The 72,089-nt window shown below is 44.9% G+C and overlaps 1 protein-coding gene and 1 pseudogene across 4 annotated transcripts; both read right to left on the bottom strand.

The window, feature by feature from the left end:
- Nucleotides 1–314: 314 nt before the first annotated feature.
- LOC140455577 (class I histocompatibility antigen, F10 alpha chain-like) lies at nt 315–4,950 on the bottom strand (annotated as a pseudogene).
- Nucleotides 4,951–30,017: 25,067 nt separating this feature from the next.
- LOC140455422 (class I histocompatibility antigen, F10 alpha chain-like) lies at nt 30,018–44,710 on the bottom strand. Of its 4 annotated transcripts, none has more exons than XM_072550279.1 (7): nt 44,519–44,710; nt 40,169–40,429; nt 36,671–36,946; nt 36,275–36,553; nt 35,593–35,700; nt 35,152–35,184; nt 30,018–31,045 (listed from the first exon to the last, which is right to left on the bottom strand). In XM_072550279.1, the coding sequence occupies exons 1-7, from the start codon at nt 44,595–44,597 to the stop codon at nt 30,984–30,986; spliced, it is 1,098 nt and encodes a 365-aa protein (XP_072406380.1). In that variant the 5' UTR covers nt 44,598–44,710; the 3' UTR covers nt 30,018–30,983. The 4 variants fall into 4 exon arrangements, with proteins under 4 accessions (XP_072406380.1, XP_072406381.1, XP_072406382.1 ...); XM_072550280.1 differs by lacking the exon at nt 30,018–31,045 and adding an exon at nt 34,687–34,885; XM_072550281.1 differs by lacking the exons at nt 30,018–31,045; nt 35,152–35,184; nt 35,593–35,700 and adding an exon at nt 35,723–35,901.
- Between the last annotated feature and the right edge of the window lie 27,379 nt (nt 44,711–72,089).

Below are 72,089 nucleotides of genomic sequence, written 5' to 3'. Positions count from 1 at the left end.
CCAAAATGTCACTCACTGTCATGAAGGAGCTCAGACAGAGACTTCAAAAGCTGAGAAAATAAAAATGGAATGTGAGAAGCATAATAAAAATATAAAAACAGAGAGTGTGAGATACTGGCTACACTCACTTGGCCCAGGATTCAATCAACGCTCAACCTTAACAAAACACACACAGCTCACAGCACAGAAGGAGGGGAGAGGGAAGGAGTGGAGGGTGAAGGCCTCACCTGAATGTCATGGAATTACTCCCAGAAGAATGGGACTCTACACCTTCCAATCCCTCTCCCATCATTCCCAACAATCTGTCCCGTCAGTCACTTAGTGGGAGCTGCAGTGTACGTCCCACTTGGGGAGTCTGCAGAAACAAAATAAGTGCTCATTAGGATGGGGAATAATCCACTCTGGATGGCACGGTGGCACAGTGGTTAGCACTGCTGCCTCACAGCGCCAGAGACCTGGGTTCAACTCCCACCTCAGGCAACTGTCTGTGTGGAATTTGCATATTCTCCCTGTGTGGGTTTCCTCATGCAGGTTAGGTGAATTGGCCATAATAAATTTCCTGTAGTTTTAGGTATAGGGGAATGGGTCTGGGTGGGTTGCTCTTCGGAGGGGCGGTGTCGACTTGTTGGGCCGAAGGGCCTGTTTCCACACTGTAAGTAATCTAGTCAAGATGTGCGGGAATGGAGATTGTATAATAAATCCTCATTCCCACACTCCCCTCCATCCTTACACTTTATGGAGATTCTGGAGATCTCTCCCATTGCATTGATGTTCAGTCAGTGAGGATGTGGTTGTGTGCAGGGGATTTAATCATCAATGTTAGACCTAGTCTGGGCTGATCACACAAAAAAATCAACACGTGTTTATACGTGTGTAACTGTGTGTGGGAATTTGATTGGTTCCATTCCCCACAGTGCCCTGTATTCCCAGTACTGGAGATTCCCCTACACTCACTCTGTCCCCTTAGTTCCACAGTCCCCTCCCTGTGATTCTTACCTCTCCAGGGCCTTTTTCAGATTGTTATTGTGAATATTTCAGCCATTGTAGAGACTATTCTAACCATAATAACAAGGTGGAACTGTCTCAAACTGTTTTTATGATTTCTGAGACATATTGGAATAATATCAGGATTATCTCTGTCAGGGTTCGATTCCCAGTTCTGTGTTGTTTGTGACAATTTTAATTGATCCGACCCATTGGGAATTGATGGGACTGGTTGAAAGACTGGTTTGACTCTCCCCCAATTTCACTCTCCATTCAGGTTTCTGAAGGTCCCACTGATAGGGGAGTGAAAGATCTGGAGCTGGAATCCAGGAGAAGAGAGACGCATCTTCATTTTGGAGTTAAATCAGAAAATACTCCCACACATACAAATAAACACATATTCACAAACATACATGTATACACACACACACACACACACACACACACACACACACACTCCAGTCCCTTACCCCACTGATAGAGCTGGGCCTCTGTCAAGCTGCTGTGTTCAATTTGACAGGAGCATTGATCCTCATCCCCAGCATTGATCTCAATCTCTTTCTGAATCTGATGGGTCCCATCATGATTCGGTCGTACCCCCGAAGATTGGGTCTCAGACATGACCTCTCCATTCCTTAGCCAGGTCACCTCGATGTCTACAGGATCAAACCCAGTGACCAGGCAGGAGAGAGTGAGCGGCTTGTCCTGACCATTGGGCTCCCTCCTGGAGATGAACACTTCAGGCTGAACTGTGATGGGAAAGGGTGAAACCACAAACAATAGACAGACACTGAATGGAATGGGAGAACGGTTTCATAGATCAGTGAGGTTAGATCAGAGAAGTTTGATCAGAAAATGGGATCAAAACTGAAATACGTACCTTTCCTTCTGAAATATTCCTTTCCACTTCCAGATATCTATTTAATTGCTCAACTCCTACCTCTTCCAGACATATTTTCCAGTAATTGTTCCAGGCATCACCTGAATCCCATTTATCTTTCATTTTCACTGCAATGTGACTGAATGCAATCCATCTCATTCTGTTTGGTTCTAGACTAATTAAATCCTTTCCATCAAATCCAAACCTCATCAATCTCTTAATGCTGCCGTCATCACTGACCTCAGCAATACAGTACCTATCCGTTGAAAAGTGTGAATTCCTGTCAATGACAACAGCATTCAATGATCAGTAATTAATTGCTAACTGAAACTCAGAATCAGTCTGATCAAAGGGGAACATGGTTTGGTATCGGGCCCAGGGTATGGGGGCATTACACACAGTGCTATAATCCTGGGGGCCTGTGCTGTCATGGGGTCCCAGACTCAGCCAGCACTGCCCCTTTCTCCAGCTGCTGTCTCACACCTCAGCCTGGAGCAGATAAGCAACGGGCTCTCCGATCTGGGTCAGAATTCCAGCGCTCACATTCCCACTGTCCTGGAACGACAACCCCGGTGGAAGTTGTAATTTGTTTCAATCATATGCTGCATTCTGGGGAATGTAGTCCATGTCTGTCTGTGACCACTGTGTCAGCCTCCCATAAGCTCTGACCCGCGATAGGACTCTGTGTGGTATTTATAAGAACACTCTCCCCATGGGGCTTAAATATCTCTTCCCCTGAGCTTGGCGGAATGGAGGGGAAGATAAATTTCTTTATGTTGTTAATTTTTTGGATCCACAGCTTTCAGTGACTTTTATAAATTATTTGGATGGGAATATAGGAGATATGGTTTGTTAGTTTGCAGATTAAACTAAATTGTTGGTGTAGTGGACAGCGAAGAAGGTTATCTCAGAGTACAAAGGGACCTTATTCAGATGGGCCAATGGACCACGGATTGATAGATTGAGTTAATTCGGATTCATGTAAGGAGCCGTATTTTGGTCGAGGAAATCAGGTCAGATCTTATACAGTTCGTGGTAGAATCCTAAGGAGTCTTGCTGAATAAAGAGCCCTTGGGGTGGAGGTTCAAAGTTGTAAGTGGACAGGGTATTGAAGAAGGACATTTGCCTTTACTGGTCAGTGCATTGATAACTGGAGGTGAGATGTCATGTTGTGGCTGTCAAGGACATTGGTTAGGCCACGTCTGGAATACTGCTCCAGAAAGGCATTGTGAAACTTGGAAGGGTTCAGAGAAGCTCTTTTATCCCTGGAATCAGCCTAGTGAACTTCCTCTGAACTGCCTGCAGTGTCACCATATCCTCCCTTAAGTAAGAGACCAAAACTGGACGTAATTCTAACAACACTTCTTTGCCATTATAATCTCATTCTTCTGCAATAAATTTCAGCATTCAATTTGCCTGCATATTCACTTTCTGCAATTCATTCACAAAAAACACCCAGATCCCTTTGCATTAACACACTTTTTCATATTTCAAGAATAGTTTTCCCTTTTATTTTTCCAACCAACATGGACACCCTCTCACTTATCCACATTATCTACTCCACCTGTCAGAGTCTGGCCCATTTCCCCAGCCTATCAATATCCATCTGTAAACTGCTTATCTCCTCCTCACTGCCTGCTTTCCCACCTATTTTAGTATCATCTGCAAATTCCACTATGTTACATTCTGTTCCTTCTTGCAGAATGTTTAAACAGATTGTGAACAGTTAAGGATGGAGAACCATGCAGTACCCCACTAGTTATAGGTTATCATCCAGACAAGGACCCATTTATCCCAACCCTCTGCTTTCTGTCAGTTAGCCAATCCTCTATCCAAACTAATACTCTGCCCTTAACTTCCTGGTATCTAATCATCTGGATCAGCCTTTTATGTGGCACCTTGTCAAATGCTAGATATATCACATCCATTGGATCCCCACTATCCACTTTGCTGATTACATCCTCAAAGAACTCCAGCAAATTTATCAAGCATGACTTGCCCTTCATGGAACCATGCTGACACGAGTGAATTGAGCTTTGATTTTCTAAATGTTCAGTTATCTCCTCCTTTATAATTAGCTTTAGCTACTTCCCCACTAGAAAAGTCAAATAGCTGGTCTATAGTTTCCCACGTTTTGCCTTTTTCCTTTTAGCATGTTTCCAATTCACTGGTATCTTTCCAGGATCCAGAGAACTTTGCAGTATCGTAACTTGCACAGTACTTGTGAGGTGGGTCACACTGAAATCTGAGATTTCAATGGGCTTTGTAAATAGAGAAATGGAGTACAAAATCTAAGACTTTTCATTAAACCTATAGAAAACCTACTTTGACCCCACTGTGACTCCAGTTTCCTATTTTGGACAAACAAAAGTTACAAAGAGGTGGGGTGAATGTTAGTGGTAGAGTGGTGGTTGAATAGCTGAAAATGTGTTGCTGGAAAAGCGCAGCAGGTCAGGCAGCATCCAAGGAACAGGAGAATCGACGTTTCGGGCATAAGCCCTTCTTTAGGAATATGCCCGAAACGTCCATTCTCCTGTTCCTTAGATGCTGCCTGACCTGCTGCGCTTTTCCAGCAACACATTTTCAGCTCTGATCTCCAGCATCTGCAGTCCTCACTTTCTCCTTGGTGGCTGAATAGGCTCACAGAAATAGTAGTAGCATCCAGGCATATTATGTCTCTCCCTGTGCTACAGCCCAAATATGAACGTTGGGAAATGAATGAGGTTTTATGATGAAAGGATGAAAGGGGACAACCAACAGGGAAATTCAACAAGCCACATCTTACCAGATGTCTGGTTTGTCCACTTCGTTCATGCACTCAGAGTTTCCTTTACCATATTTGAATGTCTGTTCACTCGGTCTGTGAGATAATTCCAGAAATTCACACTGAAGGATTCTGCCATGAATTAAAGCCCAAGGATGCTCTGACGTGTTTTACTGTCACGAGAAATTATTACAATTCTGTTCACCATTGCTATGGTTGTAACCTCAGGATAGTCTTGAATTCCAGAAACAGTTGCATAAATCCTAGAGTGTACATGAGTCTCTGATGAAAACAGCTGGTTACTGAACACCAGCATAAGCATCCTATTAATGTACCTGGGCTCCAAAGACCATGATGATATCACAAAACTCAGGGTCGTCACTAACGCACGAGACGAACTTTCGACATGTTATGTTTGTAAGACAAGTGTAAGGGACAGTTTAAGAAACATTTGTACACACCACCAGTTGATCATTGTGAGGCCCCATCCACACTCTGACAACCTCCAATAATCCACCACTTTACCATTCTCCCAGAATCCTGTCTGATATTATAACCAGGATCAGGTTGAACTGGATCAGAATTAGATGCTGCAGCCTCTCAGAACAGGGAGTAAACACAGAGTCACAGTCACACAGACACTCAGAGTCAATGTGGACACGGGGGAAAGGTTGCAAGACAATCCAGGGATTAGAATGCTAAAAAGAAATCACTAATCTGGAACAGTTACATGGGACACATCTGGTTTATCACTAACCTAGAACAGTGACTTGGCACAAATTGAAGAAAAATATTGAAGGGGCGCTCCTGAACTGGGTGCATCTGGAGTGAGGAATTCAGGATTATCTGAGGATAGGTCTGTGGAGTGAGTAAATCCAGATTGAAATGAAGAGAAACTGGAATATTTGGGAGGATGAAATGTGAGACCATGGGGGACAGTCACTGTGTGAACAGTCTCTCTGTTAAACAGGGGGATGAACAATCCAGAGCAGGATCCCCACTGTCCTTCACTGAGCTTTTTAATCAGCCCTTTATACACGGCCAGTAGGATGTTGGTGTCTGAGATAACCCGGCCTATTCAACCATGAGGGCATCACAGCTGAGCCTGGGCTGGGTTAAACATGGAGTCTCCTTCTCCTCCTCGCAGTGTTTACAAGACTTTAGACCAGGAGAAAGTGAGAACTGCAGATGCTGGGGATCAGAGCTGAAAAATGTGTTGCTGGAAAAGCGCAGCAGGTCGGGCAGCATCAAAGGAACAGGAGAATCGACATTTCAAGGGCTTATGCCCGAAACATCGATTCTCCTGCTCCTTGGATGCTGCCTGACCTGCTGCACTTTTCCAGCAACACATTTTTCAAGACTTTAGACCAGGAATGATGAAGCTGTTTGACTTTTCCCAATCGATGTGAAAATGGAAATTGTCCATTGGAACCATTTCCCATTTGCTCGGAGCTTCACTGATCTTGGGGTTTTCGAGTGGAAGCTGAGAACAAGAACAAACAGAATTGTTATCTTTAGATTGTTACCTGTGCCACATGACAGTGAGGCAAAGAACAGAGAGAGATATCAGCTGAACATGTGGCTGAAGGGATGGTGCAGGATGGAGGGTTTCAGGTATATGGCTAATTCGGGCTCATTCTGGGGAAGGTGGGACTTGTACAAACAGGACGGTCTTCATTTGAACCAGAGGGGTACTAATATCTTGGGTGGGAAATTTGCTGGTACTATTCAGATGGGTTTAAACTCGCTCAGCAGGGGAATGGAAACCTTTGTTATAGTTCCAGTGTACAGGAGGATAAGAGTAGGGAGGACATGGACAGGATTTCATGGTCGCAGGAGTGTGCTGACAGACAGGAAGCTGGTTTGAAGTATGTCTATTTCAATGCCAGGGGTATCTGGTATAAGGCAGGTAAGTTGGCAGCATGGATAGGTGCCTGGGACTATGATGTTGTGGCTATTTCTGAGACATGGATAGAGCAGGGTCAGGAATGGATGTTACAGGTTCCAGGGTTCAGATCCTTCATTAAGATCATGGAAGGTGGTAAAAGAGAAAGAGAGGTGTGGCTTTGTTAGTCAAGGACAGTATAACTATGGCTGAAAGAACTTTTGATGAGGACCCGTCTACTGAGGTGGTATGGGCTGAGGTTAGAAACAGGAGAGGGGAGATCACACTGCTGGGTTTTTTTTAAAGGCCTCCACAGAGTTCCAGGGATATGGAGGAGTGGATTGGCAAATCGATTCTGGGCAGGAGTGAAAGAACCAGGATGGTCATTATGAGGGACCTTAACTTCCCCAGCATTGACTGGAAATGCTATAACACTAATACGTCGGATGGATCAGTTTTTGTCCAATGTGTGCAGGAGGGTTTCCTGACACAGTATGTCACAGGGGCTAACAAGAGGGGAGGCCACACTCGATCTGTTACTTGGTGATGAACTAGGTAAGCTGTTTGATTTCGTAGTAGGTGAGCACTTTGGATAGCGTGACCATAATTCAGTTACGTTTAGTTTAGTGATGGAAAGGAATAGGTACATGCCACAGGGCAAGAGTTTTTTTTTTTTTTCTCTTTTTTTTCTTCTCTTATTTTTTTTCGTTTTTTTTTCTTTTCTTTTAAATTTAACCCCCACACTACCGCCTAAGTGCGGTAGTGCTTATTTTTTTCCCCAGCACCCATGGTGTGTGTGTGTGCAGGTGTGAAACACAGTGAAAGGCACAAAGTGCACGAATCTTTATTCAATTTCCACCACCAGGAAGGTCGGAAAAACACCCGAGTGGCCAGTGACAAGCACTGCCCTTCACATCAAAGGGCAATGCTGTGTGATCAAAACAGTGAAGGGGAAGGTAGGGACTAAATCAAAATAGAGTTGGACGGGGAAATAATACACTCCACTCCCTGCGGCGCCCACCTCTCCCTGAACGACTCCAGGGTGTTGGTGGACACCGCGTGCTCCTTCTCCAAGGACACCCGGGCTCTAACGTAACCCCGGAAGAGGGGCAGGCAGTCGGCCCTAACGACCCCCTCCACGGCCCGCTGCCTGGACCTGTTGATGGCCAGTTTGGCCAGTCCCAGGAGCAGACCCACGAGGAGGTCCTCGGACCTGCCCTCCCTCCTCCATACCGGGTGCCCGAAGATCAGGAGCGTGGGACTGAAGTGCAGCCAGAAACAGAGGAGAAGGTTTTTGAGGAAATCAAAAAGGGAGTGCAAATGCCCACACCCAATATATACATGGTCCACGGACTCCACAGTGCCACAGAACAAGCAGTTGGGCTGGGAGTCCGTGAACCACCGCAATCTGCGGTTGCAGGGGACTGCTGCGTGCAGCACCCTCCACCCCAGATCCCCGAGAGAAAGGGGGAGGACTCCCGCGTAGAGAGCCCTCCACTGGGGATCTCCACCGCCCGGTGGCAAATGGGCACGCCAAGGTGTGTCCGGGCGGTGGATGAGGGAGAAGAGGTGGACGGTGTGCAGCAGCAGTCGATACAGGGCCTTCCTTTTTATATCCCGTAAGGGGACAAAATTAAAATTCCGGAGGCGGCTCAGGTTGTGGGGCACAGGCTCCCGCGGGAAGTACGGGACCTTGGGGCCAATGTAAAATTCCGTCCGGGCCGGGGTGAGCGCGGACGGGATCCCACCGGACACCTGAGCGTCCTCCAACCGGTGCACTACGTCGGGTCCGAGCACCGCCGTTTTAAGGCGTCGGATGGCGGCGGCCACGTACCGGACGTCTACCGCTGCCCTGCTAGCTATGTCCTGCGGCAGCGTCCAGCCCAGGCCCCCGGCACCCAGTACGTCCCCGACCCTGGTCGCCCTTGCCGCCACGGCCCTCCCCTCCGACAGCCACTTGAACCCGCGAGTACGGAGGTGCGGATTCCTGAGCAACGGCTCCCTGACGACAGCCGCTACACCAGCCGGAGGGTAGGCACGACACGATTCGACCATGTTCCAGACAGTGATCAGGTCCTGGTAAAAGACAGGCAGCAAAAGGAATAGGTACATGCCACAGGGCAAGAGTTATAGATGGGGGAGGGCAATTATAATGCGATTAGGCAAGACGTAGGATACACAGAATGGGATAGCAAAATGCAGGGGACAAAGAACAAAGAGCAAAGAACATTTACAGCCCAGGAAGCTGGGCCTCCAAGCCTGAGCCGATCCAAATCTACAGTCTAAACCTGTTGCCCAATTCCTAAGCATCTGTATCCCCCTGCTCCCCACCTACTCGTGTATCTGTCCAGATGCATCTTAAATGAATCGACCATGCCTGCCTCTACTACCTCTGCTGGCAACATGTTCCAGGCACCTACCACCCTCTGTGTAAAGTACTTGCTGCATGTATCCCCCTTCAACTTTTCACCTCTCACCTTGAAAGCATGATCCCTCGTTATTGAATCCTTCCCCCTGGAAAAAAACTTATCTCTACCTATCCTGTTTATACCATTCATAATTTTGTAAACCTCTATCAGGTTCCCCCTCAATCTTCTTTTTTCTAATGAAAACATTCCGAACCTACTCAACCTCGCTTCATAGCTCTTCTACGTCAGGCAACATCCTCGTAAACCTTCTCTGCACCCTCTCCAAAGCGTCTACATCCCTTTGGTAATGTTGCGACCAGACTGTACACAGTATTCTAAATACAGCCAAACCAATGTCTTGTACAATCGAAATGTGGAGCTGGTTTAAGGAACAGATATTGCGAGTCTTTGATAGGTACATCCCTGTCAGGCAAGGAGGAAGTGATAAGATAAGGAAACTGTGGTTTACTAAAGAATTTGTGTCTCTTGTTAACCTAAGAGGGAGGCTTATTTGACATTGAGACGACATGGTTCAGATGAGGTGATGGAGAGTTACAGAGTAGCTCAAAAGGTTTTAAAGATAGCGGTAATAAGAGCAAGGAGGGGACATGAGCAGTCTTTAGCAGGTAGCATAAAAGAGAACCTTAAAGCTTTCTATAAATATGCGAGGAATAAAAGGATAATGAGAGGAGGAATAAGCCCTGTCAAAGACTGAAGTGGCAAGTTATGTGTGGACCCTTTGGAGAAGAGGAAGTGATAAATGAATATTTCTCATCTGTTTTCACCCAGGAAAAGGAGAATATTGTCGAGAAGAAGACTGAGATATGGACTATTAGAATTGGGGTTAGTTATGAGGAGGTTTTATCAATTCTAGAAGGTGTGAAAGTAGGTAAGTCCCCGGGGCCGGATGGGATTTATCTGAGGATTCTCTGGGAAGCTAAGAAGGAGGGGTTGGGTCCTTTGGCTTTGATCTTTGAGTCATCATTGTCTCCAGGTTTAGTACCAGAGGACTGGAGAATTGCAAATGTTTTGCCCTTGGTCAAGAAGGGCAGTAGAGATAACCCAGGTAATTATAGACCAGTGAGCCTTACATCTGTTGTAGTAAATGTTTTGGAAAGGATTATAAGAGAGATGATTGATAATCATCTAGCAAGCAACAATTTCATTGGAAATAGTCAACATGGATTCGGCAAGGGCAGGTCATGTCTCACAAATCTCACTGAGTTTTTCAGAAGGCAACCAAGCATGTGGATGGGGGTAGGGCAGTTGACATGGCGTGCATGGACTTCAGTAAAGTCTTTGATAAGGTTCCACATGGTAGGCTATTGGAGAAAATGCAGATGCATGGGATCGAAGGTGATTTAGCAGTTTGGATTTAAATCTGGCTTTCTGTAAGAAGGCAACGAGTGGTGGTTGATGAAAAATATTCAGCCTGGAGTCCTGTTACGAGTGGTGTGCCACAAGGATATGTTTTGGGACCATTGTTGTTTGTCATTTTTATAAACGACTTGAATGCAGGTAAAATTGGATGAGTTAGTAAGTTTGCAAATGATATGAAAGTTGGTGGAGTAGTGAAGAGTGTGAAAGAATGTTACAGGTTGCAGGGAGACTTGGATAAACTGCAGAATTGGGCTGAGAGTTGGCAAGTGGAGTTCAATGCAGATAAATGTGAGGTGATTCACTTTGGGAAGAATAACAGGAAGGCAGAATACTGGGTCAATGGTAAGCTTCTTGGTAGTGTGGATGTGCAGAAGGGCCTTGGTGTCCATGTACATAGATCCCTGAAAGTTGCCACCCAGATTGATAGTGCTGTTAAAAAGGCATACAGTATGTTTGGTTTTATTGGTTGAGGAACTGAATTCCGGAGCCACAATGTCATGCTGCAACTATACAAAATGCTAATGCGGCCTCACTTGGAGTATTAAGTGCAGTTCTGGTCGCCCCATTACAGGAAGGATCTGGAAACACTGGAAAAGGTGCAGAAGAGATTTACCAGGATGTTGCCTAGTCTGGAGGGAAGTTCTTATGAGGAACGGCTGAGGGACTTGGGTCTATCTCATTGGAGAAGAAGCTAAGAGGGGATTTGATAGAGACATACAAGATGATCAGATGATTAGATAGGCTGGACAGTGAGAGTCTTTTCCCTAGGATGATGACATCTGCTTCAACGAGGGGGCATAGCTGTAGATTGACGGGTGATAGATTTAAGACAGATGTCAGAGGCAGGTTCTTTAATCAGAGAGTGGTAAGGGCGTGGAATGTCCTGCCTGCCAATGTAGTTAACTCAGCCACATTAGGGGCCTTTAAACAATCCTTGGATAAGCACATGGATGATGAGGGATAGCGTAGGGTGATGGGCTTAGATTAGTTCACAGGTCGGCGTAACATCGAGGGCTGAAGGGCCTGTTCTGCTTTGTATTGTTCTGTGCTCCATGTTTCTGCATCCTGCTGTCAGGTGACCTGGACACAAATCCCATTAGAATCTCCCAGACTGTGCTGCCTTCAATGTGTAAAAGATCAGGCTGGCTGTATAACAGGCGGCTGATCAAACATCCCCCATTTCAAACTCTCACCAAGAGATTCACATTCGTCCCAGACACAGAGAGAGAGGGAGAGAGAGAGAGAGAGAATGGGGGCCTTGGAAAAACACAGGGAGATGTGAAAAGGATCAGCAACATTCTGAGAATCCACTCTCCCTATTCCAATCAGGGACTGGGAGTAAAATATTCGGGGTGAGGGGAGGGGATCAACTGGTGTACAGAGTCTGGAAGAACAAACCACCTTCTCCCCAGCCACTCCATGTCAATGCTGAGCTGCAGGTCATTTCCAGAACTTCAAGCTGAAGAAGCAGAGAGTCAATGATTGGTCCCAGTGTCTCAGTAAAATACCCAATAAAGAGATGAACAGATTTCTGTCACCAGTTACCAGGACGATCAGATACTGAACAGGATGAAACATAGTCAAGGTGAACTGACCTTTCTCCCACTGACAGGACACAGGGTGTGGGCTCTCTGTATTTCGGGAGCCCCTCTTCCATGGGGAAGCCTCTTAGGTCAGGGTTGAATGGAGGCTCTCACCTCCCCTGGAGGAGGTAAGCGGGTGAGTGGGTGGCCTCTCCCAGTAACCTCTACCCAGGGAGGGTGTTCAGAAGGCTCTGGGGACCCACACAACCCTGGGGAGAATCCCGGAGCCCACATTAATTCCCAGTGAGCTCAGGGAGAAGGGTCACGAAGTGGTTCACACAGGGCCTGGGGATCCCAGTCTCGGGAATGGGGGAGAGGATATTCAATGAAAACCAGCAAATAGCCCCCTGCTTTTGTCAATGGTCCCCTGACCTCTGCCGGTGAACTCTCACCCCTCAACCCCCAACCTGTCCTGGTCTCAGTGTAGTAGCAGCCGTAATTGTGATGGTCAGCCTTGTCTCCTGCTCTTGGAGCCTCACAGTGCGAGGGTGGATGATGACTCCCTGCAGTGCCATATGAAGTCTCCACTCTCTCCATGCCAATTGTGCATAACAAGGAGCCCTCCTTGTGTAAACACTGAATCTATTGTTCGGTGTGGCCAGGGTGCTGGTCTGGGTAGCCTTGACTCGCCCTTTCACTTTTCTGGGTATTTTCATTTGTGTCATTTATAAAATACATACATTAACGTTTTAAGTATTCGCCATTTCCTGACAAACTCTCTCATTTTTGTTTTCAATCCACCACAGCTAACCTCTTCCTTAATTGCTCTTATTTAGATTTGAGGTGCTATTTAGAGGGTTCCCATTCAGATGCTTTTCTCAATATTGGAGCGTGGTGTCAACATTGGGAGAGATGAGTTACAGAAGAGTCAAGTAACAGCCTAACAGAGGCATGCTCACGGAATCATAACGTTTATTGAACTTAAAACCTACACATCTTTGAGAAAGAGTTTGGTCACCTGACCTAATAAGTCCCTTGATGGCACAGTGTATTATTATTTTGTTTCAGGGAGAAAGAAACCCAGAGGTATTGTGAACATTGTGAAATGCATTATACCATTATATTCTATTGTTGTTTCCTAGCCTGAGAATCAATCTGGCTTTGATCTTCCCGGTATCTGGTGACAAAAAATGTTTTTCTCTTTCATTGGTTCTTTTTCTAAAACTAAGCAATCATTCTCCCTCTGGATCTGCAGTCAGGAGATGATCAAAGATGAGTCAAAGTCATGATAAACTTTGTTAAAAATCACACCTGGATATAGTCCAACAAGGGCACTGCTCCTTCATCAGGTAACTGGTGGGGCAGGATCATAGAACACAGAATTTATAATAAAAGATCAAAGTGTCATACAACTGATGGGATTTACTGAACAAACCCAGATTACTGTTAAATCTTTAATCACTTAGAATGGGAATGCAGATTTTGATTGATTTATATGTAAATCCCAGAACTTCTTTCAAGTCACATTCCCAAGGCAACTATATGTATTAAAGTGGCATCTCAGCTCAGACAATGCATTAAAGGTGTGAGGTTGGAGTCTGTCTGTATCCCAACACTGGACTGACTGCCTGCAGATTGCCTCCAAGTGCTGCGGTTTCCTCCCATGGTCCAAAAATGTGCAGGTTAGGTGAATGAGATGTGCTAAATTGTCCATAGTATTCAGCGATGTGTAAGCTAGGTGCATTAATCAGAGGAAATGTAGAGTAATAGGGATACGGAAGTGGGTCTGCATGGGATAATCTTCAGAGGGTCAGTGTTGGCTTGTTGGGCCGAATGGCCTGTTTCCACACTGATGGGATTCTATAAAAATCACTAATAAAAACAGTGTCCTTTTTGAACAAAGTAGAATGTATCTGCAAATACAAATTCACCTCATTAATGTATATGTGTGTGTGTGTGTGTGTGTACATGCATGTGAGAGTGTGTGTGCATGCTTGATAGAGTGTGTGCGTGAGTTGATGGAGTAAATGTCTATGAGAGGGTACGTGTACATGTGTCTGTGTGAGAGAAGTGTGTGTATGAGAGAGGGTCTGTGTGAGTGTATGAGTGTGATTGTGTGTGAGTGTGTGTGTGAGAGTATAGTGTAGTGGGGTCACCTGTAGTGTGACATGAACCCAAGATCCCACTTCACACAAGCATACATAAAAATACACATACACACACACTCTTACACCCACACACATACACCCTGTCACAGACATGTTCTCCATCACACTCACGTACACACTCAAGATAAAAGTGCTGAGGGTTGATCTCAAGGAGGTCTTTAAAGTTACGAAAATTTTTCACATGGTGGATTCAGAAAAAAAATTTCCACTTTCGGGATCAGCATCACTAGACATTGTCAGTGTTATATAATTGCCAAGGCCTTGAGGAGGGATAGTTTTACACAGAAAGTGGTGGGAATAAGGAACTCACTACCACAGTGAATAATTAAAGCAAATAGTACAGGTGCACTGAAAGGAAAGCTAAATAATTATCTAAAGGAGAAAGGAATAGATTGTTATGTTGACAGTGAAACAGAAAAAGGATCTAAAGGTACACTTTAGGGGAGCACAAACATTACATGACCTAGTTAGATTAACTGGTCTGTTGTTTCATGCATTTCTACACAATATATTATCCCCCCACAGGACATCCCACCACATGGCACCCTCATGAATATCAGTCACAAATATTACAATTATGAGATTTATAAGTTTGTGACATTTTGGCACTGTGTCTTCAGATTAGTATAAAATAAGAGTCAGCTTGAATCCTATTCTGACGTCTGCTTGACAACAAATCTGGGTGGTTTAATTATTAGAGATTAAGGGCAGTCCAGGTTGTTTCACTGGGAAGCAGGCATTCAACAACGATGAAAGCAACTGTGATAAGAGTGGGCACACTTGCAATCTCCCAAGTTTCAGAAAGGTGCTTAAAATGTTGTACGGGGAGGGGGGGGCGGAAAGGATGTGCTTTAAACTGCCCATTTAATTCAGGATCTCTAGACTATGATAAAAAGTCCATGTGATTCATGTTGACATGAAGATGGGCTTTGAGAAAGAGAAGATTTTAACAATATCGCTGAATTTCTTGGACAGTAAAGTTAGTCTGACATGTTCAGTGTGACAGGCAGAGCAGCAAAAAAAAACTCAATGATGCTTTTGGTCAGACTGTGGTTGGATTGAAAAAAACAGATTCCTGAAGAGTTCACAACAGGCTGGAAGATTTGCTTAATCTTGGTTCAAAGCTGAAGTCTTCAGGAAACACCGGCAGAGGTTTTTATCAAAAGGGCCTATCACAGGATGACAATACACAAATGGTGAAGAAAAATGAAGTATATGTCAGGTTTAGACAGCAGAGATCGAGTGAATCCTGAGAAGAGATTAAAGGCAGTAGGAGTAAATTTAAGAGGGAAATGAGGTGGGCTATAAAGGAAGATGAGATAGCTTTGGGATTCTACAAATACATTAAAGACAAAAGGGTAAATAGGGAGAGAATAGGGCCCCTAAAAGATCAGCAAGGCAGCTTATGTGTGGAACCGCAAGAGATGGGTGAGATACTAAATGAGTATTTTGCACCAGTGTTCACTGTAGAGGAGAACATGGAAGGTATAGAATGTAGGGAAATAGATGATGGCATCTTGAAAAATGTCATATTAGAGAGGAGGAGATGCTGGATGTCTTAACATGCGTAAAGGTGGATAAATCCCGAGGACATGGTCAGGTGTACCCGAGAACTCTGTAGGAAGTTAGGGAAGTGACTGCTGGGCCCTTTGCTGAGATATTTGGATCATCGATAGTCACAGGTGAGGTGCCGGAAGACTGGAGGTTGGCTAACATAACGCCACTATTTCAGAAAGGTGGTAAGGACAAGCCAGGGAACTATAGACCAGTGAGCCTGATGTCGGTGGTCGGCAAGTTGTTGGAGAGAATCCTGAGGGACAGAAATTGCATGTATTTGGAAAGGCAAGGACTGATTCAGGATAGTCAGCATGACTTTGTGCATGAGATTTCATGTCCCACTAAGTTGATTGAGTTTTTTGAAGAAGTAATGAAGAGGATTGATGAGGGCAGAGTGATGGACGTGATCTAAATTCAGTCGAGTGTGTGGTGCTGGAAAAGTGCAGCAGATCAGGCAGCATTCAAGGAGCAAGAGAATCAATGTTTCAGGCAAAATCCCTTCATCAGGTGGATGTAATTTATACTCAGTAATGCATTCAACAGTAGACTGATGAGCAAGGGTAGATCTCATGAAATACAGGGAGAAGCAGCCACTTGGATACAGAAGTGCCTCAAAGGTTGAAGACAGAGTGTGATGGAGACCTGTGACCAGCATTAGCCTTAAAGATCGGTGGTGGGTTCACCACTTTTCATCATTTATATAAATGACATAGATGTGAACATGGAGGTACCGTTAGTAAGTTTGCAGATGACACCAAAACTGGAGGTGTATTAGATAGCGAAGAAGGTCACCTCAGACTACAACGGGGTTTTGATCAGATGGGCCAATTCACTGAGGAATGGCAGATGGAGTTTAATTTAGATAAATGTGAGGTGCTGCACTTTGAAAAGGCAAATCAGAGCAGGACTTATACACTTAGTGGTAAGCTTCTGGGAAGTATTGCTGAACAAAATGACCTTAAAGTGCAGGTTGATCGTTCCTTGAAAATGGAATCGCAAGTAGATAGAACAGTGAAAAAGGTATGCTTTCCTTTAATAGCCAGCCAACTGAGTACAGGAGTTGGGAGATCATGTTGGAGCTGTACAGGACGTTGGTTAGGCCACTTTTGGAATATTGTGGGAACTTCTGATTCCCCTTCTGTCAGAAGGATGTTGTGAAACTTGAAAGGGTTCAGAAAAGATTTACAATGATGTTGCCAGGGTTGGAGGATTTGAGCTATAGGGAGAGGTTGAATAGGCTGGGGCTGTTTTCCCTGGAGTGTCGAGGGCTGAGGAGTAACCTTATAGAGGTTTGCAAAACCATGAGGGGTAAGGATTGGATAAATAGACAAAGTCTTTTCCCTGGGGTTGGGAAGTCCAGAACTAGAGGGGCATAAGTTTAGGGTAAGAGGGGAAAGATTTCAAAGAGACCTAAGGGGCAACCTTTTGACACAGAGAGTGGTACATATATGGAGTGCGCTGCCAAAGGAAGTGGTCGAGGCTGGTACAATTACAACGTTTAAAAAGCATCTGGGTGGGGATATGAATAGGAAAGGTTTGAAGGGATATGGGCCAAGTGCTGGCAAATGGGACTAGTTTTGGTTAGGATATTTGATTGGCATGGACAAATTGGACCGAAGAGTCTGTTTCTGTGCAGTACATCTCTATGGTTCTATGACTGTATAACGAGCAAGATAAGGTTCTGGGCTACCTTCTTGAGGGGTCTGGCCTGGTCCAAAACAGGATGGGGGCTCTTTGTGGGATTTATTCTGTAGTTCCAAATTGGGATTTGGATTGTTGGACTGGAAGGCAGCAAGTGGTAGGTGTTAGTGTCTTTTGTTCCGGGTGTTGGTTTCAGTTGGTTTAAACAGTGCTTGGTGTAGCAATGTCTCTTTCAGTCAACAAGAGTGTTTTGGGGTGGAAGAAGTGACCTTGGGTAATCAAGTCTTAGCTGCTGGAATTAGCAGACAAGCTGGAGTTGGAGCTGCCTCCTTCCCCAAGGAAAGGAGAGATAATTACAGCAATAACTCAGCATTTACATTTACTGCAAAGGCCATCGGGATCTTTAGAGTAGACTAGAAATCAATTCAAAATGAAGCAGCTTGAGTTAAGGCAAAAGACAAGGAATTATGATTAGAAACAGAGGAAAGAGAAAAGGAGAGAGAAAGAGAGGGAGAAGAGAGAGAAAAGGAGAAAGTGGAAAGGAAGAAAGAGAGAGAGTTTGGACTTCAGAAATTGGCACTTAGACAGGAGTTCAAAAATTCACTTTCTGAAGTAGGGAGAATTCACGTGAAGGAGCAGAGAGTTAAAACAGCAAGATTTAATCTGTAAGGGATAGCAATTGGGGAAAAGAGAAATTCTCATGTGGAAAGGGAAAGGTAGATCTCAGTGAAGATCGTAAGGATAACTTACCACAAGATCAAGAGGAAACCCTTGGAGGGGACAGAGAAGTTAAAAAGCTCTGGTGATTTCACTGCAATAAACTCGGTCACATGTAACCTCAGTGTTGATGGATTAGGAAAAGCACTGGGAAGCCAGCTGTCGGGAAACAGGATAAGCCAGTGAATTTTGTTTGAGTGGTAACAGAAAGCACAGGAGGCGAGAAAGCTGCACCAGAATGTACAAGCTGGTTGGAGGTTGGTTAAGGAGGAAGTGCCACATCTTCTTAAACCATATAGCTATGAAGGTAAAGTTTACTCACAAAAGCCAGACGCAACAGATAAAGAGGTTACAATATTAAGAGACACAGGATCCTCTCAATCTGTGATGCTGAAAGATGAAGAGATATGTACCTCTGAAAGACTATTGTCAGAAAAGGTACTAATAACGGAATCCATGGTGAGACAAGAAGTGCTCAGTCATGTAAAGTGAGGTTAGGATGTCCAGAAAAGAGTGGGGAAGTTGTGACAGGAGTACTGGGAAAAATCTTAGCTCCAGGATACAATTTGTCCTTGCTAATGATATAGCTGATTCCCAGGTAGGAGTGCTGCCTACTGTGGGTGAAAAGCCAGTGGAAACTCAGGCAACTGAGGTATTGGAGGGCGCATATCCAGGGATTTTTCCTGATTATGTAGTAATGAGGTCACAAAGTCACCAGTTAAAACAGGAGAGAGTTAAAACAAAGAGTACAAAAAGAAAGTTGAACTGGAATTAGCAGAGACCCTGTTTGATCACATGGTTGAGACACGCCAAGAGCAGATAAATGACAATGCAGACATCTTTAGCTCAGATAAATTAACTGAGTTATAGCAGAAAGATGAAAATTTAAAGCAATTGTATGAAAAGACAAACACAGGGAAGGAATCTGAATGTATCCCTGAATGTTATTATCTTAAAAATCATATCTTAATGAGGAAATGGAGGCCATCATATGTCCAGGCAGGCGAGAAATGGGCAGAAATTCATCAAATTGTATTGCCAGTGGATTAGAGAAAGGAGGTGTTGTGAGTAGCACACAAGCTACCTCTAGGAGGTGATTTCGGAGTGAGGAAAACACAGGCTAAAATAGAAAAACATTTTTAATGGCCTGGACTGCACAAGGATGGAGTTGAATTTTGCAGACATGGCTTACATGTCAGGCTGTAATAAAACCCACACCTTTAATACCTATTCCTGCAGTGGAGGAATCTTTTACAAGAGTCTTAATCGGTTGCGTAGGTCCCCAACCTCAAACAAAAAATAGGAATCAGTATTTGTTCACAATAATGGATGTTTGGGTGATATTTCTCAAGGCCATTTCATGATGCAATATCACAGCTAAAAGGATTACAGAGGAATTACTCAAATTTTTCACTAGATATGGACCACCAATAGAGATACAGTCAGATCAAGGGTCAAATTTCATATCAAAATTATTCAAGAGAGTTGTGGACAGCTTAGGAATAAATCAATTCAAGTCTGCTGCATACCACCCAGGTTGCAGGGAACACTGGAGAGGTGGCATCAGACATTAAAGACCATGTTGAGGGCTTGACCATGTCAAGACTATCCAGATGATGGGGGAAAGGGAATTCCATTTGTGCTTTTTACATTCGGAGATGCACTAAATATATCGACCAAATTCAGTCCATTTGAATTAGGTTTTGGGCATGAAGTGAGAGGACCATTAAAATTGATTAAGGAGAAATTGGTAAGTCAGAATTCAGAGACAACATATTTGAACAAAGTGTCAATTTTAGGGAATAATTAAATCGAGCTGAGGAGTTGGCTAGACAGTATTTAAAACGACCACAGCATACAATGAAACTGGAAGCAGACAAGAAATCTAAAACTTGCAGTTTTGCTATCGGGGGTAAGGTATTAGTGTTACTTCCAGTGATAAGAGACCCTTTAAAAGCAAGGTTTAGTGGACCTTATCAACTCATAAGGAAATTGAGTGAGGTGAACGACTTGATAAGGACTCGAGACAGAAAGGAATCTCACAGAGTGTGTCATGTGAATATTCTCAAAAGGTGTTTTGACAGGGAAGGAAAGCAGGAGGAGAAGGTGTTATTGATTGAAATAAAGAGAGAAGAATCAAGTTCAGAGGATTCTGAATTGGACATTCCTCAAATCAACTTGGACAATGAGGAAGTTGACAAAAATTTGGGTGAATTATTCAAGTACCTTCCAGAGGAAAATTGAAATGACCTGAAAGAATTATTATTATCACACAGGGAGACAAATGGAAATAACTAAGGGAAGCATTATCCTAACTGTGTATGATGTAGATATAGGAGATGCTGTTCCAATTAAGCAACATCCTTATGGGCATAACCTTCTGAAATCTGAAAAGATTCAAAAGAAGATAGAGCGCATGCTCCAAGATGACCCTATCAAAGTGAGTTAGTGACTGGAGCTCACCCATAGTAATGGTGCCAAACCCAGACAATATCCAACTGTTATGTGTGGACTACCACAAAGTCAATGCCATTACAAAGACTGATGCATGTCCAATTCCATGTTTGGAAGACTGTGATCAAAAAGTGGGACAAACAACTTACATTTCTAAGTTGGACTTGCTCAGAGGATATGGGCAAGTATACCCATCAGGAAGGGCAAAGGCAATTTTGGCTTTCATAATACCAAATAGACTGCATCAGTTTAACATCATGCAGACGGTGGCACAGTGGTTAGCACTGCTGCCCCACAGCGCCAGAGACCTGGGTTCAATTCCTGCCTCAGGAAACTGTCGGTGTGGAGTTTGCACGTTCTCCCCATGTCTGCATGGGTTTGCTCCAGTTTCCTCCCACAGTCCAAAAATGTGCAGGTTAGGTGAATTGGCCATGCTAAATTGCCTGTAGTGCTAGGTGTAGGGGAATGTGTCTGGGTGGGTTGCTCTTCGTAGGGTCGGTGTGGACTTGTTGGTCCAAAGGGTCTGTTTCCACTCTGTAAGTAATCTAATCTAATCATCAATTTGGTATGAAAAACGCTCAGTTACATTTCAGAGACTCACCAGCAAGATCTTTGCCAGTCTTCCCATATATCGATGACCTGGCAATTTTTAGTCACGCGTGGAAGGAACATTTACAACAGTTATCTGACTTGTTCAATAAACTTCAGAAGGCAGGCTTGGTGATAAATCTGGCTAAAAGTCACCTTCCTGGGCCATCTTATTGGACATGGACAAATGGCCCCATAGGATGCAAAAATAAAGGTAATTGGGGAGTTTCCCATACCATGCACAAAAAGAGCAGTACTACTGTTCCTGGGATTCAGTGGATTTTATCAAAAATTCATGTAGAATTTTAGCAGTGTGGCTGCTCCACTCACTGCATTGCTAAAGAAAGACAATAATTTCAGTGGACAGTAGGCATTTGACAGTCTGAACGCTGTGTTAACCATTGCCCCAGTATCAGTCACATCTAGTTACACAAAGCCATTTAAGGTGGCTATCGATGCAAGTGATGTGGGTGTTGGTGCTGTGCTCTTGCAGTCAGATGACAAGAAGATAGAAAGACCTATTGGGCATTTCCCCAGGAAGTTGAACATTCATCAGCAGAAACACTTGACAGTTGAGAAGGAGAGTTTGAGCTTGGTGTTGACATTACAACATTTCAATGTTTATGTTATCAGTTATGTATCTGAGACAATCATAAACACTGAACATAACCCATGGACGTTTGTGGAGTATTTAAGGACAATAATGCCAGACTGTTTCCATGGAGTTTGTTGTTACAGTCATTCAGGTTGACAATTGTGAATGTGGCAGGACGAGAACATGTGATTGCTGATTCGGTGTTAAGACTCGAATGAGAAATGGAGGCAGTTGGTGGCGGGAATACAACAGACTGAAACAGAATGTAGTTATGCATGTTTGCATATTCATAGTCAATGTAATGTATATGTGTGTTTCTAAGTACTGACAATTTAAGTTTAAGGGGTTTTAAATGAAGCCATCTTTGGATATTGATAGTTCTTTTTTTTAAGGGGGAGGTGTGGTGAGGCTGCTCCTTTAACAAGGTTATGTTGTCCTTGCCTTCTTTTTCAGAAGAGGTCGTAGACAACACAGACTCTAAAGAAACTGGATTAAGATATCTGGCCAGCAAGTTGGACTGAAGGGTTTGTTTCTGTGCTGTATCTCTCTATGACTCTGTGACTAGATGGCAGCTCCAAACAGCAAAAGTGGACATGAATTGTAATGTGTTTCATAAAATTATATCAACCAATTTGGAAATGAAATGCAAGTAGGTGTTTGAATTTCAAGGAGAACTGTGTGCAGGTAATATCTGAGAGCAAGCAGATTTCAAAAGGCCTTGAAAGAAGATGGATCGAGTTATTCACACCAGTTATGTGGTTAGTGAACTCATCACAAAAAATCTTAGATCTCATTCATGGGGGGTATTTGAAAGGAATTGCACCATTGCGAACACAGATTTACTGCCTCCACAGAAACTTTGTCTCATAGGAACACATTGTTACAACTTGTATCAGGCCAGATTTCCCAGTTGATTTTGGTTCTGAACTGAATATTCCAAATTACCAAGCATCAGGTGAGGAGGAATGTACACTTGCCCCCATGGTCGATGTCAACATGATTCATTCAGGAAGAATTCCTTCACGTGATACGGCCTTTCTCACAGACCCACATGAACTGATATTTTAAAAGGAACCATGAAAGCCTGCCTCTTGTGAGTTAGCAAAACAGTGAATTATTAATTATCAGGAGAGTCAATAACTCAGCGTGGATAGGCATAACTTATGAATGAAAACAGGATTTGAAAAAAAGGTGAGAAAAAGGTATCTGCATAAACCTCTGAGCGGTTAATGGATAAGAAATAGTGCAACAGGTATAATTAACTTGCTGATGCCAGGATTCTTAACATTGTAGGTTAATTAAAATTCCTTTTTCCTGTTTTCTTTTGAACTGCCTTGCTGACTAGCTTCCAGTGCTCAGAGTGTGAAAGAGAGAGAGAGCCCCCTTTACCAACAACATAGGGGTGACAAGTAGATGAGTCTTCTACTGCAACCTTCACTGCACTAGAGCTTAAATCAAAGTGAGAACAGATGATCACCTCAGCTCACTAGCACATATGGGCTGGATTGAAACTGATTTTTAATCCTTGTCATCGAGTCTTAGAGTCATAGAGATGTACAGCACGGAAACAGACCATTCGGTCCAACCCATCCATGCCAACCAGATATCCCAACCCAATCTAGTCCCACCTACCAGCACCCGGCCCATATCCCTCCAAACTCTTCATACACCCATCCAAATGCCTCGTAAATGTTGCAATTGTACCAGCTTCCACCACATCCTCTGGCAGCTCATTCCATGCATGAACTACCCTCTGCGTGAAAAAGTTGCCCCTCAGGTCTCTTGTATATCTTTCCACTCTCACCCTAAACCTATGCCCTCTAGTCTGGACTCCCCGACCCCAGGGAAAAGACTTTGTCTATTTATCCTATCTATGCCCCTCATAATTTTGTAAACGTCTATAAGGTCACCCCTCAGCCTCGATGCTCCTGGGAAAACAGCCCCAGCCTATGCAGCCTCTCCCTGCAGCTCAGATCCTCCAACCCTGGCAACATCCTAATAAATCTTTTCTGAACCCTTTCAAGTTTCACAACATCTTTCTGATAGGAAGGAGACCAGAACTGCACGCAATATTTTAACAGTGGCCTAACCAATGTCCTGTACAGCCACAACATGACTTCCCAACTCCTGTACTCAATACTCTGACCAATAAGGGAAAGCATTCTAAATTCCTTCTTCACTATCCTATCTACCTGAGACTCCACCTTAAAGGAGCTAAGAACGTGCACTCCAAGATCTCTTTGTTTAGGAACACTCCCTAGGACCTTACCATTAAGTGTATAAGTTCTGCTAAGATTTGCTTTCCCAAAATGCAGCACCTTGCATTTATCTGAATTAAACTCCATCTGCCACTTCTCAGCCCATTGACCCATCTGGTCCAGATCCTGTTGTCATCTGAGGTACCCCTCTTCGCTGTCCACTACACCTCCAATTTTGGTGTCATCTGCAAACTTACTAACTGTACCCCTTATACTTGCATCCAAATCATTTATGTAAATGACAAAAAGTAGAGGACCCAGCACCGATCCTTGTGGCACTCCACTGGTCACAGGCCTCCAGTCTGAAAAACAACTCTCCACCACCACCCTCTGTCCTTCTACCTTTGAGCCAGTTCTGTATCCAAATGGCTAGTTCTCCCTGTATTCCATGAGATCTAACCTTGCTCACCAGTCTCCCATGGGGAACCTTGTCGAACGCCTTACTGAAGTCCATACAGATTACATCTACTGCTCTGCCCTCATCAATCTTCTTTGTTACTTCTTCAAAAAACTCAATCAAGTTTGTGAGATATGATTTCCCAAACACAAAACCATGTTGACTATCCCGAATCAGTCCTTGCCTTTCCAAATACATGTGCATCCTGTCCCTCAGGATTCCCTCCAACAACTTGCCCACCACCGAGGTCAGGCTCACCGGTCTATAGTTCCCTGGCTTGTCCTTCTTAAACAGTGGCACCATGTTAGCCAACCTCCAGTCCCCCGGCACCTCACCTGCGGCTATCAATGATACTAATATCTCAGCAAGAGGCCCAGCAATCACTTCCTAGCTTCCCACAGAGTTCTCGGGTACACCTGATCAGGTCCTGGGGATTTATCCACTTTTAACCGTTTCAAGACATCCAGCATTTCCTCCTCTGTATTCTGGACATGTTGCAAGATGTCACCAACTATTTCCCTACAGTCTATATCTTCCATATCCTTTTCCACAGTAAATACTGATACAAAATATTAATTTAGTATCTCCCCCATTTTCTGTGGCTCCATACAAAGGCTGCCTTGCTGATCTTTGAGGGGCCCTATTCTCTCCCTTGTTACCCTTTTGTCCTTAATATATTTGCATTTGGATTCTCCTTAATTCTATTTGCCAAAGCTATGTCATGTCCCCATTTTGCCCTCCTGATTTCACTCTTAAATATACTCTTACTTTCTTTATACACTTCTAAGGATTCACACGATCTATCATGTCTGTACCTGACATATGCTTCCTTCTTCTTCTTAACCAAACCCTCAATTTCTTTAGTCATCCAGCATTCCCTATACCTACTAGCCTTCCCTTTCACCCTGACAGGAATATACTTTCTCTGGATTCTTATTATTTCATTTCTGAAGGCTTCCCATTTTCCAGCCATCCCTTTACCTGCGAACATCTGCCTCCAATCAGCTTTCGAAAGTTCTTGCCTAATGCTGTCAAAATTGACTTTTCTCCAATTTAGGACTTCAACGTTTAGATCTGGTCTATCCTTTTCCATCACTATTTTAAAACAGATAGAATTATGGTCGCTGGCCCAAAAGTGCTCCCCCACCGACACCTCAGTCACCTGCCCGGCCTTATTTCCCAACAGTAGGTCAAGTCTTACACCTTCTGGATTAGTGGTGCTGGAAGAGCTTCTCTAGGAGGTACATCCACTTACTGAATCAGAAAATTGTCTTGTACACACTTAAGAAATTCCTCTCCATCTAAACCTTTAACACTATGGCAGTCCCAGTCGATGTTTGGAAAGTTAAAATCCCCTACTATAACCGCCCTATTATTCTTACAGATAGCTGAGATCTCCTTCCAAGTTTGTTTCTCAATTTCCCTCTGACTACTGGGAGGTCTATAATAAAATCCCAATAAGGTGATCATCCCTTTCTTATTTCTCAGTTCCATCCAAATAACTTCCCTGGATGTATTTCCAGGAATATCCTCCCTTAGCACAGCTGTAATGCTATCCCTTATCAAAAATGCCACTCCCCTTCCTCTTTTGCCTCCCTTTCTATCCTTCCTATAGCATTTGTATCCTGGAACATTAAGCTGCCAGTCCTGCCCATCCCTGAGCCATGTTTCCGTAATTGCTCTGATATCCCAGTCCCATGTTCCTAACCATGCCCTGAGTTCATCTGCCTTCCCTGTTAGGCCCCTTGCATTGAAATAAATGCAGTTTACTTTATTAGTCCTACCTTGTCCCTGCCTGCCCTGACTGTTTGACTCACTTCTGTTCTCAGCTGTACCAGTCTCAGATTGATCTCTTTCCTCACTATCTCCCTGGGTCCCACCACCACCTCCACCCCTCCACCCCTCCCAAACCTTACTAGTTTAAATCCTCCCAAGCAGTTCTCACAAATGTCCCTGCCAGTATATTAGTCCGCTTCCAATTTAGGAGCAATCCGTCCTTCTTGTACAGGTCACTTCTAACCCAAAAGAGATTCCAATGATCCAAAAGTGTGAATCCTTTTCCCATACTCAGCCATGCATTCATCAGCTCTATCCTCCTATTCCTGCCCTCACTAGCTCGTCGCACTGGGAGCAGTCCAGATATTACTCCCCTTCAGGACCTCCTTTATAAATTTCTGCCTAACTCTCTGTAATCTCCCTTCAGAATCTCAACCTTTTCCCTTCCTATGTCTTTGGTTCCAATGTGGACAATGACCTCCTGCTGGCCCCTCTCCCCCTTGAGAACATTCTGCACCCTCTCTGAGACATCCTTGATCCTGGCACCAACACACCATTCTGCTTTTTCTCTGCTGGCCACAGAAGCGTCTGACCGTACCTCGGACTACAGAATCCCCTAACACAATTGATCTCTTGGAAGCCGACGTACCCCTCATTGTATTTGAGCCAGTCTCAATACCAGAAACTTGGCTGTTCGTGTTGCGTTCCCCTGAAAATCCATCACCCCCTACATTTTCCAAAACAGCATACCTGTTTGAAATGGGTATATCCACAAAAGCCTCCTGTCCTAGCCGACCTCTCTCGCCCTTCCTGGAGTTAATCCATTTGTGTGACTGTATCTGAGACTTTCCCCCCTTCCTATAACTGCCATCTATCACATACTGTTGCAAATTCCTCATTGCTTCTATCTGTCTCGCCAACTGATTCACTCGATCTGATACGATTCACATCCAACAGCATTTATGGCAGATATAGAGAACACAGTAAATCGAACAGTACAGCACAGAACAGTCCACAATGTTGGGCGGACCACTGATCCTCATGTATGCACCCTCGAATTTCTGTGACCATATGCATGTCCAGTAGTCTCTTAAATGTTCCCAATGACCTTGCCTCCACAACTGCTGCTGGCAATGCATTCCATGCTCTCACAACACTCTGTGTAAAGAACCCGCCTCTGACATCCCCTCTATACTTTCCTCCAACCAGTTTAAAACTACTACCCCTCGTGTTAGTCACTTCTGCCCTGGGAAATAGTCTCTGGCTATCAAATCTATCTATGCCTCTCATTATCTTGTATACCTCAATTAGGTCCCCTCTCCTCCTCCTTTTCTCCAATGAAAAAAGTCCGAGCTCAGTCAACCTCTCTTCATAAGATAAGCCCTCCAGACCAGGCAGCATCCTGGTAAACCTCCTCTGAACCCTCTCCAAAGCATCCACATTTTTCACATAATGGGGCGACCAGAACTGGACGCAGTATTCCAAGTGTGATCTAACCAAAGTTTTATAGAGCTGCCACAAGATCTCACAACTCTTAAAATCAATCCCCCTGTAAATGAAAGCCAAAACACCATATGCTTTCTTAACAACCCTGTCCACATGGGTGGCCATTTTAAGGGATCTATGTACATGCACACCAAGATCCCTCTGTTCCTCCACACTGCCAAGAATCCTATCCTTAATCCTGTACTCAGCTTTCAAATTCAACCTTCAAAAATGCATCACCTCACATTTATCCAGATTGAACTCCATCTGCCACCTCTCAGCCCATCTCTGCATCCTGTCAATGTCCCACTGCAGCCTACAACAGCCCTCTATACTGTCAATGACACCCCCAACCTTTGTGTCATCTGCAATCTTGCTGACCCATCCTTCAATCCCCTCATCCAAGTCATTAATAAAAATTACAAACAGTGGAGGCCCAAGGACAGATCCCTGTGGAACACCACTCACCACAGACTTCCAGGCAGAATATTTTCCTTCTACTACCACTCACTGTCTTCTGTTGGCCAGCCAATTCTGTATCCAGACAGCTAAGTTCCCCTGTATCCCATTCCTCCTGACCTTCGGAATGAGCCTACCATGGGGAACCTTATCAAATGCCTTGCTAAAGTCCATATAAACCACATCCACAGCTCTACCCTCATCAACTTTTCTAGTCACATCCTCAAAGAATTCTATAAGGTTTGTGAGGCATGACCTGCCCATCACAAAGCCGTGTTGACTGCATTTAATCATGCCATGCTCTTCCTGATGGTCATAAATCCTATCCCTCAGAATCCTTTCTAACACCTTGCAGACGACAGACGTGAGACTTACTGGTCTGTAATTGCCGGGGATTTCCCTATTTCCTTTCTTGAAGAGAGAAATTACATTTGCCTCTTTCCAGTCCTCAGGTATGACTCCAGTGGAGAGTGAGGATGCAAAGATCTTCGCAAGTGGCAAAGCAACTGCATTTCTCGTTGCCGAGGACAAATCTGGTCCGGGCCTGGCAACTTGTCAATCTTAATGTTTGACAAAATTTTCAGCACATCAGCTTCCTCTATCTCTATCCATTCCAGCATGCACACCTGCTCTTCATAGGTTTCATTCACTACAAAGTTCGTTTCTTTCGTAAAGACAGAAGCAAAAAACTCATTTAGGGTTTCCCCTACCTCCTCAGACTCCACACACAAGTTCCCTATGCTATCCCTGATTGGTCCTACTCTTTCTTTGACCATTCTCCTATTCCTCACATAAGTGTAAAATGCCTTTGTGTTCTCCCTAATCCATTCTGCCAAGCCTTTCTTGTGCCCCCTCCTGGCTCTCCTCAGACCATTTTTGAGCTCCTTCCTCGCCTGCCTGTAATCCTCTAGAGCTGAGCTTGACCCTAACTTCCTCCACCTTATGTAAGCCCCCTTCTTCCTTTTGATGAGTAGCTCCACCACTCTCATTATCCAAGGTTCCTTTATCTTACCCCTTCTTGCCTGTCTCAGAGGGACATATTTATTCATCACTTGCAACAACTGTTCCTTAAACAGTCTCCACATGTCTATAGTGCCTTTACCATGGAACAATTGCTCCCAATCCATGCTTCCTAACTCATGTCTAATCGCATCATAGTTTCTCTTCCCCAATCATAGTTTCTCTTCCCCAATTAAATATCCTCCCATTTTGCCTAATCCTCTCCTTCTCCATAGCTATGTAGAATGTGAAGCAGTGTGCCTACATTCTATGTAGAATATGGGCGGCACGGTGGCACAGTGGTTTGCACTGCTGCCTCACAGCGCCAGAGACCCGGGTTTAATTCCTGCCTCAGGCGACTGACTGTGTGGAGTTTGCACTTTCTCCCCGTGTCTGTGTGGGTTTCCTCCGGGTGCTCCGGTTTCCTCCCACAGTCCAAAGATGTGCAGGTCAGGAGAATTGACCATCCTAAATTGCCCGTAGTGTAGGTAAGGGGTAGATGTAAGGGTATGGGTGGGTTGCGCTTCGGAGGGCTGGTGTGGACTTGTTCGGCCGAAGGGCCTGTTTCCACACTGTAAGTAATATAATCCGCACTAACCGTTAAACTCTCTTTAAACTCCCACATCTGACAAGAAGTACATATCAATGCAAAGACCGTTTTTGCTCCTTCACAATCTACAGACACAGAAAATAACACCAACTTATTCCTCTACAAACACTGCCCCAGTATAAATTAATAGCTATGGCTTATATTTTAAGTTTAAGCAAGAGACTTATCTCCAAAAAACATATAATCAAGAAAGATTCCATTATACTCACAACTGCAGTCTTTCTCTTGGACAGACTTAAAACAACAATTAACTTATCTGATTCTGTACTGTGAACTTGACCCAACAGTTCTTCCAAGATTAGTTGTGAATTTCACTATTTGTTAATTTTCCCAGATGCACTCCGATGTCCAGTGATACACGAATTCAAACAACAAATGCAGTAACTGTGCAGGTTCTCTCTCTCCCACTCTCTCTCCTGCACTGTCCTCACCATGTCTTGTATTTTTGTTAAAAATCACACAACACCAGGTTATTTTACAACAGGTTCAATTTGAAGCACACTAACTTTTGGAGTGACGCTCCTTAATCAGGTGATAGTGGAGGGCTCGATCGTAACACAGACTTTATAACAAATATTTACAGTGGTGATGTAACTGAAATTATATATTGAAAAATTGAATGCCTGTTAAGCCTTTCATCTGTTAGAATACAGTGATAGTTTCACTTCTTTCATGTGTAAATTACAAAACCTTTTTTTAAAAATTGCATTCTCAGATTAGCTGTTAACAATGGTGATAACTAGACAATATGTTGAAGGTGTTAGCCCCCTGTGTTCTCTGTCTATGCCATGATGTTTAAATTGATTCTAAAACAGAGTTTTACATAAATTCATGCAGTTTTTGAGCTCAGAGTTCTACATGAATGTATGCAGTTTTTGAGCAAAGTGCAATATAACTCTACAAGTACAAATTCACCCCACAAAATATATGTGTGCATGTGGGTCTTTGTCTGTGTGTGTGTGTGTGTGTGTGTGTGTCTGTCTGTCTGGTGTGGGGGTTGTGAGTGTGAGAAAGTGTGTGTGTGTTTGTGTGTGTGTGTGTGTAGTGAGTGCAGAGTGTCTTAAGTCTGTGAGGGGGTGCATGTGTGAGTGTGGGACTGTGTGTCTATGAGGGTGCGTGTGGGTGTCTGTGTGCGTGTCTGTGTGTACCTGTGCCCGTGTGTATGTGAGAGTGTGTGTGTAGGAATATCTGTGTGTGTGTGTGTGTGTGTGTGTGTGTAGTGCAATGGTGGTCACCTGTAATGTGACATGAACCCAAGGTCCCGGTTGAGGCCCTCCCTATGGGTACCGAACTTAGCTGTCAGCCTCTGCTCGGCCACTTTTCTCTGCTGCCTGTCCCGAAGTCCATTTTGGAGGATGGTCACCCAAAGGTCCGAGGCTGAATGTCCTGGATCACTGAAGTGTTCCCCAACTGGGAGGGAACCCTCCTGTCTGTTGATTGTTGTGCGGTGCCCATTCATCCGTTGTTGTAGCCTTTGCTCGGTTTCCCCAATGTACCATGTCTCAGGGCATCCTTGCCTGCAACGTATAAGATAGACAACGTTGGCTGAGTCACATGAGTACCTGCCATGTACAAGGTGGGAGGTGTTCCTACGCGTAATAGTGGTATCTGTGTCCACAATCTGACACGTCTTGCATTGTCCACTGCTGTTCTTTTGTAAGCTTTAAAGGTGAGAGTACAAAATACTTCAGCAATTTGGTCAATAATTTGGCTTGCTGCTTGAGAGATGTGAAGTCAGTCGCTCACTGTCCCTGTAGCCACAAGAGATCATATTCCTCTTTGCTTTGCCTTGCTTCACTCCACCTCACAGGGTTGTCATTTGAAATTCCCCTGCTCACCTTTACTACAGGGTTTTTCTCCAGGTAATCAATGTGTTCATATCTGGAGACATGTTCTGCCTGCATATCTTGTTTTTTAAATGAAACACACATGTTGCAATTAGAAGTTCAAAATATCCATCAGTGATCCTGTGTTATGGTCATGACAGTTTCACAAAGATTTAATGACACAGCTCAGACTACTGGAAACTAGAGTCCGTGGCTGATTACAAGTTCTACCCTCTTGATTTCAGATGAGACAACAGACACACCAAGTACAGGCCAACTGGTGATGCCTTTTTTTTGGAATAACAGCAGATTCTGAGGTTCAAGAGGATTTGCTTTCTTGAGCAGCAACACATGAAACAACCAAAAGGGAAGCTATTTTTGAAGGAGTCACATTGGCAAAGCTTGGGCTTCAGTTATCATCGGAGAAATGAAGTGACCATATGACTGGTGGTGCTCCAGCAATGGGCACATCTTAGGAGGGATCAGTTATTCGAGTCAAAAAAGAAATGGATCGCTTTAACCTTCTTCCACGTGACCTGATTGCATTCCACTGCTTCATTCATCAAGAGGATCTGTCCACACATTCTCTGCTGCTGAGCACCATCAGGTTCTTACCCTGACCTAAAATCTATGCCCCCTGCTCATTGATGCCTCCACCAAGGGGAAATGTTTCTTCCTGCCTATCCTGTCGATACCCCTCATACTCTTATACATCTCAATCATGTCTGCCCCTCACAGTACTCTGCATTCAGGAAAACATCTCTCTCTTTATAACTGAAACTCTGAAGCCCAGGTGATATTCTGGTAAATCTCCCCTGCACCCTCTGTGGGCTAACCAATATTTTATACAGTTCCAGCATAACTTCACTGATATTAGCCCAACAGGTTTAATTAGAATACTAGCTTTCAGAGCGCTGCTCCTTCATCAGGTGATTGTGGAAGACACAATTGTAAGATACAGAATTTAAAGCAAAAGCTTACAGTGTGATGGAACTGAAATTTTATATTAAAAAGTACTTTGATTGTTTGTTAAATCTCTCATCTGTTAGAATGACCATGATAGTTTCACTTCTTTCATATGTAAATCACAACACTTTTTTTAAAAGTAACAGTCTCAGGTTAACTTTAACAATTGGTGTCAGTCCAGATGAGTTGTTGAAGGTGTTAGCCCCCTATGTTCCCTGTTTAGACTGATTGTAATCTAAAACATGAGTTAACAGAGTCTTACATGGATTCATGCAGTTTTTCAGCAAAGTTCAATGTAACTCTACAAGTACAAATTCACCCCACACAAACATATGTATGTATGTTTGTGTGTGTATGTCTGTGTGTGTTTGTGTGTCTGTGTGTCTGTGTGTGTGTGTGTGTGTGTGTGTGTGTGAATGTCTAGGGTGGGGGTTTGTGAGTGTCTGTGAGAGAGAGTGTATCTGTGTGAGTGTAAAGTGATCTAAGTCTGTGAGAGGGTGCATGTGTGAGTGTGGGAGTATGTGTGTGCGTGTCTGTAGGAGTGTCTGTGTGTCTGGGGTGGGGGATTGTGAGTGTCTGTGAGGGAGAGTCTATATATGTGTGTGAGTGTAAAGTGGTCTAAGTCTGTGAGAGGATGCATGTGTGAGTGTGGGAGTGTGTGTCGTCTGTAGGAGTGTGTGTGTGCGTGTCTGTAGGAGTGTCTGTGTGTCTGGGGTGGGGGATTGTGAGTGTCTGTGAGGGAGAGTCTATATATGTGTGTGAGTGTAAAGTGGTCGAAGCTGATAGCTAAGTTTGGTACCCATAGGGAGGCCTCAACCAGGACCTTGGGTTCATGTCACACTCCAGGTGACCACCATTGCATTATACACACATGCAGAGACACTCCTACACACACACAGACACACACACAGACATACATACAGATATACGCACCGATACACAGACACGCACACAGACACTCCCACACTCACACATACATCCTCTCACAGACTTTGACCCCTTCACACTCACACACACATATACACTCTCTCTCTCACAGACACTCACAACCCCCCACCCCAGACACACACACCGACAGACACACACACACTCACTCTCCTACAGACACACACATTCCCACAAACTTAGACCACAGGGGAAAACAGGGGGCTAACACCTTCAATATCTCAACATCTTATTTGTGTTGACACCAATTGTTACAGTTAACCTGAGAACGTAACTTTTAAAAAAGGTTTTGTGATTTACATATGAAAGAAGTGAAACTATTATGGTCATTCTAACTGATGAGAGCCTTAACAAACAATCAAGGTATTTTTCAATGTATAATTTCAGTTACATCACACTGTAAACTTTTGCTATAAATTCTGTATCTTACAATTGTGTCCTTCGCAACCACCTGATGAAGTAGAGCTCTCTGAAAGCTAGTGCTTCCAATAAAACCAGGTAAAAACAAAGACTGCAGATGCTGGAAACCAGATTCTGAATTAGTGGTGCTGGAAGAGCACAGCAGTTCAGGCAACATCCGAGGAGCAGTAAAATCGTCATTTCGGGCAAAAGCCCTTCATCAGGAATACAGGCAGAGAACCTGAAGCATGGAGAGATAAGTGAGAGGAGCGTGGGGGTGGGGAGAAAGTAGCATAAAGTACAATAGGTGAGTGGGGTTAGGGATGAAGGTGATAGGTCGGGGGCAGGGGGAGGTTGGACTGGATATGTGGAAAAGAAGATAGGCAGGTAGGACAAGTCAGGAGAAGTCAAGGGAACAGTACTGAGCTGGAAGTTTGGAACTGGGGTGACGTGGGGGAAGGGGAAATGAGGAAACTGTTGAAGTCCACATCGATGCCCTGGGGTTGAAGTGTCCTGAGGCGGAAGATAAGGCGTTCTTCCTCCAGGCATCTGGTGGTGAGGGAGCGGTGGTGAAGGAAGCCCAGGACCTCCCGTTAAACCTGTTGGACTATAACCTGGTGTTGAGTGATTTTTAACTTTGTACACTCCAGTCCAACACCAACATCTCCAAACCATTCCCTGATATTAAACTCCATGCCTTGGCCAGACTGTATATATCCTCCTGTAATCTAACGCTATCCCCCTCACTATTTATCCAGCTATTTAATAACATCTGCGAACTTACTGATCAACCCTCTGACATTCAAGTCTAAATCATTTCTCTAAGCCACAAACAGTAAATATCACTGGCTGCTCGAACATTTATAAACCAATGCTAATTGTCCAGAGGGCAATTGAGAGTCAACCACTCTGCTGTGTGTCTGGAGTCACATGGAGGCAAGAACAGCTGGATTCCGTCTAAAAGGGAATTGATTAACCAGATGGGTTTTTATGTCAATTAACAATGGTTTCATTGTCATTACTAGATTCTTAATTTCAGAATTTTATTCAATTCATTTTAAACAGGAAAATTGAGGATTTTTATTTTTATTCAGTTCCAATGCCATAAAGTGATGTTTATATGTTCTTGGTTGGAGAAGTTCTTAACTACCCAGTTCACATTGGATTGGAGTTCAATTCACTTCCTGAATCATGAAGGAGCTGGAACAGAGACTTCAGAGACTGTAAATGAAAAAAAAAATAACGTGTCAGAACTCAAAGGGAGAAGGACTCGACTTGGAGGAAGTAAAGAGTCTGAGTTAGTCTTGAGAGGAGCAGCTTTGGGCTTTGAGGATCTGGACATTGAGTGAGTGGGCAATGAGGCATTTAGCAACTTGTATCTCCGAGGTACTCCCAGCATATGGAAATCAGATGAATCAGTAAGTAAGAAATGTCACTTAATTAGAAACAGATTTCATTCCCAAATATTTGGTCTTTCAAGCACTTACTGTGAGCGATCATGTATGTTCCATTTGGTGAATCTGCAGAACAAACATAAATGTCCGTTAGGATGGGGAATGGTTCATTTTCAGAGAATGAGAACACAACAAGTGTGAGGGAATAGAGATTGTTTAAGAATTCCTCACTTTCACACTCCTCTCCATCCTTACACTTTATGGAGATGCTGGAGATGTCTCCCATTGTATCAATATTCAGTCAGTGAGGATGGGAGTGTGTTTGATGGGTTTAATGATCAATATTAGATCTGGTCTGGGCTGATCACATAAAGGATGATCAGGCAGGGAACAAGATGTATTTATATGTGTGTATCTGTGTGTGGGAATTCAATCAGTTCCCTTCCCCACAGTGTCCTGTGCTCCCAATACTGGAGATTCCCTCACACTCACCCAGTCCCCTCAGTTCTACATTCCCGTCTCTCTGATTCTTACCTCTCCATGGCTTTTTACAGATGATTATTCCGAATATTGTTGTTATTGCAGCGATTAATCCAATCACAATTACAAGATGGAAATGTTCCATGCTGTTTTTTGGAATTTCTGAAACATATTAAATAATATCATGATTTTCTCTGTTCCTGGATCCATTCCCAGTTTTGTGCTGACTAGGGACAATTTTAACTGATCCTGTGCATTGGGAATTGATGGCATCAGATGACATTTTAGCTTGATCCTCTCACAATTTCACTCTCCAGTGAAGTCTCTCAAGTTCCCATTGATGGGCTTGTAAATAATCTGGTACTGGAAAAAGAGAAAACAGAGAACCATCTTCAAATTAGAGTGAGGTCACTAGGAGTGAAATCAGGAAACAATTCCTTACAAAATTGGCAGTGGAAATGTGAAATTCGCTCAAGAAAATGCTGTGAGCACTGAGGATCAATGAAACATTTCCAGCCTGAGATCAGGAGGTTTCTGCTGGGGAAGGATAGCAAGACACATGGAGCGATATTAGATAAAGGAAGTGAGGGAATAGATCAGGCAGGACCTCACTGAATGATGGAACAGGCTCGAGGGGCTGAATAAAACTCTTGTTTCTGTATTAAACATGTGTATGTGTGTGTACACACATTCACAGATACTCACTCACTCATTCATTCATACTCCAGGTCCTTACCCCACTGATAGAGCTGGGCCTCTGCCAGGCTGCTGTGTTCAATTTGACAGGAATATTGATCCTCATCCCCAGCACTGATCTCAATCTTTTTCTGGATCTGGTGGGTCCCATCGTGGTTTGGTCGAACCCCCGAGGATTGGGTCTCAGACATGACCTCTCCATTCCTTAGCCAGGTCACCTCGATGTCTACAGGATAAAACCCAGTGACCAGGCAGGAGAGAGTGAGCGGCTTGTCCTGACCATTGGGCTCCGTCCTGGAGATGAACACTTCAGGCTGAACTGTGATGGGAAAGGGTGAAACCACAAAGAATAGACAGACACTGAATGGAATGGGAGAACGGTTTCATAGATCAGTGAGGTTAGATCAGAACATGGGATCAAAACTGAAATACATACCTTTCCTTGTGAAATATTCCTTTCCAGCTTTTAGATACCTCTTTAAAGATTCAACATAACCTTCTTCCAGATGTACTTTCCAGTAGTTGTTCCAGGAATCATCAGAATCCCATTTCTCTTTAGTCATCACTGCAATGGGATTGGATGCGATCCATTTCATTCTGTTTGGGTCTAAACTGATGAAGTCTTTTCCATCAAATCCAAATCTCATCGATGTCTTAATGCTGCCGTCATCACTGACCTCAACAGTAGTTATCCGTTGAAAAGTGTGAATTCCTGTCGGTGATCAAACTGGGATCAATAATTGATAATTTTAAAATTAAATTTGAAACAATCTGATGAAAGTGGAATGGGGATCCTGTATCAGGCCCAGGGTGAAGGGGTTACACACGGTGCTGATCCCCAGGGCCTGTGCTGTCAGAGGGTCCCAAACTCAGGCAGCACTGACCCTTTCTCCAGCTGCTGTCTCACACCTCAACCTGGAGCAAATAAGCAATATGCTCTCCAATCCAGGTCAGAATTCCAGCGCTCACATTCCCACTGTCCTGGACTGATAGCTTTGCTTGTTAAAGGTTCCATATTTTCCATCCTTTATTTCTTACTCACTCCTGGGACATACGTGTCACTGGCAGAGCCATCAGTTATTGCTCATCCCTAGTTGCCTTTAAGAAGGTGGTAGTGAGTAGCATTATTGACCTCCTGCAGTCCATATGCTGTTCATAGACTCACAATGCCCTTACGGAAGGAGTTCCAGGATTTTGACCCAGTGACACTGAAGGAATGGCATTAAAGTTTCAAGACAGGATGGTAAGTGGCTTGGAGGCGAACTTGCAAGTGCTGGTGGTGGTCCCATGTATGCGTTCCCCTTGTCTTACTAGATGGGAGAGGTCAGGGAATTAGAAATTGATGCCTCAGGATATTTGGTGAATTTTTGCAGTGCATCTTATTGATATTGCAAACTGCTATTACTGAGCTTCAGTGGTGGATGGGGTGCATACTTATACATGTGATGCCAATCCAGTGGGCTGTTTTGTCCCTGATGGTGTCAATTTTCTTGAATATTGTTGGAGCTCCATTATCCAAGAAAATGGAGAGTATTCCAACACACTGCTGACTTGTGCCTTGTAGATGTTGGACAGGCTTTGTGAAGTCAGGATGTGAGTTACTTTCTGCAATATTCCTATTCTGCAGTTGCCCTTGTTGCCATGCATTCATGTAGTGAGTCCAGTTGGGTTTCTGGTCAATGGCAAACACCCAGAATGTTGATTCTGTGAGACTGAGTGATGGCAATGCCATTGAATGTTAAGAGGCAGTGGTTAAATTGTGTCTTACTAAAGATGGTCATTGCCTGGCCTTGCCAAGGTGTTTTACTAAACCTTTATAAAACAATTCAATCCCATTATGACTTGGGTTTTTAATTTTGGGTTTGCAAAGAATGTGAGGGAGTGGGGAAAAGCTTCTGGTGAGATGGTGGTTGAGAAATGATCTTGGAAATAAAAGCACTACAGCTCTGATTTATCTTCTAATGATGGACCCAAATGTCTGTGCCAGGGGTTAGCTTAGGTTTTATGTTAGCGAGTTTTGAGAAAATTTGTAGCTCAGGTTGAGGCTCTGGATGTAGGTTTGCTCACTGAACTGGTAGGTTCATTTCCAGACATTTCATCACCCTACTAGATAACGTCTTCAGTGGGCCTCAGGTGATGCACTGCTCATAATTCCTGCTTTCTATTTATATGTTTGGGTTTCTTTGGGTTGGTGATGTCATTTCCTATGGTGAGGTCACTTTCTGTTCTTTTTTTTAGGGGTTGGCAGATTACGTCTATCTCAATGTGTTAGTTGATCGAGTTCCAGTTGGAATGCCATGCCTCTCGGAATTCTTATGCATGTCTTTGTTTAGCTTGTTCTAGAATGAATGTGTTGTCCCAGTCGAAGTAGTGTCGTTCTTTATCCGTATGTAAGGATAGTAGTGAGAGGGGGTCATGTTGTTTTGTGGCTAGTTGATGTTCATGTACCCTGGTGGCTAGTTTTCTGCCTGTTTGTCCAATGTAGTGTTTGTTATAGTCCTTGCACAGTATTTTGTAAATGATATTAGTTTTGCTTGTTGTCTGTGTAGGGTATTCCAAGTTAACTAGCTGCTGTTTTACTGTGTTGGTGGGTTTGTCGGCTACCATGATGCCAAGGGGTCTGAGTAGTCCGGCAGTCATTTCTGAGATGTCTTTGATGTAGGGGAGAGTGGCTAGGGTTTCTGGACGTATTTTGTCTGCATGTTTGGGTTTGTTGCTGAGAATTCGGTGGACTGTGTTCATTGGTTCCCATTCTTTTTGAACACACGGTATAGGTGATTTTCCTCTGCTCTGTGCAGTTCTTCTGTGCGGCAGTTTGTGTTGGCTCGTAGAAATAATGTTCTGATGCAGCTTCGTTTGTGGGTGTTGGGTTGATTACTTCTGTAGTTCGATATTTGGTCCGTATGTGCAGTTATCCTGCACACGCTGGTTTGAAGTTTCCCATTGGCTGCTCGCTCCACTTGGACATCTCGGAATGGCAGTTTGTTGTTGTTTTCCACCTCTGTAGTGAATTCTACGCCAGTAAGGGGATTGATGGTCTTGAAGGTTTCCTCTAATTTATTTTGTTTAGTGATGACAAAGGTGCCATCCATGTTGCGGACCCAAAGTTTGGGTTGGATGGTTGGCAGAGCAGACGAAAATCACCTATACCATCTAATCAAAAAGAATGGGTACCCAATGAACACAGTCCACCGAATTCTCAGCAACAAACCCAAACATGCAGACAAAACACGTCCAGAAACCCTAGCCACTCTCCCCTACATCAAAGACATCTTGGAAATGACTGCCAGACTACTCAGACCCCTTAGAATCATGGTATCCCACAAACCCACCAACACACTAAAACAGCAGATAATGAACATGAAAGACCCTATACAGACAAAAAGTAGAACTAATGTCATTTACAAAATACCGTGCAAGGACTATAACAACCACTACATTGGACAAACAGGCAGAAAACTAACCACCAGGATACACAAACATCAACTCGCCACAAAACACCATGACCCTCTCTCACTGCTATCCTTACATACAGATAAGGAAGGACACCACTTCGACTGGGACAACACATCTATCCTAGGACAAACCAAACAAAGACACACATGAGAATTCCTAGAAACTTGGTATTCCAACAGGAACTCTATCAACAAACACACTGAGTTAGACCCCATCTACCACCCCCTGAAAAGAAGAACAGAAGTGACCTCACCATAGGAAATGATATCACCAACCCAAAAAAACCCAAACAAATAAATAGAAAGCAGGAATTATGAGCAGTGCTTCGCCTGAGGCCCTCTGAAGATGTTACCTAGTAGGGTGATGAAACGTCTGGAAATGAACCTACCAGCTCAGTGAGCAAACCTACATCTAGGTTTCATGTCCCAGAAAACAAAAGGGAGCAAATTACATGGACTTTCTATAACTCTGATCTTACCTGATGTCTGGTTTATCCGTTTCATGACTGCATTCAAAGTTTTATTTGCCATGTTTGTATGCGTTACCACTAAATCTGAGATATAATCCCAGAATTGTGCATCAAAGGAGTCAGCCATGAACTGCTGCCTGGGGAAACATCGATGGATTTTACTGTCAAGATAACTTATTGCTTCTCCATTGACCGTTGCCAAGCTCATAACCTCAGGAAAATCGTTAATTCCCAACACAATTGTGTAAATTCCAGTGTGTACATTAGGGGCTGTAAAGCAAACAATGAACAGAACAATTTATGAACTACAAATGCAAGTATCATATTAATGTACCTGGACTCAATTGACCCTAATTACCTCAACCTCAGGAATATCACTTACACAAGAGATTAACACTTGAAGTGATTTTCAGGGAATGTTGCAAAGACACAATTAAAAGGACAGGTCAATAAACATTTACACACACTACCACAAATTAAAGTCAGCCCCATGCACATAGTAACAATCTCCAATAATCCCACCTCTTTATCACTCTGATAGAATCTTGTCTGATATTTTAAACAGAATCAGATTAAATTGGCCCACAATTGGTGGGTGCAAACACTCAGAATGGGGAGTAAACACAGAATTAGAGTCACTTAGACACTCAATGGAATCAGTGTGGACACACTCCAGGGATTGAAATCTTAAACAGAAAATCACCAACCTGGAAGAGTAACCTGAGACACATACAAGGCATGTATTTAAGATAAAGGGCAAAAGGGGATGTGAGGAAAACGTGGTAGGGTGGTGGGAATCGAAACTCACTGCCTGAAAGACTGGCCAAGGCAGAAACTTTCATAACATTTGGAAGCATTTGTTTAGATGTACACTTGTGATTTCAAGGCTACAGGCCAAGTGTTGGAAAGTAGGGTCAGAATATTAGGTAGTTGTTTTGAACTGGCACAGATGCAATGGATTCAATGGTCTTTTTGCATGCTGTAGATCTCTATGACACTGACAATGATGATGGGGACAGTCTCTGTCTCTCTCTCTGTCTCTCTTTCTCTCTCTCACACACACTCTGTCAAACAGGGGGATGGACAATCCAGAACAGGACCACCAGTGTCCACTGAGCTTATTAGCCGCCTTGACCTTATGTATGCTTCCCTTTTCCTCTCGGCTAGTTGTACGATTTCAAATTCATGGATATTGGCACCAGCACTGGGGAAGAAGGGAGCTGTTCTAATGGGATAAGCTCAAACTGAGTCGTGCTGGGACCAGAATCCTGGTAAATTCCACAACAAGTGATAGGACAGAATATGGAGAGGGTCAGGAATCGAACTTCAAGCCCAGCAGATAAGGGGGTAACAATGAAAATGGGGACAAGACAATACAGGACTGACGGTGTTGGCCTTACGTGCTTGCAATGTATAAAACAAGGTAAATTAGCTTGTACAGCAGCATGGAATTGGCAGCCACAATGTTGTGACGATCATAGAGACATGGCTGCAAGGGGTTCAGGGCTGGCAGCTAAATATCCAAACACACGTGTCTTATTGAAAGGACAGGCAGATGGGCAAAGGAGGTGGGGTTGCCTTATTAGTAGGAAATGAAATCGGTAGCAAAAAGTGAAAAACAATCAGAAAGTGTAGAATCTGTGTGGACAAAGTTGAAGAGCCACAAAGGGAAAAGACCCTGATGGGAATTCTGTCCAGGCATCCTCACAGTAGTCAGGGTCTGGGGCAGAAATAAATCAAGAGATAGAGAAGGTATGGAAAGAAAGGCACTATTATAAAATTCATGGGGAATTCAATATGCAGATGAATTGGGAAAATCAGGGTTGAATATGATAGAATTCACTCTATTCACTCTGCAGTTTTTGAGGGAGAAGCTTGAATCAGACGTAATGGTTTTACAATTGTGTCAAGGTAACTTCAAAGACATGAGGAAGGAGCAGACTGCAGCTCACTGGAAAGGGAGCCTAGCAGAATAAAATGATGGAGCAGCAATGGGAGGTGTATCTGGTGGTAATTTGGGAGGCACAGCAGAAATTCAACCCAAGAGACAAGAAACACACTAAGAGGAGGATGAGGCAACTATGGATGACGCCAGAAGTCAGGGACAGCATAAAAGCCAAAGAAAAATCATAAATATGGTGAAGGTAGGTGGAACCTGGGAAGCCTTTAAAAACCAACAGAAGACAACTGAAACGGAATCAGTGGTGAAGATGAAATAAGATGGGCTTTGCAGTAAGAAAAAAGAGGATTTTTAGGTATATAAAAGATAAGAGAGTGGGAAGAGTGGACATTGGACTACTGTAAATAGAGACTGGAGAAGTAGTAAAGAGGAACAAAGAAATGGTGGATTGAATAAATAAATCCTTGGTATGTGTCTTCACTGTGGAAAACACAAGAAGCATACTAGAACTTTGAGATTCGGGGGCAGAAGTGAGCGTTGTGGTCATCACACAGGACAAGCTGCTGGGGAAGCTGAAAGGTACAAAGGAGAATAGGCTACATCCCAGAATTCTGAAGAAGATACTTGAGGAGATTGGAGAGGTGCATTAGTGGTCATCTTTCAGGAGTCACTGGGGTCAAGGATGGACCCAGGGGACTGGAAAATAGCTGAAATAACCTCCCTGTTTAAGAAGGGAGGGAGGCAGAATATGGAAATTGTAGGCCAGTTGTCTTGCCCTTGGTTGTTCATAAGACATTAGGGTCCATTATTAAGGATGAGATTGTGGAGTACTTGGAAGTGCAGAGTGAAATAGGAGAGAGACAGCCCAGCTTGGTCAAGGGGAGGTCATGCCTGACAAATCTGTCAGAAATCTTTGAGGAAGTAATTAAAATAACTCCATGAAGACTGGTATCCAACAAAGCAAGTCATTCTTTTTTTCCAGCTAGCTCTGAGCTAGCTCTCAGAGAAAGCAGAGCACCTGATGCTTTTGTTTATATCTGTCAGCCAGGGCTCCCTGATTGGACCAGGTTAACAGCCCCTCTGCTTAAAAAATTGTCCCTTAGGTCTCTTTTATATCTTTCCCCTCTAACCCTAAACCTATGCCCTCTAGTTCTGGACTTCCCCCACCCCAGGGAAAAGACTTTGTCTATTTATCCTAGCCATGCCCCTCATGATATTATAAATGTCTATAAGGTCACCCCTCAGCCTCCAACACTCCAGGGAAAACAGCCCAAACTTATTCAGCCTCTCCCTATAGCTCAAACTCTCCAACCTTGGTAACTTCCTTGTAAATCTTTTCTGAACCCTTTCAAGTTTCACAACATCTTTCCAATTGGAAGGAGACCAAAATTGCACGCAATATTTCAACAGTGGCCTAACCAATGTCCTGTACAGCCGCAACATGACCTCCCAACTCCTGTACTCAATACTCTGACCAATAAAGGAAAGTATACCAAATGCCTTCTTCACTATCCTATCTACCTGCGACTCCACTTTCAAGAATGTGCACTCCAAGGTCTCTCTGTTCAGCAACACTCCCTATGACTTTCCCATTAGGTCTATAAGTCCTGCTAAGATTTGCTTGCCCAAAATGCAGCACCTCGCACTTATCTGAATTAAACTCCATCTGCCAATTCTCAGCCCATTGGCCCATCTGATCAAGATCCTGTTGTAATCTGAGGTAACCCTCTTCATTGTCCACTACACCTCCAATTTTGGTGTCATCAGCAAATTTACTAACTATACCTCTTATGTTCACATCTGAATCATTTATATAAATGATGAAAAGTAGAGGAAAGCACCGATCCTTGTGGCACTCCACTGGTCACAGGCCTCCAGTCTGAAAGACAACTCTCCACCACGATCCTCTGTCTTCTACCTTTGAGCCAGTTCTGTATCCAAATGGTGAGTTCTCCCTGTATTCCATGATATCTAACCTTGCTCACCAGTCTCCCATGGGGAACCTTGTCAAACGCCTTACTGAAGTCCAGATAGATCACATCTACTGCTCTGCCCTTATCAATCCTCTTTGTCATTTCCTCAAAAAACTCAATTGAGTGGAGTCTCCTTCTCCTCCCCGCAGTGTTTACAAGACTTTAGACCAGGAACGATGAAGCTGTTTGGCTTCTCCCAATCAATGTGAAAATTAAAATTGTCCATTGGAACTATTTCCCATTTGCTCGGAGCTTCTCTGATTTCGGGGTTTCTACTTCCTGCTGTCAGGAGACCTGGACACAAATCCCATCAGAGTCTCCCAGACTGTGCTGCCTTCAATGTGTAAAAGATCAGGCTGGCTGTATAACAGGTGGCTGATCAAACATCTCCCATTTCAAACTCTCCCCAAGAGATTCACATTCACCCCAGACACAGAGAGAGAGAGAGAGAGAGAGAGAGAATGGAAAGCTGAATTCTGTACTTACCGGGAGAGACCCAGGAAAAACACAGGGAGAAGTTGAAAAGGATCAGCAACATTCTGGGAATCCACTGTCGTTCTTCCATTGGGAATTAAACATTTTGCGGGAGAAACAAAAACAGATGCTGTTTAAACTCAGAAAACAAAAACAAACAAATAACAATTGCGATTCCATTTTACGAGTCATGATTGAGTCTGCATGTTGGCTGGAAGCTGAAAGGAAGTAAAAATGTTTGTTGGGACCTTATATAATTGCTGTTGATCTTTGCTCGATTGTTGCAATCAGGGAACATGCCGGAGAATGATTGGCTAATCTTAGAAAAAAACCAATTGCATGAGCATAGCCCTCAGTCACCAGTTACCAGCAGTATCAATCTAAATGCAGGTTGAATGTCACTCTGAGCAACCACAGCTTCTATTTGGCTGGTACATTTCTCTGATGACACTCCAAGACACTTCACAAGACTCTGTGAAACAAAGTCTGACAATGTGCGAGAGAAGGACATACGGGACAGACAAACAAACAATTTCTCTGAGATGTGCAGCAAACAGCAAAGTGAGGTGGAACACTGGAGGAAGGGAATTGCTGAGCTCAGGATCTAAGTAGCTGAGAACACTGTCTCCTTGAGGGGGATGAATATAATTCAGGAAATTTAAAATGTCAGAATTAAAGGAGGGCAGAAATCTCAGAAGGCTGGAGGGCTGGAGGTGATTACACAGGTAGGGAGAAGCAAGTTCACAAAGCAGATTCAAACCTAGGCTGAGAAAGTGTAAAAATCTTTTCGGGCCAGGAACGTCAGTAAGTCAATGAACAGAGAATGGTTGAGCAAGAGTTGGTGGAGTAGATCAAATACAAATGCGGCGTGAGTTTCAGGGTGTGAGTCATGTAGAGAGCCCAGTGTGGGCTTTAGTGGAGCGAGTCATGTACAGAGAGCCCAGTGTGGGGGTTAATGGGGTGGGTCATGGACAGAGAGCCCAGTGTGGGGGTTAATGGGGTGGGTCATGTACAGGGAACCCAGTGTGGGGGTTAATGGGGTGGGTCATGTACAGAGAGTCCAGTGTGGGGGTTAATGGGGTGGGTCATGTAGAGAGAGCCCAGTGTGGGGGTTAATGGGGTGGGTCATGTAGAGAGAGCCCAGTGTGGGGGTGAATGGGGTGGGTCATGTACAGAGAGCCCAGTGTGGGGGTTAATGGGGTGGGTCATGTAGAGAGAGCCCAGTGTGGGGGTGAATGGGGTGGGTCATGTACAGAGAGTCCAGTGTGGGGGTTAATGGGGTGGGTCATGTAGAGAGAGCCCAGTGTGGGGGTTAATGGGGTGGGTCATGTAGAGAGAGCCCAGTGTGGGGGTGAATGGGGTGGGTCATGTACAGAGAGCCCAGTGTGGGGGGGGGGTTAATGGGGTGGGTCATGTACAGAGAGTCCAGTGTGGGGGTTAATGGGGTGGGTCATGTACAGAGAGTCCAGTGTGGGGGTTAATGGGGTGGGTCATGTAGAGAGAGCCCAGTGTGGGGGTGAATGGGGTGGGTCATGTACAGAGAGTCCAGTGTGGGGGTTAATGGGGTGGGTCATGTGCAGAGAGCCCAGTGTGGGGGTTAATGGGGTGGGTCATGTACAGAGAGCCCAGTGTGGGGGTTAATGGGGTGGGTCATGTACAGAGAGCCCAGTGTGGGGGTTAATGGGGTGGGTCATGTACAGGGAACCCAGTGTGGGGGTTAATGGGGTGGGTCATGTACAGAGAGCCCAGTGTGGGGGGGTTAATGGGGTGGGTCATGAACAGAGAGCCCAGTGTGGGGGTTAATGGGGTGGGTCATGTACAGGGAACCCAGTGTGGGGGTTAATGGGGTGGGTCATGTACAGAGAGCCCAGTGTGGGGGGGTTAATGGGGTGGGTCATGTACAGAGAGCCCAGTGTGGGGGTTAATGGGGTGGGTCATGTACAGAGACCCCAGTGTGGGGGGGTTAATGGGGTGGGTCATGAACAGAGAGCCCAGTGTGGGGGTTAATGGGGTGGGTCATGTACAGGGAACCCAGTGTGGGGGTTAATGGGGTGGGTCATGTACAGAGACCCCAGTGTGGGGGGGTTAATGGGGTGGGTCATGTACAGAGAGCCCAGTGTGGGGGGGTTAATGGGGTGGGTCATGTACAGAGAGCCCAGTGTGGGGGTTAATGGGGTGGGTCATGTACAGAGAGTCCAGTGTGGGGGTTAATGGGATGGGTCATGTACAGTGAGCCCAGTGTGGGGGGGTTAATGGGATGGGTCATGTACAGTGAGCCCAGTGTGGGGGGGTTAATGGGATGGGTCATGTACAGTGAGCCCAGTGTGGGGGTTAATGGGATGGGTCATGTACAGAGAGCCCAGTGTGGGGGTTAATGGGGTGGGTCATGTACAGTGAGCCCAGTGTGGGGAGGTTAATGGGGTGGGTCATGTACAGTGAGCCCAGTGTGGGGAGGTTAATGGGGTGGGTCATGTACAGTGAGCCCAGTGTGGGGGGGTTAATGGGATGGGTCATGTACAGTGAGCCCAGTGTGGGGGGGTTAATGGGATGGGTCATGTACAGGGAGCCCAGTGTGGGGGAGTTAATGGGGTGGGTCATGTACAGAGAGCCCAGTGTGGGGGAGTTAATGGGGTGGGTCATGTACAGTGAGCCCAGTGTGGGGGTTAATGGAGTGGGACGTGTACAGGGAGCCCAGTGTGGGGGAGTTAATGGGATGGGTCATGTACAGAGAGCCCAGTGTGGGGGTTAATGGGGTGGGTCATGTACAGTGAGCCCAGTGTGGGGGGGTTAATGGGGTGGGTCATGTACAGAGAGCCCAGTGTGGGGGTTAATGGGGTGGGTCATGTACAGAGAGCCCAGTGTGGGGGAGTTAATGGGATGGGTCATGTACAGTGAGCCCAGTGTGGGGGTTAATGGGGTGGGTCATGTACAGTGAGCCCAGTGTGGGGGTTAATGGGGTGGGTCATGTACAGTGAGCCCAGTGTGGGGGTTAATGGGGTGGGTCATGTACAGGGAGCCCAGTATAGGGGGGGGGGGGGTTAATGGGGTGGGTCATGTACAGTGAGCCCAGTGTGGGGGTTAATGGGGTGGGTCATGTACAGAGAGCCCAGTATAGGGGGGGGGGGTTAATGGGGTGGGTCATGTACAGTGAGCCCAGTGTGGGGGTTAATGGGGTGGGTCATGTACAGAGAGCCCAGTGTGGGGGTTAATGGGATGGGTCATGTACAGGGAACCCAGTATAGGGGGGGGGGGGGGGGTTAATGGGGTGGGTCATGTACAGTGAGCCCAGTGTGGGGGGGTTAATGGGATGGGTCATGTACAGGGAGCCCAGTGTGGGGGTTAATGGGGTGGGTCATGTACAGTGAGCCCAGTGTGGGGGTTAATGGGGTGGGTCATGTACAGAGAGCCCAGTATAGGGGGGGGGGGGTTAATGGGATGAGTCATGTGCAGTGAGCCCAGTGTTGGGGTTAATGGGGTGGGTCATGTACAGTGAGCCCAGTGTGGGGGTTAATGGGGTGGGTCATGTACAGAGAGCCCAGTGTGGGGGTTAATGGGGTGGGTCATGTACAGTGAGCCCAGTGTGGGGGGGTTAATGGGGTGGGTCATGTACAGGGAACCCAGTGTGGGGGTTAATGGGGTGGGTCATGTACAGTGAGCCCAGTGTGGGGGGGTTAATGGGGTGGGTCATGTACAGTGAGCCCAGTGTGGGGGGGTTAATGGGGTGGGTCATGTACAGGGAGCCCAGTGTGGGGGTTAATGGGATGGGTCATGTACAGTGAGCCCAGTGTGGGGGGGTTAATGGGGTGGGTCATGTACAGTGAGCCCAGTGTGGGGGGGTTAATGGGATGGGTCATGTACAGTGAGCCCAGTGTGGGGGTTCATGGGATGGGTCATGTACAGTGAGCCCAGTGTGGGGGTTAATGGGGTGGGTCATGTACACTGAGCCCAGTGTGGGGGTTAATGGGGTGGGTCATGTACAGAGAGTCCAGTGTAGGGGAGTTAATGGGATGGGTCATGTACAGTGAGCCCAGTGTGGGGGGGTTAATGGGATGGGTCATGTACAGTGAGCCCAGTGTGGGGGGGTTAATGGGATGGGTCATGTACAGTGAGCCCAGTGTGGGGGGGTTAATGGGATGGGTCATGTACAGAGAGCCCAGTGTGGGGGGGTTAATGGGATGGGTCATGTATAGGGAGATCAGTGTGGGGGTTAATGGGGTGGGTCATGTATAGGGAGATCAGTGTGGGGGTTAATGGGGTGGGTCATGTACAGAGAGCCCAGTGTGGGGGTTAATGGGGTGGGTCATGTACAGAGAGCCCAGTGTGGGGGTTAATGGGGTGGGTCATGTACAGAGAGCCCAGTGTGGGGGTTAATGGGGTGGGTCATGTAGAGAGAGCCCAGTGTGGGGGTTAATGGGATGGGTCATGTACAGTGAGCCCAGTGTGGGGGGGTTAATGGGGTGGGTCATGTACAGGGAGCCCAGTGTGGGGGGGTTAATGGGATGGGTCATGTACAGTGAGCCCAGTGTGGGGGAGTTAATGGGGTGGGTCATGTACAGTGAGCCCAGTGTGGGGGGGTTAATGGGGTGGGTCATGTACAGTGAGCCCAGTGTGGGGGGGTTAATGGGGTGGGTCATGTACAGTGCGCCCAGTGTGGGGGGGTTAATGGGATGAGTCATGCACAGTGAGCCCAGTGTGGGGGTTAATGGGGTGGGTCATGTACAGGGAACCCAGTGTGGGGGTTAATGGGGTGGGTCATGTACAGTGAGCCCAGTGTGGGGGTTAATGGGGAGGGTCATGTACAGGGAGCCCAGTGTGGGGGAGTTAATGGGATGGGTCATGTACAGGGAACCCAGTGTGGGGGTTAATGGGGTGGGTCATGTACAGTGAGCCCAGTGTGGGGGGGTTAATGGGATGAGTCATGTACAGTGAGCCCAGTGTGGGGGTTAATGGGGTGGGTCATGTACAGTGAGCCCAGTGTGGGGGGGTTAATGGGATGAGTCATGTACAGTGAGCCCAGTGTGGGGGTTAATGGGATGGGTCATGTACAGTGAGCCCAGTGTGGGGGTTAATGGGGTGGGTCATGTACAGAGAGCCCAGTGGGGGGGTTAATGGGATGGGTCATGTACAGGGAACCCAGTGTGGGGGTTAATGGGATGGGTCATGTACAGGGAACCCAGTGTGGGGGAGTTAATGGGATGGGTCATGTACAGGGAACCCAGTGTGGGGGTTAATGGGGTGGGTCATGTACAGGGAGCCCAGTGTGGGGGAGTTAATGGGATGGGTCATGTACAGGGAACCCAGTGTGGGGGTTAATGGGGTGGGTCATGTACAGTGAGCCCAGTGTGGGGGGGTTAATGGGATGAGTCATGTACAGTGAGCCCAGTGTGGGGGTTAATGGGGTGGGTCATGTACAGTGAGCCCAGTGTGGGGGGGTTAATGGGATGAGTCATGTACAGTGAGCCCAGTGTGGGGGTTAATGGGATGGGTCATGTACAGTGAGCCCAGTGTGGGGGTTAATGGGGTGGGTCATGTACAGAGAGCCCAGTGGGGGGGTTAATGGGATGGGTCATGTACAGGGAACCCAGTGTGGGGGTTAATGGGATGGGTCATGTACAGGGAACCCAGTGTGGGGGGGTTAATGGGGTGGGTCATGTACAGTGAGCCCAGTGTGGGGGGGGGGGGGTTAATGGGATGAGTCATGTACAGAGAGCCCAGTGTGGGGGGGGGGGGGGGAGTTAATGGGATGAGTCATGTACAGTGAGCCCAGTGTGGGGGGGGGGGGTTAATGGGATGAGTCATGTACAGTGAGCCCAGTGTGGGGGGGTTAATGGGATGGGTCATGTACAGTGAGCCCAGTGTGGGGGGGGTTAATGGGATGAGTCATGTACAGTGAGCCCAGTGTGGGGGAGTTAATGGGATGAGTCATGTACAGAGGGCCCAGTGTGGGGGGGGGGGGGGGGGGGTTAATGGGATGGGTCATGTACAGTGAGCCCAGTGTGGGGGAGTTAATGGGGTGGGTCATGTACAGAGAGCCCAGTGTGGGGGAGTTAATGGGATGGGTCATGTACAGTGAGCCCAGTGTGGGGGTTAATGGAGTGAGAGCTGAGTTAATTCAGGTATCCTCATCCCACCAAAAACAGTTATGTCAGAACATAACACTTCATATTCCACATTGTCCTCCTGAGAACGGACCCCCTTCACTCTCCTCCTGTGAGAGTGATGCTTCCCCTTCCCTCCTTCCCCTCACTCTCCTGTTCAGGTGACTTTCTTACTTCATTCATCTCTTGTTACTGTGATCCATCTTTCCTCAACCTCCACTATTGTCTGTACTTCTCGTCTCCTTGTTTAAAGAAGGGTGTTAATTCATTGAAGGCAATTCAGAGGACCTTTGCTGGATTAAATGTGCAAGGTGTCTTTTGAGGAAAGATTGGACAGACTGGGCTTGTTTCTACTGGAATTTATAAGAGTGAGGGCTGGTTTAATTGAAGTGTGTAATATCCTGAATGGTCTTGACAAAATGCAAAGATGTTTTCTCCCTAGTCTAAAACTAGGGAGCATTGATGTTGTTAAAGTGGAACAGTAGCTCAGTGGTTAGGCTGCCTCACAGTGCCTGGCACTCTGTGTGGAGTTTGCACATTTTCCCTGTGTTTGTGTGGGTTTTTCTCACAGGGCTCTGTTTTCCTCCCACAGCCCAAAGATGTGCAGGTTAGGTAGCTAGGCCTCGCTAAATCACCCATAGTGTGTAGGCGAGGTGGATTAGACAGGGGAAATACAGGGATGCGTTGGGTCTGGGTGGAACACTCTTTAGAGGATGGATGTAGACTTGATGGGCTGAGTGGCCTGCTTCCATACTACAGGGATTGTATTTGGGGTCACTGTTTTTGGACAGAGTTGTGCAACTTTTGCATTCTCAACCTCACACCGCACTGAACAAGAGGAGATTGAATTCTTTTAAGACAAATATATGTAGATCCTTGCAGGGAATCAAAAGGTTATCAAGAATAAATGGGAACACAGAATTCAGAACACCTAAAAACCTGCAATAGAGTTAACAAATGGTGAAGTTGGTTTGAGTCAGACAGCACAGAAACAGACCGTTTGGTCCAAGTTTCCCAAACTAACCTAGTCCCACTTACCTGCAGTGCTCTAATTCTGCTCCGATATTGTGTGTTCATCCATTGTTTGCCAGCTCACTTAACCTGTCTTGATGGTTTTGTAACCTCTCCATCACCACTCCACAACTGTTTGACATGAGTAACCAGTTCGATTGAGAACCACCAAACTATTACCTGGAGGAGGAACGTCTCATAATCCGCCTTGGGACCCAACAACCATGTGGGATCAATGTGGATTTCAACAGCTTCCTCGTCTCAAAGAGATGTTTAGAATTGTGCAAGCTTTGTCAAGATTTAAAGAGAAGGATATGGAAGTATTTGCCATATCGTTTGAGAAGATAGCAACACAAATGTAATAAAAATTAACAGGTATAGCACAGGAGATATATACGTCCCCAATGGGGCAATACGATGAGATAAAAAGACCTACTCTGAGCTAATATGAGTTGGACCTGAACTAGAGAGTTAGTTAATTAATTAATATATAATTATACATATTATTCATTTATTTTATAATGTATAATAATAAATTAATTAATAAATAAAACAGTTAACAGAGAATAAGAGAGAGTTCAGAAGAACAAGGAGGGGACATGAGCAGTCTTTAGCAGGTAGAATAAAAGCGAACCCTAAAGATTTCTATCGATATGTGAGGAATAAAAGGATGACTAGTGTTGGAATAAGCCCTGTCATAGACTGAAGTGGGAAGTTGTATGTGGATCTGTGGAGATCGGAGAGGTGCTGAATGCATATTTCTCATCTGTTTTCACTCAGGAAAAAGAGAATATTGTAGAGGAGAAGACTGAGATAATGGCTATTAGAGTTGAAAAGATTGAGGTTAATATGGAGGAGATGTTATCAATTCTGAAAGGTGTGAAAGTAGATAAGTTCCCTGGGCTGGATGGGATTTTTCTGAGAATTCTCTGGGACGCTAGGGAGGAGAAGGCTGAGCTTTCAGCCTTGATCTTTGAGTCATTATTGTCTCCAGGTTTAGTACCAGAGGACTGGACGATTCCAAATGTTGTGCCCTTGTTCAAGAGGGCAGTAGAGATAACCCAGGTAATTAAAGACCAGTGAGCCTCACGTCTGTTGTAGGAAAATGTTTGGAAATGATTTTTAGAGTTAGGATTTATAATCATCTAACAAGTAACAATTTGATTGGAAATAGTCAACATAGATTCGTCAAGGGCAGGTCGTGTCTCAGAAATCTCATTGAGTTTTTTCGAAGGTGAGCAAGCATGTAGATGAGGGTAAGGCAGTTGACGTGGTGTACATGGACTTCAGTAAAGTCTTTTATAAGGTTCCACACTGTAGGCGATTGGAGAAAATGCAGAGGCTTGGGATTGAAGGTAGTTCAGCAATTTGGATTAGAAACTGGCTTTCTGTAAGAAGACAAGGAGTGATGGTTGATGGAAAATGTTCAGCCTGGAGTCCGGTTATTAGTGGTGTGACATAAGGATCTGTTTTGGGACTATTGCTGTTTGTCATTTTTATTAAAGGCTTGTACACAGCCATAGGTGGATGGGTTAGTAAGTTTGCAGATGACACTAAAGTGGGTGAGTAGTGGACAGTGTGGAAGAATGTTGCAGGGAGTCTTGGATAAACTGCAGAATTGGGTTGAAAGGTGGTAAATGGAGTACAATGCAGATAAATGTGAGATGATTCACTTTGGGAATAATAACAGGAAGGCAGAGTACTGGGTCAATGGAAAGATTCTTGGTAGTGTTGATGTGCAGAAGGGCCTTGGTGTCCATGTACATAGATCACCTGAAAGTTGCCACCCAGGTTGATAGTGCTGTTAATAAGGTATACGGTATGTTAGGTTTTATTGGCAGAGGGATTGAGCTCTGGAGTCATAATGTCATGCTGCAACAATACAAAATGCTAGTGCGGCCACACTTGGAATATTGTCTACAGTTCTGGTCGCCCCTTTAGAGGAAGTAGTGGGCGGCACGGTGGCACAGTGGTTAGCACTGCTGCCTCACAGCGCTGGAGACCCGGGTTCAATTCCCGCCTCAGGCGACTGACTGTGTGGAGTTTGCACATTCTTCCCGTGTCTGCGTGGGTTTCCTCCGGGTGCTCCGGTTTCCTCCCACAGTCCAAAGATGTGCAGGTTAGGTGAATTGGCCAAGCTAAATTGCCCATAGTGTTAGGTAAGGGGTAGATGTAGATGTAGATGTAGATGTAGATGTAGATGTAGATGTAGGGGTATGGGTGGGTACGCTTCGGCGGGGCGGTGTGGACTTGTTGGGCCGAAGGGCCTGTTTCCACACTGTAAGTAATCTAATCTAGAGGAATTGGAAAAGGTGCAGAGGAGATTTACCAGGATGTTGCCTGGACTGGTGCAAAGGTCTTATGAGGAAAGTCTGAGGGACTTAGGTCTGTCCTCATTGGAGAGAAGAAGGCTAAAAAAAATTTAATAGAGACAAACAAGGTGATCAGAGGATTAGATCGGCTGGACAGTGATAGTCTTTTTTCCTAGAATGATGATGTCAGCTTGTTCGAAGGGACATAGCTGCAAACTGAGGGGTGATAGATTTAAGAAAATGTCAGAGGTAGGTTCTTTACTCAGAGAGTGAGAATGCCCTGCCTACCAATGTCGTTAACTCAGCCACATTAGGGGCATTTAAACAGTCCTTAGATAAGCATTCAGATGATGATGGGATAGTGTAGGGGGATGGGCTTAGATTAGATCACAGGTCGGCACAACATTGAGGGCCAAAGGGCTTGTTCTGTACTGTATTATTCTATGCTCTGTGTTCTATTACCAAGCAGATGAAAGATATTGAGGAATGTAGCGTTGAGGCAAAGATCTGATCAATTATGATTCTGTGGAATATAGATTAGATTGGAAGGGTCAAGTGGCCATCTCTTGTTCCTTGTTTATATATTCATATGTTCCAATGAAAGCACAAATATACATCAATACATATAATCTGATAGGCATCTTAGATTAACGGCTGAACACTGACATAAATTGGGATGTGAAAATGAAGTGTACATGATATTTGAGGAAAGATGGATGAAAATGATAGCATTATCACAACAAAGAGCAATGACCAAAGCTTATGAATCCAGTGCGTAGAAGTGATTTGTGTCATGATGTGTGTGATAAAGGAAAGAAGCCCCTTATGGGAGTGATGTACAGGCCCCATAATGGAGAGAAAAGGAAGAAATAATGAGAACTTGTTAAAAAGGGTGTGGCAATGGAGCCAGGCATCACTGAAAAAAATCCAATAGATTGCAGATCAGTCATTGGGTTTATCAGCCATCCCAGAACCGACTGTAGCAGAAGGTGAAGTGAGTTATCCTCACTTACAGGATGGCCTCCAAAACACAAGATCTTACACTGGCATTGCGGATCTTTGACACATCATGAAGTTATCAAAGTTATAATGTGTATATCCAGTCAGAATGATCAGAATAGTTCTAAATTGTGCAATCAAGTAAATAAATAATGACTGATCCAACAGAATCTAGATGAGGAGCTTAAAAAATATTTTGGGGGTAGTTTTCTTCGGCCGTCACATTCTGCAGCCTACCAGAGATCAGGCTGGATCTCTTAATCTGTGAAGGATTAATACATGGCCTTGTAGAGACCACAGCACTCCCTAGTAGTAGTGATCAGAATATAATCGAATTTGCAATCAGTGCTGTCAATTATATACAGGTGACAAAGTGCAAAATGTCCTTTTACAGGAAAACAAAACTCGCATGAATTGCCAATGGAATCATCTCGATGTATCACATTGATAACACCTAAGAACTGAAGCGTTAGGATGGTCACTTTGTATCTCTCATTGGTTTTCATTAATGGGGATGATTAACTTGAACAGTCTGCAGTCAGCTTGGTGAGGTCATAGCCATTTGTAAGACTGAAAGCTGCATAGAAGCTGTGAGTCTCAGAGCAGTGAGGCTATTAGGAAACACCAGTGTTTGTAATGTTTATACCATCTTGAAAGAATATAATGAGGCCCCATGCTTGAAGCCAGGAGCCACAGTTTTGGGACCTGAAAGAAGTGTTGGAGGCATACTTAGCAAAAAGCTAATGGTAGGATTTCCATGAATATCTTATACCATGGGAAATGCTGAAATGCTGAGGAAAATTAAAGTGAATTCCAGAGAACATTAACTTTTAGTTTAGACTTCCAGCAGCCACAGTATTTTACAATTTTTAAAATCAGTTTGTGATTCACCTACTTTGTTACGTGATGCAAAAATTCTTTACACTTTGTAATTCTTAAACTGAAAATGATCAACTGCAGCAAAGTAAACCTTTGTTTATGGAGTTACTGTAAACATTGGAGACATTGAACGACCACTCCTTGTTTTATTGGGATCATACCAGTAATAAGTTTCAGTGTTGTAAGTCTGTGTTAATTATTTACTTGATTGCACAACTTAGTACTATTCTGATCATTCTGACTGTATATACACATTATAACTTTGATAACTTCATGACGTGTCAAAGATCCGCAATGCCAGTGGAAGATCGTGTGTTTTGGAAGCCATCCTGTAAGTGAGGATAACTCACTTCACCTTCTGCTACAGTCGGTTCTGGGATGGCTGATAAACCCAATGACTGATCTGCAGACTCTTCCACACATGTTATAGGCAGCAGATGGGGAGTTGGATGATCAATAAAACATTGAAGGCAATTCAGAGGACCTTTGCTGGATTAAATCAATTAAATCAGCACCTCTCTGATCTCCACAGATCCACATACAACTTCCCACTTCAGTCTATGACAGGGCTTATTCCAACACTAGTCATCCTTTTATTCCTCACATATCGATAGAAATCTTTAGGGTTCGCTTTTATTCTACCTGCTAAAGACTGCTCATGTCCCCTCCTTGGTCTTCTGAACTCTCTCTTATTCTCTGTTCACTGTTTTATTTATTAATTAATTTATTATTATACATTATAAAATAAATGAATAATATGTATAATTATATATTAATTAATTAACTAACTCTCTCGTTCAGGTCCAACTCATGTTAGCTCAGAGTAGGTCTTTTTATCTCATCGTATTGCCCCATTGGGGACGTATATATCTCCTGTGCTATACCTGTTTTTTTAAATTACATTTGTGTTGCTACCTTCTCAAATGACATGGCAAATACTTCCGTATCCTTCTCTTCAAATTTTGACAAAGCTTGCACAATTCTAAACATCTCCTGACTGAACCATGAGTTCTGATGATAAATCTCCTCTTCCATGTTTTCCCAAACCTTTGATTTAACTTGCACAAGCCGCACCATTCTCACTCTTTTGTTTTCTCCCTTCTTTCACTTTTCACTCCCTTTCTTTCTTTTCTTCTGCCCTTTGGAATTTTACTTTCTGAAGTTCAATGTAGAATTCCATGTCGAAGTTTCTCATTTCTGGTTACCTGAACTGCAACTCAAGATTCACTCATGCATCCTGTATACCACCTGTAACTTTGGCTCTGCTATTGTCATTAGCCCAATCAGTTTTGTTATTAAATCTATAATGTCCACTTTCTTAGCTTACTCTGGCAACTGTATATATAGTCTGCTGGCCAGGTCTGCTTGTTTAGCTTGCGTTGTACCCTACACCTATACCAGAGAAATTGTGACACTTTCAAAACCTCTTCAACAATTTCCAGTGCCATCTTACATAAGTAGAAACCAGATTTTTGATTACCACCCTAAAAGCAAAGTCCACTTTCAGACCTACATTGCCTGCATTTCAAGAACCTAGCCTCAAGTCCCAAATTAGGTTCCAGCACAGAGACAGACAGCTGACCTAAATTAGCCTTTCTACCACTTTATTTGCAACACTGTAAAGTGAAGATATCAAAGACCCTCAAAATTCACACAAAAGACAGATAGACAAACAAACAGATAAAGGCTAAACAAAAGAAATAACAAACCTGGTCAGGTTCCTCGAATGGTTTCCACAATACTTTGCTCCACAAGCGTAGGTGATGGTTTCTTGGGTGATTTTTCTGAAGATTTTGTTCAGGGTCACTTTTACAGTTCCTTCAGATAAAGGCAGCAATCCTTAGAATGGCCATAATATGACAGAAATTACTCTGCAGTTTGAGAGAGAAAAGGTGGAATCAGATGTAACACTATTACAGTTGAATAAAGACAACTACAGAGGCATGAGGGAGAAACATCTGAAAGTGGATAAATCACCTGGATCCATTGAGCTCCACCCAAGAGTTATATAGTCATAGAGTCTTAGAGATGTACAGCATGTCCAACTTGGTAAAAACAATGACTGCAGATGCTGGAAACCAGATTCTGAATTAGTGGTCCTGGAAGAGTACAGCAGTTCAGGCAGCATCCGAGAAGCTGTGCTCTTCCAGCACCACTAATCCAGCATGCCCAATTTATCCATGCTGACCAGATATCCTAACTTAATCCAGTCCCATTTGGCCCACATCCCTCTAAACCCTTCCTATTCATATACCCATCCAGATGCCTTTTAAATGTTGTAACTGTACCAGCCTCCACCACTTCCTCTGGCCTCTCATTCCACACACACACACACCACCCTTTGCATGAAAAAGATTTCACTTGGGTCCCTTTTATATCTTTCCCCTCTCACCCTAAACTTATGCCTTCTCATTAAGGACTCCCCCACCCCAGGGAAAAGACTTTGTCTATTTACCCTTCCCATGCCCGTCATGATTTTACGAACCTCTGTAAGGTCACCCCTCAGTCTCCAACACAAAGGAAAACAGCCCCAGCCTATTCAGTTCTGATGGAAATAGCTGTCGAGATACTTTACTCGTGATCTTTCGGACATCACTGGAGTCAGGGAGACTCCCAGAGGACTGGAAAATCACTAATGTAACCCCCCTGTTTAAGAAGGAAACAAGGCAAAAGATAGGAAATGATAGGCTAATTAACCTGACCTCAATGATTGGCAAGATTTTGGAGAAAATTGTGAAGGATGAGATTTCTGAATATTTGGAAGTGCGTGGTAAAATAGAGTATAGTCAGTACATTTTCAAAAAGAGGAGGTCATGCCTGACAAATGTGTTAGAAATCTGTGAGGAGGTGACAGGCAGGTTAGACCAAGGAGAGCTAATGGATGGTATCTATCTGGACTTCAAGCAGGCCTTTGACAAGGTGCCACACAGGAGGCTACTGAGTAAGATGAAGGACCATGGCAGTCCAGGCAAGATACTAGCATGGACAGAAGCGTGGCTGTCTGACCGAAGGCAAGAGTGGGGATGAAAGGTTCCTTCTCAGGATGGCAGCTGGTGACTAGTAGTGTTCCACAAGAGTCAGTGTTGGGACGACAGCTTTTCACTTTATACATTAATGATCTGGATAAAGGAACTAAGGACATTCTGGCTAAGTTTGCAGATGATACAAAGATATGTTGAGGGACGGGTAACATTGAGGAGGCAGGAAGGCTGCAGAACAATTTAGACAAGTTAGCAGAATGGGCAAAGAAGCAGCAGATAAAACACAACATGGGAAAGTGTGAGGACATGCACTCTGTTAGGAAGAATTCTTGAATTGGGGAGCAAATTCAGAAATCTGGAGTGCAAAGGGAACTGTAATCTACTCCAGAATTCTCTTAAGGCAAAATACAGTTTGAGAGGGTAGTTAGCAAGGAAAATACAATGTTGACCTTCTTTTCAAGAGCACAAGAAAAATAAGAATGTTCTTCTGAGGCTTTATCAGGCTCTGACCAGACCACATTCCAAATATTGTGAGCAATTCTTGGCCCCATATCTCAGGAAGGATGTACTGGCCCTGGACCGGATCCAGGGGAGGTTCACAAAAGTGATCCCAGAAATGAAAGGCTGAGCAAATGAGGAATGTTTGAGGACTCTGGGTTTATGCTCGATGGAATGTAGAAGGATAAGGTGGGGATCTGATTGAAACTTGCAGAAGATTGAACGGGCTGGACAGGGTGGACATTGGGACAATGTTTCCATTGGCAAGAGAGAGTAGGACCCAAGGCCACTGCCTTAGAGTAAAAGGAAGACCCTTTATAATGGAGATGAGGGGAAATGTCTTTAGACAGAGAATGATGAATCTATGGAATTCATTGCCATAGAAGGCCAGGTCAATAAGTATATGTAAAATAGAGATAGGTAGGTTCTCCATTGCCAAGGTGATTAAAGGTTACAGTGAGAAAGCAGGAAAAAGGAGTTGCAAATCTGTTAGCCGTGATTGAATGGTGGAACAGACTCCAAGGGCATGATGGTATAATTTCTGCTCCTCTGTCCTATTCTCTTAGAATGTAGGTTTATAATCTCTGAGCATCTAAGAGCTGCTAATGGGGGTTAGGTGGGGAGCTCTTCAAATTTTCATGTGGTGTTATCAACAGCCCAGATTCCTTCTCACAGAAAACGCAGTCCAAAATTTAATTCAAACTCTGACCACTCCCTGCCAGACTGACCATCTCCTCCAAGAGATCCCAGTTAGCTTTTATCATCAGTCAAGTGCCTGAGCATAATATTCTTCCAGACTTGCTGGAACCAATTCCTATGTACAGAACATGTTAATAGCTAACTTCTGATGTCTCTTTAAGCATCATATTAATCCAAAGTATCTGCAAAAAGCTTTAGATCAAGACCAAACTGAATTAAATTCCATGCCTTGCCTGATGAATAAAAAGAAGCTTGTTTGATCTGTTTTCCCAAGTAATACAAAGTTTTTCCCACTGTAAGATAACAAGAAATACTAGCAGTAATAGACTGTTTATCCCCCTGAATCTGCTCCACCATTCAATTGGATTATGCTTGATCTGACTTTCCTCACTTTCCTGCTCTTGCTCATAACCCTTGGCTCCCCGACTGATCAAATATTTCTCAAACTCAGCATTAAACATACACAAGAACCTTGCTCCCACATCTTCCCATGGCAAAGAAGGTTCAAACACTCACAACCATCTGAGAAAAGAAATTCCCCCTCATCTCGGTTTTAAATTGCCAGCCCTATATGCTGAGACTATGCCCCCTGGTCCTGAATGGAAACATCCTCTCAGCATTTACTCTCTCAAGCCCCTTCAGAAGCCTATATCTTTCAATGAGATCACCTCCCATTCTTCCTAAGTCCAGTGAGTAGAGTACCAACCTGTTCAATCTTTGCTCAGAAGACAATCAGTCCAACACCAGCGATCATCACAGTCAACCTCCTCTGAACTGCCTCCAAAGAAATTATACCTTTCCTTAAATAAGGGTGCCAAGACAGTTCACAGTGCACCAGATGTGGTCTCACTAGCACATTGTTCAGCTACAGTAACATTTTGCAACTCTTTTCCTTCAATCCCTTTGAAAAATGGACAACTTTCCATTCACCTCCCTGATTATCTGATTGTGTGCCAGCTTTCCATGTTTCATGTACAATATCACTCAGTGCTGCAGCTTTCTGTAGATTCTGTACATTTCAATAATACTGTACATTTGTTCTCCCTTCCAAAATGCACAACTTTGCTTCTTCCTACATTACAATTCATTTGCCAAAGTAGTAGCAGAACATTTGGGAAAAAAACATTATCTAATCAAGCAGAATCAGCATGGCTACATGAAAGAGAGATCAAGTCTGACTAATGGATTTGTTTTTCGAAGAAGTCTCCAGCAGAGTGGAAATCAGTGGTTGTGTTGCATTTGGAGAACTCAGCAAGGTACCTCACGAAAGGTTAAATTGTAAGATAAGACTCCAAAGTGTTGGAGGTCGTTTGCACGGACAATGAATTGGCTCACAGGCAGGAAACAGCAAGTGAGAGTAAAAGGGTTTTATTTAGGTTGATGCAAAATACCTATTTAGCTCTTCTGCCATTTCCTTATTCCCCAAAACTGTCACAATCAGTTCACATTGCTGCTAGAGAGCATCAGTGGTGGAGTGAGTGGATGCTTGTGAATGTGGTGCCAATCAAAGGGACTGCTTTGTCCTGAACAGTCATAATGTGTGGCACTGGAAAAGCACAGCAGGTCAGGCAGCATCCGAGCAGCAGGACAGTCGACAATTCGGGCATCAGCCTTTCATCAGACATTCCTGCAGGACGTCTGCCTGAAACATTGACTCTCCTGCTCCTTGGATGCTGCCTGACAGGCTGCGCTTTTCCAGCAATACACGTTTCGACTCTGATCTCCAGCATCTGCAGTTCTCACTTTCTCCGAGTTTCTGGTCAAGAGTAACAATCAAAGCTGCTGATTGTGGAAGATTCAGTGATGGTAGCACAACTGAATATCAAGGGGCAGTGGTTAGACGGTCTCTGATTGGAAGTGGTCATTACCTGGTATTTGTGTGGCACGTAGGTTACTTGCCACTTGTCAGCCCAAGCCTGGATATTATACAGATCTTGTTGCATTTGAGCATGGACTGCAATGTCAGGGAGTCATGAATGGTGCTGAACATTGTGCAATCATTGACGAACATTCCCACTTTTGACCTAATGATAGAGGGAAGGTCAATGCTGAAGCAGCTGAAGATGGTTGGGCATGGAACACTAGCCTGAGGAGCTTCTGCAGGGATGTCCTGGAGCTGTGATGACTGACCTCCGACAAGAACATCTTACTATGTGCCAGCTATGTCTCCAAACAGGGGAGAGTTTGCTCTTGATGCCCATTGATTGCAGTTTTGCTCGGGCTCCTTGATGCCACACTCGATCAAACATGGCCTTGATGTGATGGTCTATCATTCCCACCTCCCTTCTGGAATTCAGCTCTTTTGTCCTTGTTTGTACTAAGTCTGTAATGAGGTCAGGAGCTGAGTGGACCTGGTGCAACCCAAACTAGCTGATACAGAGCAGGGTATTGCTGAGCAGATGCTGCTGGACAGCATTGTTGACGACACATTCCATCACTTTATTGATGAACAAGAATGGACTAACGGGGTAGTAATTGGTTGGGTTGGATTTCTCCTGCTTTTCATGTACAAGACATACCTGGGCAACTTTTCACATAGTCGGGTAGTAATCAAAGCTGTAACTGTACTGGAAGAGCTTGGCTAAGGACTTCAGGAACAAGTCTTCAGTACTATTGCCGGAAAGTTGCCAGGGCCCATAGCCTTTGTTGTATACTCTGCCTTCAGCTGTTTCTTGATCTCATGGAGAGGAACTGAATTGGCTAAGGACCTGACGTTGGGGACCACCGGAGGAGATAGAGATAGATCATCCAAACTACACGTCTGGCTGAAGATTGTTGTGAATGTTTCAGTTTGATCTTTTGCACTGATGTGCTGAACTCTTTCATCATTGAAGATGGAGATATTTGAGGAACCTCCTCAAATGAGTTGTTTAATAGTCCACCAGCAGTGACAACTGAATGTGGCAGGACCACACAGCAGTTGGTTGTGAGATCGTTTAGCTCTCTCAATCACTTGTGCTTATATGATTTGGCATGGAAGTAGTCCTGTTTGGTAGCTTCACCAGATTGACACCTCATCTTCAGGTCGGCCTACTGCTGCTCGTGGCATGCCCACCTGCACTGTCCATTGAACCCAGGTTAATCCCCTGGCTTGGTGGTAATGGTCCACAGGCAGGTTGGTAAGGATGGGGTCAAGTGTATTTTTCCCTCTTGTTGGTTCCCTCACCACCTGCTACAGACCCAGTCTAACAGCTATGTCCTTTACTAGGTAACCAGCTCAGTCTGAAGTGCTGCTGCTGAGCCACTCTTGGCTCATCAGCTGAGGGAGGATACTACATAGTAATCAGCAGGTGGTTTCCTTGTCTGTGTTTCAGGTGAAGCCATGAGGCTTCATGGGATCTGGAATCAATGTTAAGGATTCCAAAGGCAACTCCCTCTGGACTGTATTCCACGACCTCTGCTGGGTCAGTCCTGCCAGTGGGGCAGGACATGGTGATAGTAGTATCTGGGACATTATCAGTTATGATTCCATGAGCCTGGCTGTTGCTTGACTAGTCTTGAGTGGCTTTAGTTCATTGTGACTGGTAAAACTCGGCCATTCCAGAGGGATGTTGAGAGTCAAATATATTGTTGGGAGTCACACGTTGGCCAGACTAGATGAGCAAGGCAGATTTCCTTCCCCGAAGGTTATGAGTGAGCCAGATGGGTTTTTCCAACAATCAACCATGCTTTTATCATCTTCAGTAGGTTCTTAATTCCAAATATTTTTATTGATTTCAAATTCCACCATCTGCAATGGTGGGATTCAAACCTGAGCCTCCAGAACATTGGCTCAGTTTCTGGATTAATGATTAAGTGATAATACCACTAGGTCATTATCTCCATTCATGTTTAATCCACTTTTAATTAAAGAAAATCAGCTCGGTAAATAGAACGTTGGCCTTTATCTCAAGAGGGTTCCAAAAGAAAGTGGGGAAATTATATTTCTGTTATTCAGAGCCTTGGGCAGATTGCATCAGCAACATTACATTTAGTCTGACACATCAGATCTCAGATCAAAGAGACTGGCCACCAAGGAGAGGGGAGCAGTGTAGATCCAGCAGAAATATCCCACAGATTCAAGGTTTGAATTATAAAGGCCTTCAGGATTTAATATCATGTACAACAATTTTAGGGTGCGAACACTTTCTCCCATTTCCTTCCTCCAGTCCCCGTGCACCAGGCCTTGTCATCATCCAGGCTGCTTACATCATTGTCCAACCCATTGGCGCCAACAAACAGCCCCCAGTCAGCAGTTCTTTCTTTCTCCCCTTCTCATTATTTCCCATTCCTTATCGGCCCAACTGCTTTTCTCAGACTCAGGGTTTCATCTCCACCTATCGTTTACTCCTTTACCTCAGCTGCCCCCACCCACCTTCAGCCGAAATACTACGTTTTCCTCACTACACCCTGTTCTGAAGATGGGACACCAGACCTGAAATGTTTGTTCTGCTTTCTCTTCACAAATGCTGCCAAACATACTGAGTTTCTTCAAATGTTTCTGCTTTTGACTATAATATTAGGACTGGCTACCTCACTTCCTTTTTAGTTTGCTCCTGGAATGTGGTTGTCATGGAATCATAGAGCTGTATGGCACAGAAAATAATCCTTTGGCTCACTTTGACTGAAACAGACACAAATAACCAACGAGGTAAAAACAATGACTACAGATGCTGGAAACCAGATTCTGGATTAGTGGTGCTGGAAGAGCACAGCAGTTCGGGCAGCATCCGAGGAGCTTCGGGCAAAAGCCCTTCATCAGGAATAAAGGCAGTGAGCCTGAAGCGTGGAGAGATAAGCTAGAGGAGGGTGGGGGTGGGGAGAGAGTAGCATAGAGTACAATAGGTGAGTGGGGGAGGGGATGAAGGTGATAGGTCAGGGAGGAGAGGGTGGAGTGGATAGGTGGAAAAGGAGATAGGCAGGTCGGACAAGTCCGGACAAGTCATGGGGACAGTTACTGAGCTGGAAGTTTAGAACGAGGGTGAGGTGGGGGGAGGGGAAATGAGGAAACTGTTGAAGTCCACATTGATGCCCTGGGGTTGAAGTGTTCTGAGGCGGAAGATGAGGCGTTCTTCCTCCAGGCGTTTGGTGGTGAGGGAGCGGCGGTGAAGGAGGCCCAGGACCTCCATGTCCTCGGCAGAGTGGGAGGGGGAGTTGAAATGTTGGGCCACGGGGCGGTGTGGTTGATTGGTGCGGGTGTCCTGGAGATGTTCCCTAAAGCGCTTTGCTAGGAGGCGTCCAGTCTCCCCAATGTAGAGGAGCAACGGATACAACCAACTACCTATTCTAATCCCGTTACCAGCACTTGACCCCGAGCCTTGTCTGCCTTGACCCCGAGCCTTGTCTGCCTTGACCCCGAGCCTTGTCTGCCTTGACATCACAAATGCACGTCTATATAGTTGTTCATTGTTATGAGTGTTTCTATCTGCCATTTCAGGCAGTGAGTTTCAGATTCCCCTCACCCTCTCAGTGAAAACATCTTTCTTCACATCTTTTCTAAACCTCCCACCCCATGCCTGGTTATTGATCCCTACAATGGGAAATGTTTCTGTCTGTCTACCCTATTGATGCCCCTCAAAATTTTATATATCTCAATCATCTCCTGCTCATCCACTCCAAACAAAACAAATTCAATCTGTCCAATCTGTCTTCATAACTAAAACTCTCTCGACCCGATCCCATTCTGGTAAATCTCGCTTGCAGCCTCTGCAGGGTAATGTGGGTTCCAGTACTGCTGTGGTTGAACCTGTGATTCCCTGATGACCTTTAGGGAGGGAAACTGCTATCCATACCTGGTCTGGCCTACATGTGACTCCTGACCCACAGCAATGTGGCTGACTCTAAATGACCACTGGACAATTTCAAATGGTCAATAAACGCTGGCCTAGTCATCAATGTCGTCTTCCTGTGAATGATGATAAATAAACCCAACTTTTGAAATAGATCCAGTTTACTTTTCCAGTTCTTAAACTCTGTGCCTTGGCTAATAAAGTCTGGTATCCCATATGCCTTCTTAATCACTATCTATCTATGCTGACACATTAAGGGACCAGTGTACCGGGACATGAGGCTCCCTCTGATCCTTGCTGTTTCCCGGGGTCCTACTGCTCATCACGTGTTCCCTTGTCTTGTTTATCCTTCCCAGGTACAACACATTCATCCGGATTGAATTCCACTTGCCACTGACCAGCCCATCTGTACCCTCCTGTAACCTAAAGCTATCCTCCTCACTGTTTACTACCCCACCAATCTTTGTATTGTCTGTGACCAAACTGATCAACTGTTCTACATTCAAGTCTCAATCAATTATATAAACCACAAACTGCAAGTGTGATGGGTTGGCCTGGCATTGATCTGAATGCAAGGACTGATCCCATGCAAGGACTGCACAAAACACTACATCGGACAAACAGGAAGACAGTTAACGATCCGCATCCATGAACACCAACTAGCCACGAAACGACACAACCAGCTATCCTTAGAAGCCACACACACAGACGACAAGCAACATGAATTCGACTGGGACAACACTACTATTATAGGACAAGCCAAACAGAGAACAGCCAGGGAATTCCTAGAGGCATGGCACTCATCCACAGATTCAATCAATAAGCACATCGACCTGGACCCAATATACCGACCACTGCAGTGGACAGCTGGAACTGACAACCGGAAGTGGCAGATTCAAACCACTATAAATGCCGGAGGAAAGATCACAGAAGCACTTCACAGGAGGCTCCCAAGCAGTGAGGATGTCACCTAGACAGGGGACGAAACGTCTGCAACACAAATTCCCAGCTCGGCGAACAGAACCACAACATTGATCTGAATTGCCTAGTGGGCAGTTAAAAGTCACCCACATTGTGAATGGAGTGTAAATGGAGTCACTTGGTGGCAGGAACAGCTCGTTTCCTTCTCTGAAGGGAATTAATCAATGAAATGGGTTTTTCTGACAATCGACAATGGTTTCAGAGTCATCATTATACACATAATGTCAAATTTTTTTATTGATTTCAACTTCTACCTTTGTCACAGTTGGATTCAAACTGAGGTCCCCAGAGCACTATATGGTCTCTGGTATTATTATAGTCTGATGATAATCCCACAACATCTCCTCCAGTCGTCCCCAGCATTACAGATATCAATCTTCAGTCAATTCAATTCATTCCATGCAATGGCAAGGAACAGTTGGAAGCCCTGGATACTCCAAAGGCTCTCAGTCCTGACAACATTTTGCTAATTGTGCTGAAGACCTGTGTTCCAGAACTACTGGCATTTACCCCAAAACATGGAAAATTGCCGAGGTATCTCCTGTACAGAAAAGCGGGAGAAATCCAACCTGGCCGATTACGCCCTCTCCCCATCAGTCTACTCTCAATCACCAGTGAAGTAACAGAAGGTGTGAGAACAAGCAGCACCTGCTCAGCAATACCCAGTTTAGGTTCCACCAGGGCCACTCAGCTCCTGCCCTTATACAGCCTTGGGCCAAACTTGGACAAAAAAAGCTGAAATCCAAAAGGTGAGGTGAGGTGAGAGTGACCGTCCTTGAACATCGAGGCTGCATTCCAATGATTGATGCATCAGGGAGCCCTGGCAAAACTGGAATCAATGGGTACTGGGGAAAAATCTCCACTGACTAGAGTCATACCTGGCTCAGAGGAAGATGGTTGGGGCTGTTAGAGGTCAGTCATCTCAGCTTCAGGTCATCTCTGTTGGAGTTCCTCGAGGGACTGTCCACGGCCCAGCCATCTCCAGCTGACCTTCTCTCCATCATATTAGAAATGTGATGGTCACTGATGATTACACAATGTTCATTACTGTTCGTCAGTCCTCAGATACTGAAACAGTCCCCATTCAAATGGAACAAAGGGGTGGATGATATCCAGGCCTGGGCTGACAAGTGGTAACATGTGCACCCCACAAATGCCAGGCAATAGAGGACAATCTGATCACCCCCTCTCAAAATGTAATGGTGTTACCGTCACTGAATCCCCCACTGTCAGCATCTTTGGGGTTACCATTGGCCAGAAACTGAACTGGACTCACCACCTGCAGGTCAGAGGCCAGGAGTACTGAGGCGAGTAACTCACTTCCTAACATCCCAAAGCCTGTTCACTATCTACATGGCACAAGTCAGGAGTGTGCTGGAATACCCCACTCTTGCCTGGATGGGTGCAGCTCCAACAACACTCAAGGAGCTTGACACCATCCAGGAGGAAGCAGTGCACTCACTCCCTCCACCATCCCCTGCTAACTCGCAGCAGTTTGAACTATCGACATGATGCACTGCAGAAATTCACCAAACCTCCTTCAACAGTGCATTCCAAACCCACAGCCACATCCACTGAGAAGGACAAGAGCAATAGACACTTGAGAGCATCACCAGCTGCAAGTTCCCCTCCAAGCCACTCACTATCCTGACTTGGAAAGATATTGCCAATCCTTCACTGTGTCAAATCCTGGAACCGCCTCCGGAATGGCATTGTGGGTAAATGAACAGCATGTGGACTACATCGGTTCAAGAAAGTAGCTCACCATCACCAGCTCAAAGGCAACCAGGGACAGGCAATAAATGTTGGCCAACCAACGATCGCTACATCCAGGGAATGAATTCAAACAAAAGGACCAGGTTAGTGATAGACCGGGTGTGTCCCAGGTTACTGACCCAGGTTAGCGATAGACCGGGTATGTCCCAGGTTACTGACCCAGGTTAGCGATGGACTGAGTGTGTCCCAGGTTACTGTCAGAATTCAGATGACACCAGGTTAGAGTCCAATCGGTTCATTCAAATCACTGGTGTTTGGAGCATCAGCCCTTTGTCAGGTGAAGTGAGAGGGAAGCACAGGAAACAGAATTTATGGGCAGGGAGACCAAGGGCAGAGAGATCAAAACATCATCCAAATGGGGTGAGTGCCCTGAGGGTGAGAATTCCAGAATGTTCCCCCAGTGACAGTGATGGAACAGTGATATATTTCCAAATCAGGATGGTGAATGGCTTGTATATGTATATACTGTATATCTGCTCCCCATCTCCTTCCTGATGGAAGTGGCCGTGGGTTTGGAAGGTGCTGTCTGAGGATCTTTGGGGAATTTCTGCAGAGTATCTTGTAGATGGTACACACGCTGCTCCTGAGCATTGGTGGTGGAGGGAGTGGATGTGGTGTCAGTTGTCCCACATGGTGTCAAGCTCCTTGAGTGTTGTTGGAGCTGCAGCCATCCAGGTAAGAGGGGAATACTCCATCACACTCCTGGCTTGTGCCTTGTGGGGAATGGACAGGTTTTGGAGAGTCAGGAGGTGAGTTACTCTCCACAGTATTCCGAGTCTCTGACCTGTTCTTGTGGCCACTGTGTTTATGAGCTGAGTGCAGTGGTGTTTCTGGGCAATGGTAACCCCAAGGATATTGGTCCTGGTGGATTCAGGGATGGTAACAGCATTGGATTTTAAGGGGAGGTATTTCTAGACAATTTCCCCCTCTCTGCCTCCTGCCACATTGAATGTATCTCAACAGTTTTGTCCCAGTCGGTGAATTATTGGTGCAATATTTCCACCTGCTGGTGGTCTGTGGTACTGCGAGCAAAAAAATATCCCGCAGGTGACGCTGATGGTACATGTCTGCCACCTCCTGGCGACAAACGGAACTGCGGCATTCATTCAGTGTCGATCACATCCAATGGATGGCACTGTCACAAAATCAAAACGTTTCAGTTCTGTGAACTTGGCCAGAACTGGGAAAAGGCTAAAGATGTTGCAGATTCTATGTTTGTGGAGCCGCAGGGAAAAATGCGGTGGAGCGATAAGAACAGGGGGCAATGCATTAGGAAGACAGGGCAGAGGGCGGAAGGCGAAATGGCAAAGTGATGGTGAGAGCAAGACAGAAGGAAATAGCAGTGGGACATGTAAAGGTGTATTTCAATGGCATATTGATAAAAATCACAGAAACATCGCCAAAACACATCACCCAAAAACAACGGTGTCAGCAATTTGGAAGTAAAATTGTTGAATTTGATGTTGAGTCTGGAAGGTTACAAATAGAAAGATGAGATATTGCTGTCTCTCAAGCTATTGTAATTAGTCATCGGATGAGTGTAGGTGTACGAACAAAACAGATAAGTTGGAGTGGGACTGAGTCAATTAAAACCATGTGACTGGAAGTTCAGGGTCATGCCTGTAGAATAGGGAAGTTCTTTATCTGATAAATTGCACTTCGAGAAATAACTTCATAATCAACGATGGCTTGAAGGTGAAAGACGGACAATAGCACCACCAACTGTCCATAGCTGGTAATGCAGGAAAAGAACAAGTTCGTAGAGTACCGACGTCGGCCACAAGGTGGTGGTGTTGCTCCATCAAGAATACGGTGTGCCCCGCTCCAATCGAAAAGACGAAAGATTCAGCAGCAATTTAGGTTTGTTCAAAATATCGCTTCTGTTGCATGACACTGAGATCGTTTTCTGTAAATTCTGTGTCTTATCATCCTGTTCCACAGCTACCACAGAAGGAGCAGCGCTCTGAAAGCTAGTACTTCCTAATATACCTGTTGGACTATAACCTGATGTTGTGTGATTTGTAACTTTGTTCATCAAGAATAGTTTCTGGAAACCCCCAGCGCCACAGCCACCTGCAGCCGGGATGATAGTTATCACCAAAACGTCAGAGAGAGACCACTGGGCCCTTGTTCTATTCTGTGCGATTCTATGATATTGTGAGAATTGTGATCACCCACAGATCACCCAGGAACCTGGGAAACACTCACCTTGGTGTTGGATAAGAGTTGCCTGAGTGATCCCGTGTTTTGTAAGGAGGGGGGAATTAGACCAGTTCAATCACCACATGGTCTTTGTATGGTATCATCTGCCTGGACTGCACACAAAACTACACTTTCCACTGTCAGAGCAAATTCCTGCAGATGCTGGGACCTGGACTGAAAACAACAGAGAATCCTGGTCAGACAGAATCCATGGAGAGAGAGCAAGGGAACGCTATGAGTCTACAGGAGCCAACTTAGATACATGTGACAATAATAAATCAAATCGAGCTTGCATCTCACACACACACACACTCACAGACACACACGTGAACACACACAGACACACGTGCACAAACACACACACACGTGCACAAACACAGACACACACGTGCACAAACACAGACACACACGTGCACACACACAGACACACACACACACTCACAGACACACACACACGTGCACACACACACACACACATGTGCACACACACACACTCACACACGTGCACACACACAGATACACACACTATGTAAAAGGCAGATGAATTCATGTCACTTCCATAACAAGACAATCCCTGTTCCATGGGATTCCTTCCACAGTTATGTGCTGGATTATCCATGCACAGTATCTGTTCCACATTTGGTTGTCCTGCTGCTGAATTCTGCACCAACCCAACATTTTACTGCATTAAGGTGAACGGTCTGTGTGACCATCCTGCTTCCCCATTCTAATCTCACACTGTGTCACACCCCAGCGTTAAACCCTGCTGCTCCCTGTGCTCTGCTGCTGAGGATTCCTTGACAGAGGTAAAAAAAGGCCTTCTTCAGGTTGTGGCGCTGAGTTATGTGACAACATGGTTTCCACACAATTAGTAGGTGACAAAATGACTTCCACACAGGAGATGGGGAAGGTTCAGACAAGGGCTTCTACAGCAGCTGGGCCTTTGGAGAAAAAGCATTCCTGATGCATTGCCTGGTCCAAAGCAGACCCATCTCAATCCTTCAGGTCACATGGAGGATGCTGCAAGGCCCCATAACCAGAGGCCAATACAAACCCAGCTGATGGAGACAGCTGCTCGGGCAGGAATACAAAGCAGCCCAATAGAAGGCCTCCTGGCAGCTCCGAGTACAGAAACAGGGCAGGCCCAAGGGAGAGCAGCTGGAGCTCTCATGGATGCAGCTCCTGGCCAGCAGCTCCCCAGGGAGGGGTTTTCAGCTGCTGGGCATGTCTCTGGGACAGGAGTGGGGCAGGATATGGGCATAGGGGGAGATACAGGAGGCATGAGGGTGACAGCTCTAACAGTGGGATGTCTGTCTGCCCTCCCCACTCCTGCCCTGTGAGAGTGACCCTCAGGCACTGATGAGAAGGTGAATTTTTAC

The sequence above is a fragment of the Chiloscyllium punctatum genome, chromosome 30 (assembly GCF_047496795.1).
Source record: "Chiloscyllium punctatum isolate Juve2018m chromosome 30, sChiPun1.3, whole genome shotgun sequence".
Taxonomy (NCBI): domain Eukaryota; kingdom Metazoa; phylum Chordata; class Chondrichthyes; order Orectolobiformes; family Hemiscylliidae; genus Chiloscyllium; species Chiloscyllium punctatum.
The sequence above is the reverse complement of the archived record's forward strand: the minus strand, read 5'-3'. Positions and strand labels throughout refer to the sequence as shown.

Coding starts and splice junctions, on each gene's coding strand:
- LOC140455422 (XM_072550279.1), bottom strand. CDS start 44,597: ATGGAAGAACGACAGTGGATTCCCAGAATGTTGCTGATCCTTTTCAAC. Junction 36,554..36,670: donor GGAATATTTCACAAGGAAAG/GTATGTATTTCA, acceptor TTCCCATCACAG/TTCAGCCTGAAGTGTTCATC. Junction 35,185..35,592: donor CTGTAAAAAGCCATGGAGAG/GTAAGAATCAGA, acceptor TTTGTTCTGCAG/ATTCACCAAATGGAACATAC.